We start from the raw sequence: 61,218 nt of genomic DNA, 5'->3' as shown, positions 1-61,218 counted from the left end.
CCACAGCCGCTGCCGCCTCGGCCGCCCCCGCCGCCATGCTGCCGCCGCCAGACAGGAGCAATCGAGCGCGGGAGGCCGGAGGGGGCGGGGCCTCCGGGAGGCTGCGCGCGGAAGCCCCGCCCCGGGCCCCACCCCGGGCCTGCGCCCGGCCGAGAGCGCGGGATCGGGGTGGGGCTTCCGGGGGAGGGCCGGCGGAAGCCCCGCCCCGGGCCCCACCCCGGGCCTGCGCCCGGCCGAGAGCGCGGGATCGGGGTGGGGCTTCCGGGGGAGGGCCGGCGCGCTGGGCTCGCTTGCTCCTGGCTGCCGCCCTGGGCTCCGCACCTTCCCGGGGCTCTGCACCCTCTCCGCAGCTCCTACAGCCACTGAGAGAAGGGTGTACGCCCGTGGGACTGAGTGTAGGTGAAGTCACGAGGTCTGGACGTTCAACAAGATGACATTTTAACCTAAAATGAAATTCAGTAAACGGCGGGATGTTACTGAAAATGGGAAGTCATTATTTAAAATGCAGTACGAGCCACGAGGAACTGTTGTGTATCCTAACCGTGGTGGTACATATGCAAACCTAAATATAAAATTGCACTGAACAAAATACACACACACACAGAATGAATTAAAGTAACACTGGGGAATCCGAAGAAGACGGGCGGAGGGCGTGAATGTAGACATCCTGGTTTTGGTTTTGTACTCGGGCTTTGCGAGATGTCATCTTTGGGGAAGAACGCACGCAGGATCTCTCTGTATTATTCCTTACAACTGCACGTGGCACGAAATTATTTTAAAATGTAAAAAAAAAAGTTGTGTTTTTTTCAATAAATAAAACCTAGAGATTTATATGCAAAAATCCAATAGAAGGTGGGGGGAACCGCACGTCGCATAACGGGATGTATATACTCCGATGGCCATTTTAAACGGAATTATAGGTAAATAAAATAGCGTAACTATACATAGCTGAACATAACATAGAAATAAAGTCTTCAGAAGTACATGCCCCATTGTTAGGAGAGCTTGCCTCCAGAAAAGAGGGGAGTCAAAGGGAGGACCTTCCCTTTTTACGTCATGTACTTCTTAGTATCATTTGCATTTTTCCAAAGAACATGGACTGGCTTTGTAATTTAAAAAATAATGAAATTGTAATGCACTAGGGAAATGTGCTATAGCGATTCTTTTTCAAAAAGCAGCAGTAATGAGTCCCTCTAATGTGGCTGTTTTAAAAATCCTGATTTTTCCTTTAAATGAAATTTGCTGAGAGCAGACACACCAGCTACAGGGCACCTCTCTACTTTCAAAAAAGAATGTTAGGGAAACTAACAGATTACATTTCCACTTCTGCCTCCTGCTGTCTCTGCAGCTCTCATTATTGACATCGACAGACCTAATGGTTAGAAGCTGAACTCTGAGCTTTAAAATGCTCTGACTTTGGCAACAAGGACTACTCCACTGGGCCCTGCGCCCAAGCAGTATTTGGCTATTGCATCTGAGTTACAGGTCTGTACACATATATGTGTGCACGCGGTGTTTTCAGCCTTCCAAAGCCTTCAACACATGTCTGTATTTATCACTCAACGCTTCGTCCAGCTGCTGATGTAAAAACACCACTTCCTACCTACACATAATAGCTAAGGAAACTCCCAGGCCCACGGCAGGAAAGGGGCAACATCAAGACTCGCCCTAGGCTTTCTGCTACCGCCTCAAGCCCATCTGGTGCCCCGCCACTGCACCCCATCCCAACCAGGTGCTGTTAATAACCTGTCCTCTCTCTAAGCATGTTATGCCCAAAGGGATAAAAACTCCTCATTATCGGGCACGTATTGCATGGTGCACTGGGTGTTATAGGCAACTAATGAATCATCGAACTTTACATCGGAAACCGGGGATGTACTGTACGGTGGCTAACATAATATAATAAAAAATCATTAAAAAAAACCCTCCTCATTATCATATTAAACTGGTTTGGCCTGTTACAGAGTACTCTGGACTTGGCTTTCCCATAGGCCCCCCGTTAGTGCTGAAAAGCTCAAAGACACGGGAAAGCAAGCTTTGGGGGCTGATTTTGGCCAATGTCCCCAGTGTGTGTTCATCCCGGGCACTGACCTTCTGCTGACCCCATATGTAAGCATTATGTAGCCATGTCCTATTCCCTCGGGGCATCCCCTTTGGGAACCCAGTGACATTTTATTTTATTTTTTTAAAGATTTTATTTATTTGACAGAGGGAGAGAGACAGCGGGACAGGGAACACAAGCAGGGGGAGTGGGAGAAGGTGAAGCAGGATTCCTGCTGAGCAAGGAGCCCGATGTGGGGCTCGATCCCAGGATTCCAGGATCATGACCTGAGCCAAAGGCAGGCGCTTCACGGACTGAGCCACCCAGGCGCCCCACCCAGTGACATTGTACCTGAAGTGTCCCCTGGGCAGGGACCTCTCCTGGGCTTCCAGACCCTGCTCAGTCAGGAACCAGGAACAGCTCTCCCAGAACAGCAGGACAGCCCTGAAACGGACGTTAGGTTTCCCCAAGGGTTCTTGTGTGACACCTCAGGGACCCGAAACATGGGGACCGGGAAGCTTGGGTTCTGGGCGGTGAAGACTGAAATCCTGGCCTGGGAGAGACAAAGCTCCCGACAGAGCTGCAGGGGGCCCTGCTCAAAGCAGCTCCACCGATGTCAGTGAATTGACCCCATTTTAAAGAAGGGTGTGTGAGAGAAAGAGATGGAGGTGTAATTGTTTTTCCAGGTAATCACAGCTAACATTTACTGCTCCTAAATGGGCAAAGAAATATTTTAGCCATGCATGTTTAATGACGCATCATTCCTTCCGAGGGCCGAGTGTCACTCCCTGGCAGGGCACAGGGCTGAGAGCTAAGCAGACACCAATGAGCCACGAAGGACAAGAGTACCTGGATACTACAGAGGAGGAGAGGAAATGAAACCCCCACCTGGTGGGGGGTTTGTAAACCTCACCCCAAGGAGCTGAGAGACACAAGAGTACTGAGAGGTAGAGAACGAACCGGCGTTTTTAATGGGCAAAGCACGGCAAATTGTTGTTATTCAAGTAAAATGACCAATGTTTCCTTTCTTTTAAGAGAGACTCTTAAATTCCAATTACTCCGCCCCCGAAGACCAGTTGAGAATAACCCCAACTGGAGGGAATTAATTTCCTTAGGAATTTCCCTGTTAGAAGATTAATGGAGCCCCCCTGCAGAGAAACAGTAAAACTGTAAGTACAGTAGATTTGCACCTGAAGGATACATATTTTAATTTCTGTTCTCAAGCTGGGATAACATCTTCTCCAGCTACTATAAAAAGCATAAATGAGCACCCGCACGTCTGCTGAGAACCTGCGAACATGGAGCTCCCCAGGAGGAGTCTGCACCTGGCTGAGGACACCCCGGAGCCCCACCCCCCCACTTTGCAGGCTCATGTTCTGTCCACACGCAGTGGTGGCCGGGGCACAGTGACCACCGCTGGGTGCAGGGCTGGGAAGGGCCCGGACAGCACACCTTTCGGAGGACCCTGACAGGTAGTGGGACTGGAGGTGACCAAAATCCAGACCAGAATCCCCGGGCCAGATTCTGTGAAATCCACCCTAATCCCCATGCCCCCACCCTGCCACTCACCCTAGCATCGCCCTCTCGAGCTCCCTATTCTGGATGCAGAACAGGAAGAACCAAAATGGGGAGGGTCTGCGTCTTGCCCTGCAGAGTCCTCTGAGGAACTTCTCACCCCATGTCCATCGCTTTGGTGGCCCCTTCAAGAATGGGCCTTGGGAACCTTGCCTCACAAGCCATGTTGAAATATGCTGCAGTTGGGATGCCCCAACAGTCAGGGACTGTCCCAGCGGAGAAGTGGGAACAGGCTGTGAGGGTCTGTCTGTCAACCCTTAGGAGCCCAGCCTTGGATCTCAGCACCAGTCGGCCAATTTTCTGTGTTCCTCTCCTTACCAGAAACTGCTTTTATTGGAAGAACTCTATGTATATGCTGGCTATAAAGGTTGTTTATGCTGTCATAGCTAGATTTTTATTGGTTGTATTTTTGCTGCACTTGCTTGAAAAATAATTATTTTCAAAGAAAAGAAGAATTATATATCCAGTAAACTAAATAAGACTCATGTTTATTAGGGACCTCTGACAGCTCCTCAAACGTGAAAAAAGATTTCGAAGCAGTGAATGGACAATTTATGTGCAAGTTTATTTGTAAAACAGATTTCAAGACATACTTCATCTTGGCTGTGCCAATAAAAATACATTCCATTTCTTTTCAGAAGTGTGTGTTATCTGATGGTTCCACAGCAATCTGGTTTCTCCTAAGATACAACTATGTGGATAAGCATGTACCCACTAACCTAATCTAGAGTTGGGGTGAATGTCTTGGGCTTGCTACACACGAAAAAAAAAAGTGGGCATATCTCATAAGGTGCTCTCTAGAAGGAATATATTGCTAAGAAATGCAATTCACATATCTTAATCAAATTACTGCGATCTCCAAAAACACTTTAGTCGGATAATTTTTTAACTCATGTTTAATTATTTACAGTCAGGAAAAAAATTCATCCTGAGAGTGGACTGCCCATTTTCCATCCCCAGCATAAATTTTGATCTCTCTTCCGTGGAGGACCAGACAGGGTGGCGGGATCAGCTGCAGAGCCAGTCTGCAGGCTGTAGGTGGCAACAGCTGCTTCCTCAGGCTGGGCAAGGAGCGTCCTTTGTTGAGTGGTTTCTTTAAACAGCCTAGAGACGCCACAATTCAGAATTTACACAAACTGATTCTGTGTCTGTAGACACTCGGCTGACCAGCCAAACATGGCTTTTCCCTGACCTGCCAACTTTGAGCACCTCCCCCATCCCTTCCTCAATTCCAACGGTTCTGTACTTGACATTCTGTAACAGTTACTAAGTCTGTATTGTACCGGGAAGGCATGCCAGTAGAGAGCTGGGGGGAGAGGGTGGGTGGTGGTGGGGATGCCGTTGTCACCTGCACACGCACCTGCGTGTTTGTTTGCAGGTGTGATGACCGCAGGTGCAGGGTCCAGGACACTGTTGCTCGTGAGTGTTCCTGATTACTGTGTATGTCTACATGCAGCTGCCTATTCGACATGGAAATAGTATTGTGTGTGTGCCCATGTGTGTCTGTGTATGTATTCTCTCCGTCCATTTGGTGTTAATTCTCTGATCCTAGTTATAATTCTTGCTTCAATTTTGAGAAACTAAAGACACAGATGAACTTGATTTGGTGTCACAAACGAGATCGCTTGTCAATCAGAAGTCATTCTTAAGAGAGCCAAGAAGTTTGAGCCAGGCAAGCTCCTTCGGTCTCTGTGGCTCCAACAGCTGACATCTCAAAAGGTACCCTTCCGGACACCGGCTCCCCACCTGCATGATCTCCTGTGAACACACGGGCCTCTGTCCTACCGACCTTGGCATTCTCTCACAGTCTGCTCTGGCACAGAGATGTCAGCCCACGGAGGGACCGTCTGGAGTGTCCAACAAGCACTGTGAGTGGAGCTGGCCCTTTCTACCTGTGGAAGGAATTCAGGGTATAGAGGTCTGGGAAACACAGGGAACACACACACACGTTCCTTAAAGACACAGCTCTGTGACACACACCTCACAGTCAATCATTGGTTCTCAACAGCAGATGCCATCCCAACCCGGGAAGCTGACAGTTTGACTTTAGTTAAATCAACGACCACAATAGTCTTGCCCTTGCCTAAATTCCTCGAAAGTTGGCCACACACGCTTCCTGAACTTTCTATTCTGTGAAAGAGGACAATGACATTTTCTCCCAGGTGCAGGACAAAGGGACACCAGGATTCTGTTTTTAGTCATCCAAATGTGTATTCCTGGACCTTTCCCAGAGTTGCGGTGTGAATGTTGGCCCGGCACAATGGCCCCCTGCTGGAGTCCAGGGGGCCGGTGGGGGCAAAAATGTATGACGTTGAAGGCACCTGTATCAGCTGACCCGACGCTTCTGCACCTGCTGTCAGCAGCTGCTGTCAGGAAGTTCGGGGGTGGCTGCAGGGGGCGGCAAAAGAATGATGTAACTCTGGGTGCTGGGAACAAATCTGGATTTGCTTCAAATCCAGAAAGGATTCCCGGCTTGGATGGTCTCCAAACTGGCTTGCCCATGTCAGATTTCGATGGCTGGGACGGTTTTCCTGTGAAATCACTGCTGACTTTAAATTCCTTCCTCCAGAAGCAAACAAGCAAAAAAGAAGGAAAAAAGCAAACCACTGCTATTTACACGATGCATGGGCCCTGTTGCCCTGTAGTATGTACATCACATAAATGGGTCAGTATTTCATGTCTCGTGACGAGGTAGCTAAGTTTACCTCCGTGGAAGTCTCCTTCCATCAGAGGAAAGCAAAACTTGGTGGTAACTCCATCATTAGCCTACCTTACGTTACTATCTATTACTCATTCATTCACATGGACTACACTTTATTTAATATTTATTTAATTTGTAATTTATTACTTATTTAATATTTAATTATTTAATCAGAAGAAATCTCTCACTTAAAAGTTTCAATGCCAACACCCCCTGTAGACTTTCCAACCAAGACATACATTCTTTTCTCAGTTCAATTGTATCGAACTACAAAATGAATAACAGGAGATAGAGGGGAAAGTCTCCTCCTGTGATAAGAGGAAGAGGTGTGGGACCCCGGAAAGAGTAGCCCTTGATACCCCAGGTCTGAGTGAGACGGTGGTGCTAAGTAAACCACACCTGGCCGGTTCTGCAAACCCTAAGGACAGCACTGCCAGGTACCGAGCCTGGCAGACGTCCAGCCGCAGCCGCCCTAGGGGCTGAGATGGAAGAGGACAGAGCTATATGGCATCCTTGGCCCCTCCATGAGGGGAGACCTGCCAACCCCACCTTCTCTCCTGCTCTGTTTTATTCCTATTGTCCCTGACTCTCCGGCCTTCTCTCGGGACTGGTGCAGACCAGGAAGGATGCTTTCTGCCATTTAGATGAAATCCCAATTTTCTAGTTTTCCATGCATTTTTTTGTCCCTGAATCACAATGAGCAGTGACTGGACCCCTTTTCAGGATGCACAGTGGGGTTTCTCTCCACCCAGTTTTCTCTCCCCTTGAATGATCATTCCTACACAGGACCGAGTTATTATGGGCCATAACTGTATTTACCCTACAGAAATATGTCCTTTTATGATGGGGTATAAATATGAAATGACAGTGTTCTAGACTACCTGGTCACTAACACAGCAGGATGAAGCCGAATTCCAAAAGAATCCCAAGGCCTAATCATGTCCTTAAAGAGAATGTTCTAAGGGATGGCTGTACAAACCTTTAACACTATTTAGCAATCTCTTCGGAGGGGGTCTGTCTTTTATTTACCGAAAGATGTAGCATAGGAGCTTCCATGCCTTTGCTTTTGTGTTGTAATTTCAAGTTGTATATAGTCAGGAAATATTGCATTGGCTGGCAATCAATTTATTTTGATTGATAAAAAGGGGTTAATAAAAACCCCCTTAGAAATAACAAGAAGGGGACAGTAATCCATCTCTCGTGGTGGCTTCTTTCGTGGCGCATAAAGAGAGCAAGCTTCTGTACTTCTCCCCGATAAGTCTTCTCCTTTATTTTCTATACCTAGTGAGTCATTTATAACCCTTATTACTTCCAACCCACACACAGTCATATTTCCACATGCAGGGGTTCTTCCCACTATGTCGTGAGAGCTGAGAGGCCAAAACACCCTATAATTTATATGAAAATACATGCCAAAAATGGATTATCAAACATAACCGATGTGACTTCATACACTTGCAAATAAAAGAAATTTAGGATGAAATATAAAACATCATGCTCAAATTTCAATCTATTGTTGAGGCAAAGCGTGGGCGCGGAAAGTATGCCAGTGTCTGGCACTTGACAAACATTAGCAAGTGATTAGGAGCAGAGATAAATTAAGATGGGATACAATTAATATTTCCATTCAAACAGAAAGCTATTATTGATTTTAGAAGGTACAGTTGTGGGTTATTAATATTTTTATTTATTTACAGCACCTGTGAAGAAAATGCAAAACGACAGACCATGAAATGCTTGCCTTCTAAACGTAGCAAGTGTTTACACTTCCATTATGGGATGGATGGGGGCACATACATTATATAGCATCATACACGTCTCTAATTTGCACTGGTCATAAAGTCTTTCAATATTAAATAATTACCTATTGTTGCTCATCCCTGAACAGCACATTTACAACGCCAGGAAATAATTTAGGGAACTGGCTTAGATCACAAAGGTCTCCACGTAGAGATATTACTTTAAAAGTTGAAATATGGCGGGTTATTTATTTATTTTTTGCCTCAGTAAAGTATTCCTGGATCATTTTAAAGGCTGCATTTAGAGAAATCTCACACCAAGTCTTGCCATAAAAGAAAACAGAGCCCGAGCTAAAATGGCGTGACCCCAGGAAAACAAACACCTGCTGATCTGGAGAGAGGTGCGTCGCTCAGATCTGAATCCCCTAGGAATAAAACAGCCTGTCCACAGTGAGAGGTCCTCAGACGTTGCCTGTTCACTGTAGAGCTGAAGACCAAGGCTAACAACGGGGCCAAGAGATAAGAAAGCTTGTCATTCCACTTAACATCCCAGCAACAATCAATGTCGTTAGCTGATAGCAGCCCCGAAGAGGCAAGAGGCCAGGGCACCTCTCTCGAAGGCCTCTCTGGCCACGGCTGGAGCAGAGCACACAGTCCCCTCGGCTGCACTCCCTCATTCACTGGCTCTGCTCTGCAGCCCTACCCCGGGCCCTGCCTGTGCTGGGTGCTGGGGACACAGAGATAAACACCCTTCTCAAGCTTCCAGCGGATGGAGGCTCAGCCACTGAGTTCTCGGACGGCAGACCTACACCTACTCAGAGAACCTTCCACTTTGTAGACAATGGAATGTTTCTGGATGAGTGAACAGGTGCGCGAGCGAGCGAGCCTCAGTCCCCCTCAGTCCTGAGCTGTTGCCCTTCTAGTTCCAACTTCGCAATGTGTCCGAAGATGGTCTCACTTGTAGGATGGCTTCTTGTCATGGACTGAGAGGAAAGCATCACCAAGTCTTCCGTATGAAGCACATTTTCCACGTTAACTCACCAAGAAAGAACAATTGTCCTATGCCAGCTCTATGCAGAAAACATCCAAGACCAGACGGTTGCAGATGGGAAGATATGGACAGCACGAGAGAAAGAGGGTGGCCAGTCCCCACAGTGGGGTGGAGGGCCCACGGGACAGACGGACAGCAGCTGTACCTCCAACAAAGAGAAAGAGAAAGGTGGAAAGAGAGAGGGCAGACATGCACAGGGCCCTGGTCAGTGAAGGGACCGGGCAGACGCAGGCTGCTTGGCGGGGGGGGGGGGCACACAGGGGGGCAGAGACCTGCCAGGTTCTCAGGTTCTCAGGGAGGAGAAGGCCCCTGACCACTTATGGCTCTGAGGTGGGAGTACAGATAAAGATGTACAATAGAGCTGCCCCTTGCGAAGGCCGCCTCCGGGGGCCTGCCCTTTACAGCAGGGGGCCTGGAAGCTGGGCTGTGAAACCAAAGCCACTGGGGCAAATGGCAGACAAGAGCCCATGGGTGTTTGTTTCTTTGATCCAGCTCACCTGGTTTTCGGGAAGACCTGCACCCCAACAAAGAGGCTTTCTACGAGAAGGAAAGGCTACAGGGCACCAAAAGGATGCGATGCAGACGGAGCCATGTCAGAATTCAGGGCTGCCACCCGGTCCTCCTGCGCCCTGGGCACCGCGAGCGACGCGTCTGAGCCTGGTTCGTTATCTGAGCACAAAGACGGCTCTGCAGCGTTGCTGTGGGGATTCACTGACATCAAGGTGCCAAACGGAGTGCTCTAGCCTCCAGTGCCTGTGCCCGGCTGCAGGCCTGTCCCTGGCCAGTGGAGAACAAGCACTCCGGGGTCGGGGGTACGGGACCCCAATCGTAAAAAAGAAAACTAACCCCTTGTGGCCCCTCTGAGGAAGGACAGTTCAGTTGACATCTGAACAACAAGAAACAAGCCGTTGAAGATTAGAGGGAAGTGTTTCCAGGCAGAGATGATGACCGTTATTGTTATAATAATATCTAAAAACTGAGGATTTCAAAGAAAAAATATTACCCAATACTAGTGCCCAAGAAAGTGCTGGGAATTTCTTTTAATAAAAGGGGAAGAAGAAAAAGAAGGGGTGTTTATTAAACCCCCACCATGTGCCAGTCTCTGTGCTAGAGGCTTAACGTGTATTGCTTCTTTACATCCCAGCAAGATAAACAGAGGTAGTAATTTTTAAAAGAGGTGTTTGGAGAGACCTTGAAAGGGGGGATGTTTAAGTCAATGGAAAAACAGGCATAGCCTGGCAACAGTCACTCAACCCCTTCCCTACGATACACACACAGATCTCCCTTGGCAAGGTTAAGCTGAGCATGTTTTTCTTTTCTTCTTTTTTTTTTTAATAAAGATTTTAGTTATTCACTTTTAGAGAAAGAGAGGGTGCGTGAGTGGGGGGAGGGGCAGAGAGGGAGGGAGAGAGAGAATCCCAAGCAGGCTCCATGTCCAGCTCAGAGCCCGATGCAGGGCTGGATCTCAGGACCCTGAGATGATGACCTGAGCTGAAATCCAGAGTCGGACATCTAACTGACTGAGCCACCCAGGTGCCCCCGAGCATGTTTTTCAAACAATCTGCAGCCACTCCTTGAAGCTCCCTCTTTCCTGGAAGGCAGGTGACAGGAGCGAGCTATTTTATCCCTACCGTACACACGGGGAAACTGAGGCTCAGAAATGAACAGTTGCCCCAGGGCACATCACCAGTTACATTCTGCAGCCATAAGCAAACCAAACTTGCAGAAACATTCAGTGCTCAGATGGGGACAGACCAGAGGTGGTCGGGCAGCTACGGCGAGCTGTGAGCTGGCCATATACTGCACATCCTGCATCGCGCTTGCTACTCTACGGACAGCATCTCACCGAAAACTCACAGCAGCCCACTGAGGCAGGCATCTCTCTTAGCATCCCAATTTTATACACTGAAAGGGATGGGGAATGTGAGGTTAAAGCAGGCTGCCTGGGAGGGGGAGATGAACAGGGTGGAACTGCAACTTAGGTCACTGTCCTCCTGAGAGCCATTTCCCTGGATGGCGGTGTGCAAGGGATGGTAAACGGTGCACAGAAAAACACTTTTATTATTTAATACATTTATTTTTTTATTGTGGTAAGATATACATAACATAAAATTCACCATTTTAAACATTTTTAAGTGTACAGTTCAGTGGCATTAAGCGACCATCACCGCCATCCATGTCTGGAACTCTCACATCTTCTTAAACTGAAAGTCTGCACCCATGAACCACTAACTCCCCAGTCCCCTCCCCCAGCCCCTGGAAACCACCCACCTGTCTGTCTCTACGAGTATGATTATTCCAGTACTTCATATAAGTAGCATTAGACCTTGGCTTTTGTGACTGGCTCATTTCATTGAGCATAATGCCCTCAAGATTCCACGTTGTAGCAGGTGTCAGAATGTCCTTCCTTAAAGCTAAATAATATTCCGTGGTATGGATGGACCTCATTTTATTTATCCATTCATCTGTCTATGGACACTTGGGTTCTTTCCACCTGTTGGCTACTGTGTCTAGTGCTGCTATGAACATGGGTGTTTGAGCCCGGGCTTTCAGTTCTTTGGTGTTATATACCCAGAAGTGGAATTGCAGGACCATAATTTTATTCTTAATTTTTTGAGGAAAGGACAGGTTTTTTTTTATGTTTTAAGTTTTTATTTAAATTCTAGTTAGTTAACATACAGTGCAATATTGGTTTCAAGAGTAGAATTCAGTGATTCATCATTTACATATAACACCAAGTCCTCATATAACAAGTGCCCTCCTTAATGCCCATCCCCTATCTAGCCCATCCCCCACTCACCTCCCACCATCAATCCTCAGTATGCTCTCTAGCGCTAAGAGTCTCTTATAGTTTGTTTCCCTGTTTTTTTCCCCCTTCCCCTGTGTTCATCTCTTTTGTTTCTCAAATTCCACATGAGAGTGAAATCATATGGAATTTGCCTTTCTCTGATGGACTTACTTCGCCAAACTGTCTTTAATAGTGCCGCACCATTTTACAGTCTCACTACCAACGCTCAAGGTTTCTAATTTCTCCACATTCTAGCCAACACTTGTGTTTTTATGAGAGCCCTCCTAAGGGGTGTGAGGTGGTATCACATTGTGGTTTTGATTTGCATTTCCTTGATGATTAGTTGATGTTGTACGTCCCTTCAAGTGGTTACTGGCCATTGTATATCATTTTTGGAGAGATATCTATGCAAGTCCTTTGTCCACTTTTTAATCAGGTTGTTTATTTCTCTGATGTCGAATTGTAGGTGTTCTTTATGTATTCTAGATATTAACTCCTTATCAGAGACATGATTTGCAAATATTTAATCCATTTTTGAGTTGCCTTATCACTGTTAATGGTGTCCTTTGATGCACAGAAGTGTTTAATTTTGATATAGTCCAAATTATCTATTTTTGTTGTTGTTGGCTCTGCTTTCTGAGTCATATGCAAGAATCCGATGTCATGAGGATTTTCCAGCTTTTTTCTTAATAGTTAATGGATTTGCTTTAATATATTAAAATAGTGACATTTAACAGATGTTTTATAGTATTTTTAGTTTAAAACATTTAGGATATTAATTTAAAAAAATATACTAAGGTATAGCAGAGTTTTGTATACATCTTGTAATTGGTACCCAAATGACTGGTGTTCGGTAAATAGTGTATTACACTAAATTGCAATCTATTAAATATACCTATTTATGTACACAGTGTTAAAGAAAAAAAATTATTCATGACACTTGACATGAAGGTAAGGCAGACTTTATTCAGGGGGACCATTGTGACAGTTTTTTTTTTCTAATAGTTAATGTATTGTGCCCGTAATAGGAACTACTATATTGGGGTTTTGCAGTAGGGGAGGAAGCATAGGATCAATTCCCAATACAAAGAAGCGTGGGAATTTATGGCCAAGGAGTGTGACAGGGGCAGGGGAAGGTCGGTGGGTGAAAAATTACTAGGAGGAAACATCTGGGGTGAGGGGCACTTCTTTCTAAATCAACCTAACGGGATTCTTGCTGAAGGCAGGCCAGGGTGATCACCTGGGGGAATGTGGGGAATAAGAAGCCCCATCGGATATTGAGGCTGAGCAGGTAACAAGGATGGGGGATTCTGGCAAACTGACCGAGCAGGATTCTTGCTTAAATTGGACAATGTAGAGACTAACATGGAAGCCCAAAAGTCAGGGACTACTTGAGAAGAGAGTTCAGGGGAGCCTGAACTCAGTTTGGTCAGGGAGAATATCTATCACTAGCTCATAGGCTAAGCTTTCCCTCATGACCCAACGTTTGACTCCAGCATCCGGAAGAGCAGCCCCAAGTACAAAGACCAGTGATACTGAAAACCTGACAACACAGCCCATCATTTAATCTACACTACAAGACAAAAAAAAAAAAAAAAAGTTTTTAAGATAGAGGAAGTCATACAGGCTCATGATAGCACCTTATTTTCAATCTGAAATGCAAACGGTTCTAATAATTAGTTCTTCCTAAGTTCTGAGCAAACTCACGTAAACTGATATGAGACTATTTAAAGCCATTATATATTGAACTTAGGGTGAATATTTGTGAACATTCACACATTTTGGTACAGAAATATTGTGTTTGATTATAGGTGTTATCCCAGGCCCTGCTGAAGGTATTTCACACGATATATATATACTGCCCTTCTAAATAAATAAATAAATAAATAAATAAAATAAATCCTGAGAGATTCTGAATTCCAAAACCACATCTGGCCCCCAGGTCTCCCTCCCACCAAGTTTATTGAGTTATAACTGGCATAGAACATTGTAGAACTGTAATGATTTGATATATATTTTTATTGCAAAATGATTACCATAATAGGGTCAGTTAACACATCTGTCACCTCACATAGTTAATTTTTTTTATGGTGAGAACTTTCAAAATCGACTCTCTTAGCAACTTTCAAACGCACAGTATGGTTAACTTTAGTCGCCATGCTGTACGCGACATCCCCAGGACTTCTTTCATAACGGGAGAGCCCCAGGGTTTTGATACCGGCCTCAGCTAGTAGCGGCAGTATTGCTGTAGGACCAGAAGTAGCGACACACCATTAACTGAGTATTTCGTTTGCGTCAGTCATTGTTCTAAGTTCTCTATGTGTATGCACCTCACCTCAGCCTCCCAACACCTGAGTCACCATCACCTTTCATAAGTGAGCAAGCGCACCTAGGTAGATCGGCTCCCTAACTCGCTGAAGATCACGCAGCAAGTAGCCCAGGGGAAGGGGGCTCACTCCTTCTACCAGGATGGTTCGGAACACGGCCGAGGAACAAAGGACGCCTTCCTGTGCAGCGGAATGGTACACTCGGTGACTCAAATAACAGAAACACAGCCGGAAGTCTGCAGACTGGTAGGCACTTAGTTGTGGGTTCGTTCAGAAGCTCGAAGTGTTCGGGCCTCGGTGCTTTCCTTCTGTCCAGCAAGTCTGCCACCAGCTGTCCTCATGGTGGGAGGAAGGCTGCAGCAGCTCCGGGAAGCTGACGCGTGGGCAGGGAAGAACGCAGCGCCCACGCACCCTGTCCCTGTCCACCACTCTGTCCTGGCGCCCTGCCCTCCGCAGGTCATCTTTACTCCCCGCTGGCCACGGCTCGGTGACCTGCCGCCGCTGCCCAGCCACTGCCAAAGGCTCGGCTCAGACGGGTGTTTATTAATAGGAGTTTCGCGTGGCCAGGTCTGGACAGGGACTGACTTCTCCGGGCCCGGCTCCCTGAGGACGCGAGCGCAGCGGAGCGGCAGGCGGCGAGGCCTCGGTCTTCCCTCTGCACGGCCCTCCAGCCTGTTGAGAAAGCCCCGCCCAAGGCAACACCCGGCGGGAGACCCCGGGGCCGCCCCAAGGCCGCTGCCGCCCGGAAGTGAGGCCGCCTCCGGGACTACAGTTCCCAGAGACCCGCTCCCCAACAGGCTCGCCCACGCGGATTGCCTAGCTGCGCCATCCATCAGCCACCCAGCCACAGGAAGACGGCTGCTGACGGCGCTCAACGGCCAATCACGAGAGCGAGGAGGCGGGAGCTCCCCCAGCCGATCCACCGCCGTAGGTGAGGCGTGGCGGGACGCTAAAGGAGTAGGGTCTTCGGAGAGGTCGGAGAGGTGGCAGGCCGGCCCTCCGCGAAATGATGACCTGGGACAGAGGCCCCGTTTTGCCCAGAAGGCTCTGGTCCCCGCCACGCCGGTTGCAGCCCCCACGAGGCCAGGCCCAGGCGGTCCTCGCCCCGCCCCCGTCTCTAATTGGCTCCCACGGGACACGTGGGGGAAGGAGGCGTGGACATAGTGGCTTGGGCCGGCGGCCGCCGTCTGGTGGGGATGAGAGGCCCGCGGACTCGGGCCTGGGGCCGTATGGACACGCTGCTGCCGGGCCGGTGGCGACGGCGGAAGGCGGAGGAGCTTCAGGTTCCGGGGGACGTGGTGAGCCCCCCGGGGCCTGGGCGTGTGGAATGGGATGGCGGAGTCCTCGGGGCATACCCCACTGGGCTTCGCGTCTCCCCGGGGGCCTCCCCAGGACGAGGCACGGCCGGGGTCGCGCCAGCGCCCTCCTGGCGGGGTGGGTGGGGCCAGGGGGCGGGGCCGCGACGCTGTCCCGCTCTGTCCCCCTCCGGCCGCGCCTGCGCGGAGACGCGGGAGCCGGGCGCTGCCTGTGCCGCACTGCCAGAAGGACCGGACCCTGTGTCCCTCGCAGTGTCCCTGACCCGTGCGCGGCCTCGGGATGTGCGCGCTGCTGCTCCCGAGTCACGCCCCCACGTGCTGGCTCCGGGCTGGGCGGGGTGGGGCTGCAGGGTTAGCAGACACGCCCGGGTGGAGTGCTTTGAGGGGAGAGATGAGGGTGAGGTGAGATAACTGGTGGTGGGGGCCCCGATCAAGGTCCGGCGGGAGCGTAATCAGGCCTGCGTGAGACTGGAAGGGAAGCAGGATGGGAGACAGGGAATTGCCTAGCCTTTTAGGGACCTGGAGGAAGTCCCGTCGGGTTGGAGCAGCGCTCTGTGACTTCCACCTCCGCTTGCGAATTGGCTGGTTCTCACCCCACCTCCTTTATTTCGTGGTTCCTTGTTAAGAGCACCAAGGAGCCGCCAACGTACCCAGCATCTGAATTCTGTTTCTTCTGCACCTACAGGCTTGATAAGCCCGGAATCTGTCCCCGCCCCCGAGTTAATGCAGGCACTGTTTTCTCAGATGTTTTTCACGACGTAACAAGAGTGGCTAGTCTCCTTCCCTGCATGAGCTTCCTCACCCCCACTGCCTAACCACGAAGCCAGTGTCGCTTGCGCCCTGTCACAGAAGCACCCCACTTCCAGGGGCCATGTTACCAGGGCACAGGTTAAGCTTCTGTAACGGAGGCTTCAGACCACATTGGCTCCAACAAGGTGGAAGCTTGATTCTGCTGCTCATAGTGTGCGGAGGGGAGCAATCCAGGGCAGTGGAATGGGGACCCTAAATACAGGCGTGGGGCCCGTGCTACCCAGATCAGAGACATCCAGGGACTCAGATTCCTCCTGGCTCCTGCACTCGCCAGTGCTGTCCTCTTACACGAGGTCAGCGCTAGGTCATCACTACATTGCTCACATTCCATACTCTGGGAAGTAAATAGTAAAGTGACATGATCATACTGACATTTTAAGAGCTTATTCTGGGAACTCTGGGGAGAATGAAGGGGAGGGCGGTCAGAGTGAAGGCAGGAAGGCAAGGAGTGTGTGGATTACAAGAGGTGACAGGCTTGGACAGAGAGGACAGCGAGACAGTGAATGTCAACAGAAGGCTCTATATATTTAAGGAACAATGCACAGGTTTTGCTGATGGAGTGGACATGGAAGGTCATGGAAGGGGAGGAATCTGGGCTGGCTCCCAGGGCTGTGACTGGAGTTACTGAGAGAAAATTGGTGTGGAACTGCAGGAGAAAAGGAGCTCCACTTGGGTCACACTGCATTTTCCATCTTGGGGACATTTAACAGAGGTTACAGATACTGCTAGTCACTGAGTGGTTACCAGGCAGATTATCTGAATTTCATGTTTCTGTTCCCAGACTACAAGCGAGGAAGCTGAGGTACAGAGAGGTTAATCAGCTGGCTTAAGGTTACACAGCTAGTAGGGAAATAATGCTTAGACCCCACTGTCTGCCTCCTGTCCTCTTAGCGAGGGGGCCCTGCAGCCTCCCGTCCTCTTAGCTATGGGGCCCTGTAGCCTCTCGTGTGGGGCTTCACAACAAAGTTGTAAATTGGCCATAAAATGTTGAAAAGTGTGATGCCACAGGGTATCAGGAACCATGCACCAGAGGTCATTTTTTTTTTTTTTAAGATTTTATTTATTTGACAGAGAGAGACACAGCAAGAGGGAACACAAGCAGGGGGAGTGAGAGAGGGAGAAGCAGGGAGCCAGCGCAGGGCTCAATCCCAAGACCCTGGGATCATGACCTGAGCCGAAGGTAGACGGTTAACGACTGAGCCACCCAGGCGCCCCACCAGAGGTCATTATTGATCGGAGAGGAAGAAAGGCTTAGAGGAGAAACCTTGGATGATCTTTCAGATTGCAGTGCTGAAACTGAGTGCCCAGCTTGGGGCTGCAGTACTTCCCGGCTGTTACCCAGTGAGTTCCGTGTCTAATTGCCTAGGTGTGTACGGCCTCTTAATCTGATAAAGTCCTTGTTATATTGTGTTGTGCCTTGGTCTTTGATCTGATAATCCAGATTGAGTTCAATGAAGTATCCAAGTCCTTGTCCCAAGTTTTCTGTTCTTTCTCCTCTCTCTCTCTCTGTCACACGCCCCCTTCTAGCATTTGGTTACGTGGAAAGTGCAACCCATTTCCTACCTCTGTTCACAGATCAGTGGCTCTACAGCCTGTGTGTTATAACCACCAGTGGAGTTTTGGAAACTGCAGCAGCCAGGACCCATCTCTGTAATAGCTTCACAAGTGATTCTCAGGCAGAGCCAGAGGCAGCCATCTGCTGTAATCCCCCGAGTGTCCTGACTGTGGGAAGGGTACCTCGTGTGGTGACACGTGGAGCAGTTACGTACCATTTAGGGTTTATCATTTCTGTTAGATAGACGTGTTTTGAGCACCTGTTGTATAGCAAGCAGTATTCTAGGCTCTGCAAAAAGAAAAGTGAAATCCTTGGTTGGATTGACCCTCAGACTTGGGGGCATCCAGTGCTTCGCTCTTTCAGGCCCCCTGCCCACGGCAGAGTCACCACACTACATGTTCCAGAAGGAAAGCGCATGCCCAGAACACCGAGAGTCATGCATAGTCAGCCTGTCCTGTCCGTGAAGACACTCCTTCCAGACGACCTCTGTAAAAAGCAAGTTCTTAATGTCTGGGCTCACAATCGAATTGGTATCTTTTCTGGTTTCCTCTGGATTGATCCAAGATCCCTTTTTCCAGCTTTTGATTCCTAGGGATAAGTGGCCATTTCCTCTATTGTAATTTCCTTTGATTCTTAGTCGGTATCTTGTAGAAGTAACGTATCAGGATGCTTTAATTAATTGGCTATTGACTTTTTTTTTATTGTTTATCGCTTGTTTTTTTAAAAACATTTTTACCTTAGTATTTCTTTTTTGGTAGGTACTTTTTTAAGTTGAAGTATAATGTACATACAGTATTACATTACTTTCAGATGTACAATGTAATTATTCAACAATTCCATACATTACTCCGTGTTCGTCACCGTAAGTGTACTCTGAATCCCCTTTATGTCACCCGTCCTCCCACCCATCTCCCCTGTGGCAACCACCAGTCTGTTCTCTTTATTTAAGAGGGTATTTTGGTCTCCTTTTGTTTGTTCCTTTGTTCTGTTTCTTAAATTCTGTATATGCAAAACCATATGGTGTTTGTCTTTTTCTGACTGATTTATTTCACTTAGCATTATATCTTCTAGGTCAGTCCCTGTTGCAAATGGCAAGACATCAGTCCTTGTGGCTAGGTAATACTCCGTTGTGTGTATATACGGCATCTTCTTTATCCATTTATCTGTGGATGCACACTTGGGCTGCTTTCACGTCTTGGCTTTTGTAGGTGATGCTGCTCTAAACATAGGGGTGCATGTATCTTTTTGCATTAGTGTTTTCATTTTCTTTGGGTAAATACCCAGTCCTGGTATTACTGGATCATATACTAATTCTATTTTTAATTTTTTGAGAACCTCCATACTGTTTTCTACAGTGGTTGCACAGTTTGCATTCCCACCAGTGGTGCACGAGGGTTCCTTTTCCTCCATATCCTCACCAACACTTGTTATTTCTTATATTTTTGATTTTAACCGTTCTGACAGGTGTAAGGTGATAGCTCATTGTTTTGCATTTCTGTGGTGATTGATGTTGAGCATGTTTTCATGTGTCTGTTGGCCATTTGTGTGTCTTCTTTAGAAGAATGTCTATTCATGTCATGCCCTTTTATTGGATTGAGTTTTTTGGTGTTGAGCTGTAGGAGTTCTTCATATATTTTGGATTTTAACCCTTTATTGTATATATCATTTGCAAATATCTTCTCCCATTCAGTAGGTTGCCTTTTTGTTTTATTGGTTGTTTCCTTTGCTGTGCAAAAGCTTTTTATTTTGAAGTAGACCCGACAGGTTATTTTTGCTTTTGTGTCCCTTGCCTCAGGAGACATCTCTAGAAAGAAGTTGCTGTGGCCAATGTCAAAGAGGTTGCTGCCTGTGTTTTCTTCTAGGATTTTTATGGTTTCAGGTCTCACATTTAGGTCTTTTTTTTTTTTAAGATTTTATTTATTTATTTGACAGAGAGAGACAGCCAGTGAGAGAGGGAACACAAGCAGGGGGAGTGGGAGAGGAAGAAGCAGGCTCCTAGCAGAGAAGCCTGATGTGGGGCTCGATCCCACAATGCCGGGATCACGCCCTGAACCGAAGGCAGATGCTTAACGACTGTGCCACCCAGGTGCCCCTCACATTTAGGTCTTTAATCCATTTTGAATTTATTTTTGTGTACGATGCTAGAAAGTAGTCCAGTTTCATTGTTTTGCATGTAGCTGTCCAGTTTTCCTAACACCATTTGTCAAAGAGGCTGTCTTTTCCCCATTGCATATTCTTGCCTCCTTTTTCATAGATTAATTGACCAAATAATTGTGGTTTTATTTTTGGGTTCTCTAGTCTGTTCCATTGATCTCTGTGTCTGTTTTTGTCCCAGTACCGTGCTGTTTTGATTACTGCAGCTTTGTAGAATATCTTGAAATCTGGGGTTGTGATAGCTCCAGCTTTGTTCTTCTTTCTTAAGATTGTTTTGGCTATTCGGGTTTTTTCTGGTTTCCTACAAATTTTAATATTATTTGTTTTAGTTCTGTAAAGAATGTTCTTAGTATTTGGTAAGGATTGCTTTAAATTTTAGATTGCTTTGGGTAGTGTGGACATTTTAACATTATTGGTTCTTCCAGTTCATGAGCATGGGATATCTTTCTATTTGTGTGTCTTTAATTTCTTTCATCAGTTTTATAGTCTTCAGAGTACAGGTCTTTCATCTCTTTGGTTCAGTTTATTCCTGGGTATTTTATTATTTTGGGTGCAATTATAAATGGGATTGTTTTCTTACTTTCTCTTTCTGCTACTTCATGATTAGTGTATAGAAGTGCAACGGATTTCTGTGTATTAATCTTGTATCCTGAGACTACTGAACGCTTTTGATGCAACTGTGGAAATTTTGAGGTGAATAAATTAAAAAGTTCCAATCTACCATTTTCACCAATTCTTGGTATTATGAATAGTTGCCTCTAAAATCAAGGGGTGAGGATATCTTATATCCACTTTGCTCTGTTTATAACTTTTAGACCTGCCTTTGCTAGTACTTGAAAAATTATCCAGTAAATTAAGCTAGTAGTCCTTGTNTTTTTTTTTTTTATTTTTTATTTATTTATTTATTTATTTTTTATTTTTTTTTAAAGATTTATTTATTTATGTGAGAGATAGCCAGCGAGAGAGGGAACACAGCAGGGGAATGGGAGAGGAAGAAACAGGCTCCCAGCGGAGGAGCCCGATGTGGGACTCGATCCCGGAACNCCATTTTCACCAATTCTTGGTATTATGAATAGTTGCCTCTAAAATCAAGGGGTGAGGATATCTTATATCCACTTTGCTCTGTTTATAACTTTTAGACCTGCCTTTGCTAGTACTTGAAAAATTATCCAGTAAATTAAGCTAGTAGTCCTTGTCAGCAAAACCACTTAGACATGTTGATGGCTTTAACTCTATTCAAGTAGCCCTACCGGGTCTAACTTGTAAAGAGAGAAAATGTGGAGTTAAATTTGCTAGTTTCACCCTGTAGGATGTAGATTTCATAGCTCATCTGCTAAGCAAGATCCCAACTGTGAGAACCTAATGCGTATCGGCAGTGGTCCCGACCCCAGCAAAACCCGTCACTCTGCCTTTCTGTGGTCACTCCTTTCATTCAAGATAATTGCAACCCATGCCTCAAGAAACAAGCTATTTAATTCTCTCACTCATTCGTAGTTTTAAGGTTAATCTGTCGAACTGCTTTTACTGTCTGTTCTACTCAGTTTAATTGTATTCAGCCTTCTTCCTATCTAAATGAAGAGAAGTTTACCAATAACTCATCTTTGCTTATATCTCTGATACACATGTTCACACTGCCACCTGCACAGAGCCTGGATCATTTCTAGCTTTTGGCAGATTTCCTTATGTATGATGCAGAAAAGTCAAAATGAGGTAATGGTCAGTTGGGGGTACTTGACCATGCTCTGGGGGGGCTCTTTCAGGTGTCTGTCAGGCTCAGCAGCCACGGCTGGACTATGATGTATGTGCCTTCTGCTTCTCCAATTATCAGATGCCCAGAGTCAAGCAAGGCATGTAGTAGGTGTTCAGCAAATACTTTTTAGCTGATTAGCATGTCGAGGGTGTGTGTGTCTCTAACTGGAAAGAAACGAAGGGAGGATCACATTAATGCATAAAATCATTGGTACTTTCAGAGTATCATTTATTTAGGGAAAATTATAATTTGGCTGGTAAAGCCCCAGCAGTGTGCCCCATCCTCACCCTCATGGTCATGACTGCAGCTCGTGTCTTTTCAATTTCTCTCTTGTGTTTATTATCAAACAACGTTGTTTAGCTGCTTTTTTCTTTCAAGTGTACGAGGAGGTGATTTTTTGGGTGAACTTGCAGGTGTGCAGCCATCACCCCCAGTTTTAGAGCACTTCCGTTGCCTTGTTTGTGCCCAGTTTGCAGTAACCCCATCCCTCCCCCAGCTCCCGGCAACTGCTAATCTTTTTATTTTTCTAGATTTGCCTTTTCTGGACTTTTCATGTGCTTTTTCTTGCAGCTGGCTTCTTTCCCTTAGCGTGGTGTTTTTCTGGTTCCTCCACAGTGAAGCATGTATCTGTAGTTTGTTCCTTTTTATTGCTAAATAATACTCCATTGTACCAATATACCACATTTTGTTTATCCATTTTTCATTTGATAGACATTGTGTTGTTTATCCTTCTTGGCTATTATGAATAATGCTGAAAATTCGGAAAAGTCACGTGCAGATGTTGGTTTCCCTCTCTTAGATAGACATGGAGGGCTGGAATTGCTGGTGCGTGTTGCTCGAGGAGCTGCCATGCTGTTTTCCATAGTGGCACATTCTGCATCCCCACTGGCAGCCTCTAGAGGGCTCCAGTGAGTCCGCAGTCTCTGGTGTCTGATTACAGTCCTTCTAGTAGGTACGCAGTTAGGGGTCTCGCTGTGATTCTAATCTGCACTTCCGTAGGGACTTGCTGTTGGACATCTTTTCATGGGCTTTTTTATCAGTCATAACTTTTTTGGTGAATTATTCAAAACTTTTGGTCATATTTTAAAACAGCTTTGTTTATAATTTACATACGATAAAGTTCACTCTTTTAAAGTACACAGGTCAGTGGCTTTAACATATTTACAGAGCTATGTAAATATCTCCATAATCTAAATAAAGAACGTTTTCATGACCAGAAAGAAACCTGGTTCCCTTGGGCAGTCACTCTCTTTCACCCTCCCCTAGCCCTTAGCAGCTACCGGTTGACCTTCTATCTCTTATCAGTTTGTCTGTTCTAGACAATTCATGTACACAGAATCACAGTATTTGGTCTTTTGTGACTGGCTTCTTTCACTTGGCCTAATAATGTTTCTGAGGTTCACCCACGTTGAAACGTGTATCAGTATCTTACTCCTTTCTGTTGGTAAATAGTATTACATTGCGTGTCTATACCACATTTTGTTTATCTGTTATTCAGTTGATGGACATTTGGGTTGTTTGTACTTCTGAGATTTTATAAGTAATGCTGCTGTGAGCATTCACATCCAAGTGTTTGCATGGGCGTATGTTTTCATATCTCTTGGGTAGTTATTCATTTGTGGAATTGCTGGGTCATACAATAACCAGATGCTTAACATTTTGAGGAATGGTCAGAATGTTTTCCAAAGCAGCTGCACCATTTATGTTCTCACCAACATGGATTGAGGGTTTTAGTTTCTCCACACCTTTGCCAACACTTGTTATTGTCTCTTTCTGTTTATAGCCATTCTAGTGGTTGGGAACTGGTATCCCGTTGTGTTTTTGATTTGCATTTTTCTAATGACAAATGATGTTAAATGTCTTTTCATGTATTTACTGGCCTTTTGTATATCTTTGTTGGGGAAGTCACTATTCAAATCCTTTGCCCACTTAAAAAAAACTGTGTCATCTTCTTGAATTGAAAGACTTCTTTATGTATTCTGGATACATGTCTTTTAACATATAGATGATGTGTAAACGTTTTCTCCAAGAATGTGGCTTGTCTTTTTACTCTCTTAATGGTGCCTTTCAGTGCCCCAAAGTTTTGGATATTGATGAAGTCCAGTTTATCAGTTTGTTTCTTTATAGATCATGCTTTTGCCTAAGATTAGAATTCTTTGCCTAAGATTACAGAGGTCTTGTCCAATGTTCCCCTCTAAAAATTTTTTGTGCTTTCAGCACTTAACATTTAGCTCTCTGATCCCTTTCGTGTTAATGTTTGTGTATGGTGTGTAGGCAGGGCCCTGAGTTCCTCCTTTTGCGCATGAACCTTGAATCATGCCTGTACCATTTCTGATGAACACTGTGCTTGCTCCGTTGAGTTGTCTTGGCACCTTTGTCAAAAGTCAGTTCACCGTAAATGTACAGGTTTATTCCTGGATTCTCAGTGCTATTCCATTGATCTGTATGTTTATCCCTATGCCAGTAACACACCGTCTTGATATTTGCAGATTTTTTTAGTTTACAGTAAGTTTTGAAATCTTTTTCATACACTGTTTGGTTTTTAGTGCTTCTCTGGTTGTAGTTTTCAGTCTTGTCTCCCCAGTTACTGAAAGCCCACTAAAGACCCCGCACTTTCATTTCAGATCACCAGACTCCACCCAAGTTAGTTTGGGTTTTTGGATTTCATTTTTCTCATCTACAAAATAGAAATAAAATTTCTTACCCTTCCTATGTCATGAGGTTGTTAAAAGGATCAAATGAAGTAACAAATGTGGAAACATTCCTAAACTGTCGTTTTTATAATTGTGAACGAACTTTATTAGCCCCACCTGTGGTGAGTAAATTTGTATACCTGCTTTCCTAGATCCTTCATTTAATTAGGAGTGCAACTTCGGTTTGTAGGGGACTTCCTAAATCTCACAAGCCTGTAGTTGATAGTAAGTCTAGTGTGTTCATTCCTGTTTTTACTTTAATTCCAAGTATGACTGTGGCTTTTTTTTGTTGTTTTGTTTTGTTTTTGTTTTATTTTCCTCTGTTGTCTTCCTCTAGGTCACTAGCCCAACGGGAATTAAGTTGTCACTCTTGCTTTTGACTACGGTCTCAGACTGGTCCTCTTCCCTAAACCTCCCTGTGTTCCAGCCAGACGGGCTGGGGGGTGTGGGCTGGGAAGCCCATGTACGGTAGGATGACACGTCTTCCAAAAAGTGGTCCCAGCTGAGTAAAGCACAACATCAAGATGTCAGATCCATGTGACTAAAGGTTTAGTGTGCCCTGAGAGCGTGGAGTGGAGAGGAGGGATCCTAACTTCTGGTCCCTGTGCTGGACACTGTGTCAGGTTTTGCTGTCCTGAGTCTTCCAAGAAGGTGAACCTCCCAGAGGGCAAGGTCGTTTTCCAGATGACAGTGTTATTGAACAAGAATCTGTGCTTGATGGAAAACTGTGTTTTCTCTCCACATGATGGTCCGTAGGGCCTTATTCGTCTTGCTGTTCCAGCATTAATGGTTCTGTATTCTGGGCTGGTGGACATCTGTATCCGCGCCTCCAGCAAAAGTAAACTGTCTTTACTAAACTATACAGCCTCACTCAGCAAACTGTTTCTGGTAACTAGGACTCAACTAACCAGCATTACACATTGCTAATACAGATGATCTTTAGACAAAAGGCCATTAGTCAATAAAAATCCCCACAATACCTTCAGAATGAAAGATTGGGTTAGTGTGTGTGTGTGTGTGTGTGTGTGTGTGTGGAGAGAGACTCACCATTAACTGCATTCTGAATTCTAGTGATTTACATCAGTATTCTGTCCAGAGTATGTATGCTTAACTCATGTACTAGTGATGTATTAAAGATGCTTGTAATTCAAGGTGTTTAATTTTTTAGGAATTAAGCCATTTTTTTGCTGTGCAGATTGGAGAGAATATAGGGTGCTTTTCTGTTGAAGTATTCAGGAAGTTGGCATCTTTTTCTTCTCCACACTCCTCTGGGGTGTAGAGCGGGGGAACAGGTTTCCAGAGGTGGCCCAGGCCTGTGCTCTGTGGGTTTGTGCCTCCTTTTCTGGCTCACCAGTGTGTTCCAGGTGCATCGTGAAGACGGGCACAGTCTGCTTTCTGTGATTCTGCCGAATCGTGAAGCCTGTGACACTCCTCCCTCCCCTGTGCCCCACTCATCCCACTGGGCCCCATCGCTTCTAATAAAGGAGAAAGCCCACGGCAACAAAGGGGGGTTCGCGCCTCCTCACCTCACCTTCGCTGAGACCTGCCGGGGGTTTTCATTCTGGCATTGAGGCGACACAATACATAGTTTATATTTTAATTAATGCATCTTATCAGGTGTCTTCTCTTAGCCGACCGTGTTTCTGTTTCAGCTGTCCTCTGGTGAGGTTGCTATTCGATTGATATTCAATTATTGTTAAGTAATGGGGTCTTTGTGTATACTTGGGGTTTTAATTGTGTTTTGTTTATACAGTGCAAGTGTCGTCTTAGTTGGGTGGTAAATCTTCATCTGCCTTTATGAAGGCTGACATATCCTCTCCAGGAGGGAGTAAGAGTGAACCATGTAACACAATCCTAGAGTTAAATGCCTCTGCAGCCTTCATTTTCCTTTGGTCCAGGCCAATCCATAATAACTGGACAATTTGCCAAGTAAGTGTGCAGGTCAATAGCATATGCAGTCAGCTCTCAGTAATCCACCGTAAATAGCAGAAGACATGAATAATTTAATGCACTCAGCTGGTCGGGAGCCCCAAGCAGGTAACCCCCATGTCCCCCAGAGGAGCCCAGCTCTTACCGCCCACCTGGGTACCAGCATGACTCCCCCTTCAGCCTGCCAGCGGGTGTGGGGATCCAATTCCCCAACCGCCTGAGCCACTTAAAGAATGTTGGCTCGCCTCCATGGATGATCACAAGTCTGCTGACCTTGATGTGCCGAATGTTATTTGACCCCACACAGAAATGCTTTAGAATGCTCTTACAGTGTTTTAGGGTTCATCCAGAAAGTAGGGGTTCTAGCTCAGAGTCACCCGTCCGCGCCCCTTTGCTTTCTTTTCTGGCAAGTCTGATGTTGTTCAGAAGGGAGCAGGGAAGGAATATTTCTGTCAGCCCTGTGGTGTTACTGATGGGGGAGCTTGAAGCCTGTGTATAAAATGATGTGGGTCGTAGTTAATGTGTCCACTTTTCCCTTTAGCCCAGATTGTGGGAAGTTGGCAATAAACCAGTTTTACACATTGTGTTTGTGTTGACAGCATAAAGATTGAGTACATCCTGAGTAACCGGAGATCTAGGTCCTTGGTCTTCCTGGGTATTTTCATCTGACTTGGGCAAAGGCACAGAAGGCCGCGTTCTTTGCAAATGTCTTGAAGATGATTAGTGGGATTACTGTAGTATTCTGGAGAAGAAGGATTGGATGTACTCCCATAGACCAGAAAACCACACAGGTGTCAAATTAAGGCTAACGAGGGTGCCGAGGAGAGCCCTTCCATGTAAAGAAGGACACTCAGAAAGCACCAGGGCTGGGGCAGCTGCTTCACGCGGAGACTCTGGGGCAGTGGAGGATGCCCGCTTCTCTTGGACCTGCCACGCTGTGTGGCCACTGCACCCGTTCCACTAGCGTGGGTGTCTTCTGTGCAGACATACTGGCTGAGCTACAAAAGGTGGTCATTCTGCTCTCCACTGTGGGGGCCACATGGCTTTGCAAGTATTTTTTATGGTTTATTTTAAGAGAGCTGTTGACAGTTTTTAGAAACTCTGGAACAGGGTGTCTAGGGTAGGAAGAGTCTGGAAAACATCTCAGGTGTGGGAGAGTGAAAGGCAGTAGGAATGGTTGGTTGGAGAGAGGAAACCACACAGGTACCTGAGCTCGATATGCAGACATCTGGAAGGATGTTTATCTCCTGCTTGAGGGACTATTTATTTTATGTTGCTCAGGAGGGAAAAATTAGAATCAGTGGGTTGAGATTATGGGAAAGCAATTTGGCTTAAATCAGTATTTCTAGAAGTGTGGTATACATACTACTGGGGGTATGAGATATTTTTTTTCCTTCATTTTTAAAAACTTTATTTCAGAATAGTTATAGATTTACAGAGAGTTTCCCCCAAGAAAATAATATAGAGAATTCAGGTATACCTTCAGCTAGACAACTTACGTAGCGATAGTACAGTGAGTGCGCCGTGAAATTAGTCCTGGTGAAGTGCTCTTAACTACACTAGACCTCCTCCCGTCTCACCTGTTTTCCCACTAACAGACTTTCTCTGACCCAGATGGAAACCAGGGTCCACCCTGCACAAAGTTCTTGTGCTTCTAGGTCTCTTCCAATCTGACACCAACCAGTGCTCATGACCTTGACACTTTTAATGAATCTTGGTCAGTTATTTTGTAGAGTGTCACTCATTCTGGGTTGTGTCATGTTTTCTATGATTAGATGAAGGCCATGCGTTTGGCACAAAGACCACAGAGGTGAGGTTACACCTTCTCAGTGCATCAGATCAGGGCTTCACGAGCCAGTCATTACTGCTAGTGTTGACCTTGTCCCTCCTTGAAGGTGATTTCATCTACTGTAAAGCCACTATCTTTCTCCTTATAATTAATAAAAACCTTGGAGAAGATGCTTTGAGGCTGTGCCAATATCCTGTTTCTCCTTAAACTTTTGCCCAGTTGTTTTAGCATCTACTGGTAAATCTTGTTTGAAATTACTTTCACTGCGGCCTTTATTTAATGGTGGTTTTATATTTTCCCCATTCCTTTTACATGTTTTAATTAGAATTCGACTGAAAAGGAGAACACGATCTCTTCTCCCCCAGTGATGTGCTCATTGTTGATGTCATGGTGAGACTCACGGGTATTTACTTTATTCTTGGATTACAGTCCAGTGCTGTTGTTCCTTATTTTATTGCCCAAGTTGTTCCTCGGCTGTGGCCATTGGGAACTCCTTCAGGATCCTGTACCTTTGTCTTTTTGACGTGTCCTCATACTTTTAAAAAAACTTACTTTGGGTGACGCAGAATGTCTCAGTCTCATCTTATGCTTTCCCTATTCCATGCCTGAACCGACCCCTCCCCATGGCATAGCCTAGATTCCTTCAACAGGAGAGCACGGTGGTTAGAAACAGTATCTACGTGCTAGGTTTAGTCTTGCTACCACTAGGGTGTTGCTGTCTCAGCAGACACAGCTAGGAAATGTACATATTGGTGTATGGATACATACTAGTATGTAAGTATTTGTATTTATGCTTCAGATTATGTGCCCATCCACCCAGCTGTATATGTTTCTCTGCTGCTGCTGGATACGTTTTGAAAACTGCATTCATGCTAATACTTCCAGTCCTGATCCAACACCCCTGGGTTTTTGTTTGTTTGTTTGTTTGTTTGTTTATTTATTTATTTGAGGTGGGGAGGAGGAGAGGCAGAGAGAGAATCTCAAGCCATCTCCACACCCAGCATGGAGTCCGATGTGGGGCTCGATCTCATGACCCTGAGATCACGACCTGAGCCAAAATCAGGAGTCGGATGCTCAGCCCACTGAGCCAGCCAGGCCCGCCCCCTCACACTGGGTTCTTTAGTAGCCTTCTCCCTTCCCTTATTTGTACCTTATCTCTTCAATAGAGAGAAACCTGGCTTTCATTATTTATAGTATGTTTACTTACTTATTCAGTCCCAGTGTACCAATAAAATAGTTTCAAATTTGCTAATCTGTGAGAAACAGATTTGCTAACTAGAGTCAGTATTTGCATACAGCTCTCTTTGGTCCTTAGACTTAACAGTTTCTAATGAAAATAGTATTTTCCAGAATTACTGAGGATAGGTCTGTGTTTCAGTGTGGCTATGTTATTTGTAAAACAGTTTCATTTGTTATTATTTGTGTTCCCTTTGGGTCTTCTCTCTGACATCCTGGTTGATTTAAACTTAGTACTTATTTTTGGGTATGTGACGTGTTACTGCAGTTCTAAGACTAGAGCTTCTGAAAAATTTGTGCCAAGTGTCTCCTCGCACTTGTACCTGTCATCGCCATTCCTTCGTACCTTTTCCCACCCACTCTCCGTAGGAAACCAGTGTTTTTAGCTCCTGGTGTCTCCTCCTTGTATTTCCTGGGTATGGATGAGCAGGCAGGTGCAGGTGTGTTCATACCCCTTCTTGCATTGCACTTCGTCTTTTGCACTTTGTCTCTTCACGGTATGTCCTGGGAATGGCTGCGAGCCCGTCCACGCAGGTCTTCCCCTAGTTTTTACCGCTGCCTGGAGCCGCGTTGCTGAGATGCACCACGCTTCTCCGGCTGCTGTCCTGCCTGTGCCCGTTTAGGTGGTTTCCAGGATCTTCCAGCTTAACCAGGGCTACAGTGAGTGACCACGTGCAGCCTTTTTTCCCACATTGTTGTAGGTATGCCTGTCGGGTAGGTTCCTACAGGTGTCATTTCTGGGTTAAAAAGTCTGTGTTTGTAGTTTTTGTTAGGTATCACCAAGTTGCCTGCAGAATTTGCAGCCCAGGCGATGCCTGTTTCCCTATAGCCTCACCATCAGAGTCCGAGTCACACCTCAGCATTTGCCAGTCTGACAGATGAGAAGTGACAAGTAGGGTCTTCTCGTTTGCTCTTCTCTAAGTGTGAGTGAGCTTGAACTTGTAAACTTTTTTGTTAATTGTCTGTTCATGGCTTTTTCCCATTTTTCTTTTGTGTGTTTCATCCTTTGTCCCTCATTTTCTAGGAGAGTTTCATATATTAAGGGTAGTGGCCCTTTTCCTGGGGATAGGCTGCAGATATTTTCCTCCAGTTTGTCAGTTATCTTCTGTTTTGTCTAGGGCACCGTTTGTGTTTTTCATTTTGTCCTGCAGACGTTTTATTTTTATGTAGTCAAATCCATCAATTTCTGTTTCATTGCTTCTGGATGTGGAGTCATAGTGAGAAAGTCTCCCTGTACCAAAGACTCACTCATGTTTTCTTCTAGGAATTCTATAGTTTAATTTTCTTACATTTTTAGATCCTTAATCCATTTGAGGTTTATTCTTATATATGATACAAAATACACATCTGAATTTCATCTTTTTCCAAGTGGCTACCCAGTTGTCCCAGCACCATGTATTGAAAGGTCCATCTTCATCCTGGCAACTCCTGATGGCAAATTTCCATATACGTTCAGGTTTATTTCTGGACTTTTTATTCAGTCCCATTTGTCTATTTGTCTGTCCCCAGCACCACCCTTTTTAAATATAGAGTCTTTATAGTATGGTTTTATGTCCAGTAGTTTTAATTTTATTTTTTCATTTTTGCTGATAAAAATATTAGTCTATGAGTTTTTCTCTGATTACTGCTTTAAAGGCGTCTCATAGATTCCGATTTTTCCCCAGGGTTTTCTTGGCTATTCTTGCATGTTTGTTTTTCCATGAGACCTTTAGTATCAACTTGTGTAAGTCTGCGCTGTAGTCCATTGGTATTTTTATTGGCATTACATTGACTTTATAAACTAAGGGGCAACTGTCATCTTTCTAATGTTAAGTCATCCTAACTAACAATAGGAGATACTTTTTCATTTGTTCATTCCTGCTTTCGTGTCTTGCAAGAACGTTTTACGTTCTCCTTGTATAGGTTGAATGCAATTCCTATTAAACTTATTCCTAAACATTTAATCTTCCTTGTTGCAATGATCTAAAATGGGGTTTTGTCTAACACCTTATTATTTTATATTTCAAGGCAATTTTTGTATTTTAACTTTGTGTTCTACTATTCAATTGATTCTTTCATTGTTTGGGTTAGTTTTATCATTGATTCTCTGGGGGTTTCCAGATATATATCATGATATCTGCAAATAGTGATAGTTTTACTTCCTTATCCATTCTTATGCCTCTGTTTGATTTATCTTTTGTAATTATATAGGGTAATGTAATAGCTCCAGAGTAAGGCAGTGGTAAGCAGAAATGGAGCCTTTTCCTCGATTTTAGTGGAAATGCCAGTAGTCTTTTCCCATTAAATAAGATACTCGCATTAGGAATAAAGCATGTAGATTTTTATCATGTTAAGAATATAACTCTCAGTTTGTGTTTTCTGTAGTTTTTATAAATGGGTTTTAAATTTTGTCAAAGGGTTTTTCAATATCTGGGTAGATAATCGTACATCTTTTCCTTAGGTTGATTAATATGAGGATGATACTGAATTTCCTAATATTGAACCCAACTTTCATTTTTGGAAAAAATCGTACTTGGTCATGGTATGTGGCTTCTTCCTGTGGTGTTAGATTCTGTTTGTTAATGTTTTATTTAATATGGGTGCATTGATATTCGTGAGGGATACTGGTCCGTGGTTTTCTTTCTTTCATCTTTATTTGGTGTATCAGTATTACACTTGCTTCATGAAAGGACTTGGGGACTTTTCCATCCTCGTCAGTGTTCTGGAGCAGTTTATGTAGAGCATTGGAACTCTCTGGTCTTGAGTGTTTGGTAGAGCGCCCTGTGAAGCTGTCTGTCTTTCTTGGGGAGGTGCCTGCTTAGGAATCTTTGTCTTCTCTGGCTGTCATCTAGTTCAGCTCTCTAACTGCAGTGGAGTCATTCTTGGTCATGGCCGTCTGAGCTTCCTCTGGGAGTTCTCCATGCCAGCAACATGTTCAAGTCTGTTTGCATGGAGGTCTAGAGAAGAGTCTCTTAGGATTTTTTAAATTTCTTGTTTCACTGGTCACTTCCCCTGTGTCATTTCTTATTTTCTGTGCTTGTGCTTTCTCCCCTTTTTTCTTGATCAAGTAGCTGGTAGATTGTCTACTTTGTTAATTTCCACCCCCACCCCCACAAAAACCCACAAGACTTAGAATTATTAGTTAGGTCTGCTGTTTTTAGTTAGCTTTTCCCTCCATTGTTTCTTCCTTGAATTTTCTTTTGGGTTACTAACAAGCTAAGGCTTGTTAATTGATTAATTTTATTTTTTTTTCATTTTTATTGATAAAAATGTTAGTATAATGAATTTTTCTCTGATTACTGCTTTAAATGGATTCCATAGATTCTAATATATAGTGCTTTCTTTGTAATTATTTTTTAAAAATTCTATACTTCTAGTTTGTATTTACTCTTTCACTACAAGTCAATAGTAGGTTTTTAAAAATATCCAAGTGGAAATGACTTTGTTTTTTGTTGTTGTTAATAATGTATACTTTTATTGCATTGTGATTGGAAAGTATAGTTTGCAGTGTTTCTGTGTTATGAAAATGGTTGATGTTTTCTTTGTGACCTAATATATGACCATTTGTAGGGAATGTGCTATAGATTCTTGAGAGTAATGTGTATTCTCTGCTATCAGGGTATGGACTTCATCGTATATCTGTAAGCTCTACCGTGGTTGATGGTGTCTCCGCACTTACTTCTTGTGCACTTGCTCTGCCTTGTATGGAGATGGTGTATTAAATCTCCCATTTTTAGTACATGCCTATGTGCATCTCCTTGCATATCCTGTCACCCTTGCCTCTAAAGGTGGTGGGTTTTTGTTTTTGTTTTAAGATTTTATTTATTTGGGGGAGAGAGAGAGGGAAAGCACAGAGGGAGAGTGAGAGGGAGAAGCAGACTTCCCGTTGAGCAGAGAGCCTGTTGCAGCACTCTGTCCCAGGATCCTGAGATCACGACCTGAGCCAGAGGCAGACGCTTCACCGACTGAGTCCCCCAGGCGCCCCAAGGTGGTGGTTGTGTTACTTGGTGCATAGATGTTCATGAGCATTATGTCTTCGTTGAGGACTGTGGCTTTTAACATTAAACATATCCTCTTGTGTTTAACCCTTTGGGACTTGAATTCTACTTGGTCTGCTGCTCTCTTTTTGTTTCATTTACCTTTGTCCAGCCTTTTTGTTTTTGGCCTTTCTGAATGACTTTATTTTAGGTGTGTCTCTTGTATACGGGATACAGTTGGGTCTTGTTCTGTGAGCCCAATTAAAAACCTTTTTCTTTAAATAGGTAAATTAAGTCCATTGGTGTTTATTGACATGACTGATTTATTTGCTTGCAACTCTATCATAATATTTTATAATACGCATATTTTGTTGTATTTGCAATTCCTTTATGAGATCTGTATTCTTTGCTTTTATATTTTTGATTTTGGATTTAGATAGATTTGTATTTTCTAGTCATTAGCTTTGTATTTAAACCTATTTTTATGTCCTTAGTAACCTGTTTTGTTAAACTCTTTATTGTCTGTTTTGTTTTTTTCTCGTATATTTTAATGCATACCTGTTGCTCACATAGTAATGACCTTTACATTAATCAGAGTTTTTGCTCTTCTTCCTTCATCTCACATTTTTTAGTTGAATTATTTCAGTTTTGTCACTGTAGTAATATTTGCACATCAGTCTTCAGCTTAATTGCACCTTTATTTTGGTCCAAGATGTACATCTAAATATTTTTAAATGTGTCTCATAAATCCTTTTGCTGGAATTCTCCCGGTCATGACTAGGCAGGTAAAGCTTAACCTCACACAGAATCCTCAAAAAGGGCTGACTAGGTGTAGTATTCTCCAAATTCATAGAGGTTAAAAGTGCTTTTCTGTAGTCTTGGTAATTTAAAATTGGATTTAAAATTCTTGGTTCATACTTTGAATTAAAAAAAAAAATGTTGCTCCATTGTTGCCTTGCTTGTGTGTTGGTTTTGAAAAGTCTGTTGCTAGTCTGCTTCCTTTGCATATTCATTGATAGGTGCCCAAGGCCTTGAGGACTTTGTCCTTGCCTTTGAAATCTCAGTTTCATTAGGATGTGTCTCAGAGTTGACTCTTCTGGTTTATTTTTCCCAGGTACTCTGTGAGCCCGTTCCTTTGAAGATTTGGGCCTTTTTCTGTTCTGGAAATTTCCTTACAGTGTTAGATGTTAGCTTTGCTGTATTGTTTTGCTTTCCTCCCCTTTTCCCATCTGTCTCACTGTCGCCGTCCTCCTCTTGGTTTGGTCCTGCCTTTCCTCAGTGCCCTTTGTTAGTTTTCCTTTGAATTGATTCTCCTTGGGTGTTCTGTAATTGATTCCTCATTTCTGAGGCAAGTTTGTTTTCCTTCCATTACTTTTCCTGAGTCTGCTCACCTCTCCCTTGGTTTCTCCGTTTTTGTCCTTTTCTGTTTTTAATTCTACATTTCTAATTCAGGGTTTTTTTTGTATCCTTAAATGTTTGAATATGTTTAATTATGTTTTGGGAGGGTACATGCCAATTTTCTTTTGATTTGTGGTTTCAGGAGGACATTTTTATGGTGTTGAGTGTTTAGAAGATTGCGAGTCTCGCGGCAGCCTCTTCAGTTGGTTTGGCCAAGTGCAGGTGCTGTGGCAGCTCTTGGCTGGCTGCTCGGCTTTGGTGAGGATGGGCCGGGGTGAAGCTCATGATGTTTCCTCTTTATTCCTAGGACCCCACACTTCTCTTTCTCTTTTAGCTTCACCACTCAGTTGTCGAAGGGTGCTTCTCCCTTCCCCTTTTGCCTGTTTTCTTCCCTGGAATGCCTCTGTAAGTGGTGTCTGTCCCCTTATGCTGCATGTGTGGGCCCTGAAGTCCCTTCCCTGATGCAGGCGTTTAGGCACATCATAGCTTCTTCATGTTCGTATGGACTTCCTCACCCTTCTGCTGTGCTTCTCTCTGTCCTGCGGTCTTTCCTTCTGTCCTGGCTCACTGGAGTTCATGACAGCAGGTGTTAGCTGGGGCCGTGAGGGGCCCACGCCAGGACCTGGTGGCTTTTCTCTTAATACCCTTTTCTCCGTATTTCACATTCTCTGGCTTCATGTGATGCCCGGGGCGTGGTTTGATGTAGAATTTGTAGTTTCGTTTGGGGACCATAAGGAAGTCAGTGACTGCGTAGCCAGCCTTGTCTTCAGCCATCCAGAGGTCAAGCACTCACCCAAGAAATTCTTCTCAGTGGGCTGAGGGCTCGGAGTTCAGGATTTTCCAGTTTAATCTCAAAATTTCCATGTAATCTTTAAGGCATGTTAGAGAACAGTAAAACTAGCACTCTAAACCCATGATATAAGGCTTCTATATTGAATAAACCCATTAAGTAGAAAAAAAAATCAATTTAGAAAATACAAATAAGTAACAGGACAGATAAGAAACAAATTTGGGGGGCGCCTGGGTAGCGCAGTCGTTAAGCGTCTGCCTTCGGCTCAGGGCGTGATTCCGGCGTTCTGGGATCGAGCCCCACATTGGGCTCCTCCGCTGGGAGCTGGCTTCTTCCTCTCCCACTCCCCTGCTGTGTTCCCTCTCTCACTGGCTGTCTCTCTGTCACATAAATAAATGAAAAAATCTTTAAAAGAAAAAAAAAAGAAACAAATTTGGTAGAAACCGTGATGATCATTTGCAAGAGACCAGAGAAGTGGAGGGAACAGCGGTGGAGGGGCTGTGTTTTCTGACCTGGTGGGAGCTGTCCAGCAGCAGGGCCTGCAGGCTGGCCCAGGGGGCCAGGGATGAATTTCACCATCCGTTGCAAAGGTCTTCCTGCTTCTCAACTTGTGTCACTGAAGACATTGTTACCCTTCAAACTGCATAAAGTCTTAGGATTTTGAGAGTGAATAATTTTTTTTTCCTTTAGCGTTAGAGGATTGCTTTTGTAATTTATCTTCTTTTTTTTTTTTTTAAGATTTTTATTTTTATTTATTCGACAGAGAGAGAGACAGCCAGCGAGAGAGGGAACACAAGCAGGGGGAGGGGGAGAGGAAGAAGCAGGCTCATAGCAGAGGAGCCTGATGTGGGGCTCGATCCCATAATGCCGGGATCACGCCCTGAGCCGAAGGCAGACGCTTAACCGCTGTGCCACCCAGGCGCCCCTGTAATTTATCTTCTTTAGTTCATGGAGAAGCAAAAACCAAATGTTAATTCCCAAAGTTTATCAGTTATGAAGCATGTGTGCAACCTGAAAATAAGTAAAATTAATTTGCTCTTCAGTGTCAGTAAAACAAAGAGTTATCCACATGTGAATTACTCATATTGTATTAAGAAAGTACGGAACTTGAAACTAGGCAAAATGTGTTCAAGCATGTAACTAGTGTCCTCAAGAAAATTGATAGATTTTGTATATTTTCAATATCAGTAAACCAGTCACAATAGTTTATTATAAGAGTTTTGACCAAAATTGTTTCAAATGCCTGTTTTAAATCTGTGAAGCCAAATAAACACCAAACAGTGCTGGAAATAATGAGGTTAAATGTAACTGATGGACCGTGTTCCTGAAAGGCGATGTCTAAAGTCACCCTCAGATGTCCTATAAACTCGTGCAGCTCTACAGGGCCAGTGTTTGCAGCTGAAGTTCGCAGAAAGCAGATCCAGTTAGTGTCGTGTGCTCCAGAGCCATCTCAAGTGACGTTTCGTGTCTTTCAGAAACGGGCATGCAAGAGAGTAGAAGCCGCCGGCGCAGAGTGGGGCTGCGCCCCCGCAAAGCTCAGCACCCTGGTGTCCTGGACCAGCGAGGGGCTGCCACATGTGGGGGTAGGTTCCCGTTCCCACAAAACCAGCTGTGGCCCATTAAAGTATTTTAATAAAAAGTGTAAATAATCACTGTTCTGATGCATGTGTGGCTGTGATTTGTTAAATAGATCCCTCAGAACGGTGGAAGGAGCTCAGCCCAGCCTTGCCCGAGATGTATTGCGGGGGAGTCTGTAAGTGCATTACCCTTCTTGCTGTGACATAAAAGACAGACTTGTTCTTAAATATTAGATCCATAAAACAAAGTTAATAAAAACGGCAATTACATTTCTAAGGAATGAGGGATGTAAATAAAAAGGTGCAGATTGATTGAAGCTTTTCTTGGCATTCTGCTGGGGTGCAAACTGATTTGTTTCCAGCTTCAGATTGGAAATAGAAATGAAAATACACTTAAAATTTTTTCTTAATACAATGTGCAGGGAAGGGAACAGGCCACCGGATATGGTTAATAGAGATCATTTGAGGACATTTTGGAGAGAAGCCCTGACCTCAGTTAATTATCCAAATGGGAATGGACATTGTTTTCTCCTTTCCCCGGTTAAGCTTTCTTTGGTGTTCCCATAAACTTCACAGAAACCACAGATTTCAGAAGGAGAAATGCAGTGTTCACACCATTAATTCAAAGTAAAGGAGGTCTAAGATGGCCAGTGTCAGAGTCTTAGTTTCCTGTATTGGGCAGAATATCATCAAGTGTACACCGCCGTAATGATACCTTTGTTATTAGTTTTGTACTTATTCTAAGAAGAGGTTAATGTCTTTGATAACCTCTGTAATTCTTTTTTTTTTATTTTAAATTTAGAATCTTAATATTGCAATTAAATAGAATTAACGTTTAATTGCTGCATAGAAATCAGTAGAGTGAGTGAGTGTGTGTGCGTGTGTATCTGTCTCTGTACACGTATTTCTTAGATTGCCCTCTGAAGAGTTTAGAGAAACGTATTGCACTGCTTCTGATAAACAAAAGATTGAGTTGATCCATTGTAAGATTTTGAATGGGCATATCGCAGGCTACTATGTTTTACAATGAGAGTCAATGATTTTGTTTTAATGAAGACCTAACGCTCTGTCAGTTACTGTCCACGTGAACCTCTGATCATCTGAAGCACTGGAGAAATACGAAAGCAAAGCTTAGTGTCTGACTTGTTCCACGAAGGCGTGCTTTTCGTACTCTTCAGGAGAATTTCTGAGTGTTATGCTGCATTCTCTGGTGTAATCCTGAACAAGGGTGAAGTCAAAGATCTAGCAATTGGAACTTCCTATATTTTAGGTTAATTCTGGTAACAGCCACACATGCCCAGGAATATAAATACATAATGTTTACCTTGAGAAATATGGCCCCATTATGAGTAAATTGTGTTAATGCTAGTGACTAACTGGTAACCTTCTTTGTTCTCATTCCATTTCCATGGAATGTTTTTTTCAAATCCCCCCATCTATTGGGCAAACACTTGGAACGTAATATGGATTCTTAATGCTCTGAGACGTTGTGTTCTGGCATGAATGGCTTAAAGAAAAAAAATTTGGCTCAAGCAACTGATTGGATCATTTTAGCTAATATTCTGTTTGAACAACAGTTTCTATTTGATTAGGATTTTTCCTTCCTTTGTAACTCCCCAAGCTTGCCTCTGTTCTGTTTCATAGGAAATGAATCTGTGAGCGGAGAACCTATATTGATATGTAAATACATCATTTTTTTCCTTAGTGCTCGATATTCTTTTCATCTAAATTTCAGAAACTGACTTTAAAAAATCAGTTTCCCTTTATCTGTGGTTATTCTCAATAAAATTTCACCCCGGCTTGGGTGATTTAATATTTACACCCACTGTTTCTAAAAGTCTTAGGTAAATAAAGATTGAAATGTGAATTTGAAAAGTCACACCTCTTGATATTTGAACAGACTATAGCTGCGTATATCTTCTTTTTCTAATAATACGGCTAGTTTCTCTCCTAAGCTCTTAAAATCATAAGACACTATTTTTATATTCTGGAACATCAGAAGGTTCAGTGTTAAATAAAAAGCAAATAGTATTTTTAGAAATGCAAGATCCCAGGGAGAAGTGCTTAACAGTAAATCACCGACGGGCAGCAATTCCAAATTTCAGAAGACTTTATTAGACACACAGCTCCATTCACAAATGTGTACCCATGTGCATGAGTGTGCCCCGTCCTGTACCATTGTTCCTAGAGTGGACCCAGGGTGGTGATCTGGGGTCAAAGAGAAGCAAAGGTTGCATCAAGGGGTCTGTGGAGCCCTAAGGGGACACTTGCCTGTGAGTCTGTTTTATTTGGTACTTTCCCCCATAACTTCCCTTGGTGTCCCCCCCATAACCTCCTTTGGTGCTCCCCCATCACCTCCCTTGGTGCTTCCCCCCATCACCTCCCTTGGTGCTCCCCCCATCACCTCCCTTGGTGCTTTCCCCCCATCACCTCCCTTGATGCTCCCCCCGTCACCTCCCGTGGTGCTGCCCCCCGTCACCTCCCGTGGTGGTCCCCCTGTCATCTCCCTTGGTGCTTTCCCCCCATCACCTCCCTTACACCTAGTTTTCTGTGTGCTTCTAACTCAGTAGGACCTCAGCAGACTGGCGGGTCCTGCTCTGAATCCTCACGCGGTTGTCAGCTCAGTGCCTGAGCGCCTGCTGTCTTACTCCTTCTGAGCTTTTCCTCCTATTTAACATGAATCATTTCTCATGAATGCCAGGTCCTGGCTTCTCAAGTACGCAGGGACTTTTTCAGTTGACCTTCGCCTCGTTTTCCAGGTTGGCGTGTGGTCCCTTCCCCGTGTGGTCTGTGCTGGCGGCCTTTGCAGTGACGACTGCTTCGGCCTGCCATGAGGTCCCTGCCGTGGCGTGTGCTGCTCCATAGAGGTACTGACAACTGCAGGGAGACCGTCTTTGTAGTGGGACATGGTGCTCTGTCCTCCAGGGTGTCCGCCCTGCCCCTCCTGCTGCCCTGTCTGGGACTACAAGTCCAGAAGCAGCGCTGATGGCCGACGGTCGCCGTCCAGGGACCCCCTTTCCCTCACAGAAGGTTGCTCAGCTGGGCCCGGCCTCGCCAGCACGCTTCCTTCCTCGGGTCATCTCAGCCTGCCTGGCCCGGAGTCCATGGCAGCCGAGGGGCAGGTGGAGACCACGCCGTCCTTCGCAGATTCTAACCCATTAAATGAAGCCTGATGGCTTAGCAAGCTGTCCAAGCAGTTGAATGAAGCCCCGTGGTTGGAGGGGTTGCCGTATGAGGCAAAAAACTCTAGGAAGAACAGATTTCCCTTGTTTGCTGAGGCAGAGATGCTGGGTTCCCGCCACCATGCTTTCTGAGTGGTGTCTGGCCTCTGACACCACAGCTCCCCAGTGCAGGGGCCCTTCAGGGGCATCCTCAGAGTTTATTGGGTCGGCATAATGGCCCACTGCCTGTTCTTCTTCAGCTCTGTTACCCACCTGTGCTCTGCTCTGCTCTGCTCTGTATTGTGGACACTTCTTGGCTTCTGGTTTCTGACCCTGGACGTTGGAGTGTGGGGGAGGGTGGGTTGGGAGCCAGAGCATCTCTCCCTCTGTCCCCTCCCTCCATGATGCCAGCTCTGGCAGGGTTGTCCCCCATGGTCCCAGCTCCTGCAAGGTTGTCCCCCTGTGGTCCCAGCTCCTGCAGGGACAGACTCCTGGGCTCTGGGCCATGCGGCTGCCTCCCTTGGTCCTCCCCACCCGGGGGAGTTTGCGGCTGTCTGGGGGGGGATATCTGGTTGCCTTGCCCTCCCCCACGTGGCTTTTCTATTCTTCTATCATTTGTTGCTTGAAGCCACCTTAAATTCCCTGTGTGAGGTACCTGGATTCCTCTCTGACTAGACCCTTTCGGGGTTAATTACCTAATGAGTGGACAAGTCCTCCTGGGGGAAAAAAGAAAAAGATTGCTGTTTTAAACATGGGCCTCTGGGGGTCTTTGTTGCCCACCCTCAGGTCTCCGGGTCTTGTCCAGCAAGCTCAGCGTTCGGGAGTGCGGGCAGAGCCTGCCCCAGCTCGGAGTCGCCTGGGCGGTCTGGTGAGCCTGGGCACTAGACTGAAGGAGTCAGGCCCTTTCGTATTGCTCGCCCCCCGGTGTGTGTGTTCTGTTGCCCAGACTGATAGTGAATTGCCATATAAAGGCCAATGTGCACAGCATGATGTGTTGGTTTTATGCTCCCTGCCCCACCACAACACACACCAACAAGTTGATTTTGGATAGTGGACCGTCCATTAGTGTTGAGGCTGATACTCAGGGAGTAGTCTCAGGAAGCCTCTGTGCTCTTCACTTTTTGTTGAAACACACTGCCTGACCGTGGTGAGGAGGGCTGGGCGCAGAGATCGAGGGCGGGGCATCCGGGGCTTGGTCCATGCCTGCTGACTGGTGTCCCCATGCTGGCTGGCGTCCCTGTAGGGACAGCGGGGGCAGCCCAAGTGTGCTTATTCTGATTCTAAACAGATACATTGTTTTCCTCGCACTTTTTGTCTCCAAATGGGCGACCTTTAAAATATTTGTTGTATTTTGTATACCTGTCTGTCTTATTGGTGATTGCTTCCTGCCTCTGTGGCATCTGTAAACAAAGCCCTGAAGTAGGAACGGCCCTGAAGCTAGTGTGCAGGAGTCTGCCGTTGCCGGAGCCCGCGTCAAGGCAGGGGGGTGGCTGCACCGCTCAAGCTTAGTGGCCCAGGTGTTAAGCCGCGGACGAGGCGGAGATGAAAATGTAACGTTCTGACACAGATGAAGGAAGATCGATGTGCAGGGGTCTGCTCTTTGTGTCCTGTTTCAGCAATCGCTAGTTCTTGTCAGTCCTCTGTTTTTACGTCCTGAGAGGAGAAAACGCAATCAGGTGGGATCAAGGGAAATTTCATTGATTCTTCTGTGAGAATCAAATTATGCTTGTCCATTTTCCCCAGGTTTGTCAAGGATCCTAGAATTCATTGAACCCCATCCATTTACAGATAAGGAGCATTGGGTCCACTGTGGTTGGTGGGCGGGCTCCCGGCCCTCTCTGCTCCTCTTGGCCGGTCCGTGTGCTCGGCGTCAGACCGCCAGCCTCCCACTGGGGGCTGCCCCACACTGGGCCTGGCGAGCAGCTCACCCCCCGCGAGGCGCTGCATTGAGGCTGTGGGTCTTCGCGGACGTCCCACCTGGACCCAAGCGGAGCTCCCAGGAGAAGGCGCAGGCCGAGTTACTCGGACTGGAAGACCACTGGCCAAGAGAGGAGTTGGCTGTGTCAGTACAGCCGAGTGTGAATCCCAAAATAGAGGCGTTTGAATAGACTTGCTTACAAAATCTTCAGATTTAGCTTCTGGCGATAAATGCTTTCTCTAGAGTATGGGAATCAGGAAAATAGTTTTGTTTTTTCTTTTTTTTTTTAAACTATGCTATTGAGATAATTTCCAGGCTCTGAAGGAACACAGATGACTAGAAAAACGAAACGAATGCTTCGTTCTCTATAAATAGAGTGAGTGAAACTCTGAGGAGATGGTGACGTGGATTAAAAGCACTTTAAGGAGGGGCACCTGGGTGGCACAGTGGTTAAGCGTCTGCCTTCGGCTCAGGGTGTGATCCCGGTGTTATGGGATCGAGCCCCACATCAGGGTCCTCCACTATGAGCCTGCTTCTTCCTCTCCCACTCCCCCTGCTTGTGTTCCCTCTCTCGCTGGCTGTCTCTATCTCTGTCGAATAAATAAATAAAATCTTAAAAAAAAAAAAAGCACTTTAAGGAGAACATCATTTAGCCTTGCTCGGAGCCTGCTCGGCCATGTCACCCTTTGCTGTGGGTGGACGTGTCAGATACGTGGTCAGTCTGTCTTGAGTGCAGACAGGACATGGAGCGTGATGGCCGTGACGAGGTCCTCTGTTGGGTTTGGTCCTGGAATGGGCCAGGGAGCTAGGGGGCTGGAATTCTAATGCCAGAAGCAGATGTGACTTTGAGCGGTGGAGGCGTGGCGGCCAGAATCTGGACCCTTGCAGAAAGTTCTGAGCTGGGGAGACCTGGCTATACCTTAAGGGGATTAGAAATTAAAATACCAGGCCATACACAGGTATGGGCTCCAAGTTTCTTCTGTCCCAGCGGTACAAGAACCAAAAGGAAAGCATGAACATAAAAATAGATACAGACTCTTGAAGTCCTTTAAGGCCTTGGACGGTGGCAAATGCAGAGTCATCCTATGGGCACACCTGCACCGTCCACGGCACACAGGATTCAGAGCTGAGACTGCACGGAGGATGTCACGTCAGAACAATATAACCGACGTAAACAGATCTGCCTCTGCGAGGCTGCAGGTACGTCAGGAATTATGACAAACAGGACAATGCAAGCCTCCAGGTTCTGAACTGCATCCCCTGTATGAAGTACACTGTAAAGATAATTTTTTTTTAAATTTCAAAAGCAAACGATTAAGAAGAAATAGAGCCAGGGGCACCTGGGTGGTGCAGTGGGTTAAGCGACTGACTCTCGGTTTCGGCTCCAGTCATGATCTCAGGGTCGTGAGATCGAGCCCCGTGTTGGGCTCTGCACTCAACGGGGAGTCGGCTTGAGATCATCTCTCTCTCCCTCTCCCTCTGCCCTTCCCCTGCTCATGGACTCTCTCTCTTTCTCTCCTAAAAAAAAAGTAATAAGATTTAAGATAGAAGAAATAGAGCCATAATTAAGTGTGAAAAAAGAATTGGAAGGTCAAAAAAAAAAAAAACCCAAAAGATAAAACCCTTCTAAAAGTAAATGATACAATCACTGAAGTGAGACATAGTTAAAGACAGAATTAGTGAACTAGATTTATCTGGGGAAGTCATCCAAAACAGCGCAAGATGGAAAGTATGAAAGTGTGATTGGGAATCAGAGGAAAGAGTGGAAGGTCTATCAGGAAATCCAGAAGGAGCAAATTTAGAGAACAGGAGAGGAAAGGATAATGAAAAGACCTGACTTGAAAAGACGTATGGCCTTTGAAAAGATAGTGGCTAAGAATTTCCCAGAATTGAAGAAAGACACATGTAGCCAGACAATTTTGAAGGAGAAGAAAAAGGTGACAGAGATCACCTGTCAGATGTCAAGATACATTACAGAGTTGTAAGAATTCCGACAATGTGCTGTTGGCCCAGGGACAGGGAAGTCGACCAAGGCAATAAATTTGAGGGCTTTAAACTTGGGTATATGGCAGCTCAATGCATTGCAGAGATGGTATAGCAAGTCGTTTGGGAATGACAGGGTCCTCTAACTGGGCTAAGATGTGCGGCCATCTATAGGAGGAAAAATAAGATTCGATCTCTACCTCACACAAATCAATCCTGGGAGGTGCGGAGAAGGTTAAAGACCCTAAATGTGCAAAGTAAATAAATAGAGAATTACAAAAGCTAATAAAGCCACAAGGAAAAGATTGATCTATTTGATCATGTACATAAGACACATTGCATACCAAAATTCCTCATCACTGTTTAGGAAGATCCCATAATGCAGGGAAGACATTTGTGACATACCAAATGGAGTGTAGCAGATATGTGGACAAAGTCTATGAATTGGCAATTTAGAGAAGAGGAAACCAAATTAGTCAGTAAACGTAAATGGACGTTAAGCCTTGCTACTAATTAAGGGTGTCAACTTAAAGCATCAAATTAGCAGAAAAAAAAAAAGTAACAAAGCTCCGAAGTGTGGAGAAGGATATGGGACATCCTCTATCCTCTGGCCCCAGTTTGCCTCCCCCCACTTCAGTCCTACCCACATATCCCTTCCCCTGATCTAAAAGGAATTGTTTGCCAAACCCGAGCCCTTTAAAGTAAGAGACTGAGTATGAACACTGTGCCGACTCGCTCATTAGAAGCTGATGATGGAAGTGTGGGCAAGAATGTGGAGTGAAAGGATCTGCCCGCCTCGTTGGAGGCCATGCACCGTGGCTCGGTGACGCACAGAGCGATACCTGCTAAGGGTGGTGGTGGGCCGTTCCCTGTGACCCAGAGAGTCACTCCTGGGAAGGCACCCTAACAGATGCCCAAAGAAGTGTGTGCAAAATAGTGACAGTGTTGCTTGCTTAGCAAAAAGCCAGAAACAACCCACCTGTCCACTAGGACAATTGATAAGTCAGTTTGGGTGTATTAATTCAATGAAATATACACAGTAAAAATGGATGAATTAAGGAAATTACAGAAGACCATGTACAGAATGATGCCATTTAGATACAATTTTAAACGTGTAGAACATTGATATTGACTAAAAGAGTAAGAGATGTTCCTGAGAATGAGACACCTCAAGTTAGGACGATGAGTTTATTTCTCCTTAGGGCATGAGGGCTCAGGATAGGTGCGGTGTTTCGGTCCTATCTCGTATGGGCTCTCTCCCAAGCTATGCGGTGCTTCACGAGGGTGCGTTATGTTTTGTCTGTAGCTCTTTTTACTCCTGACATCATGGCGGGTGGGTCTTGGGCACGAGGTCTCTGCACATCCGTCATGGTAAAGCGGAGGGACAGTAAAGGGGAGGTTCTGTGGAGCTGCTGCGGAAATGTGACAGATTACCCAGCGTGGGGTGATGCTTTGACCACAGATCTCTTGTTGCTGAAAACAGACCCCGGAAGACCTTGGCATGACATCTCTGACACGGTCAGGGGACAGTGCCTGTGTGAACATGGGGGCCGGCCGTGCTAGGCAGCCAGATGTAAGTGGACCCGTGCAGTGGGAGCCCTCCTGCCCCGCACACAGGAAGTGCGGCCACCAAAATTGACTCCAGAAGAAAACGTAAACAGACCAGTAGTAGTGTGATGAGTTGGGAAAGTTTTCCAGAAGCTACCATCACAGATGGCTTTATAGGTTAAAAAAATCCTACATGAAGGAACACACGGATGAGTTAACATTAGAAAAACTACTGCATTGATCAAAGGAGAAAGAAAACAAACGATCACCTAAATCGATGCAGAAACAGCATCCAGTTATTCCACATCCCACTCATGATGAAAATTCAGCAAACCAGAAATAGACGTGCTTATCCTGGGGAGGTTTGGGGTTTGTCCTACTTCGTGGAAGCATTTCCGTCGATGAAGAGGGAGGCACAAGTTCGCTTGCTGTCTCCTCTTCTGTTTAGCGCACTGAGTGTGCTCGTGGGCTGGGGTGCCTGACCTTCCAGGGAGGGATAATGCTTTGACCTTTGGTGCGTTAAGACAAGAAAAAGGAAGCAATGGTGTAAGAATTGGAAAGAAAAAAATAAACTGTTACTTCCAGATGATACAATTATCTACGCAGAATATCCAAGAAAAGCTACAGATAAAGTGCTAGAACTAATATTCATCATGCTTGTAGGCTATAAGATGAACATTCCACATAGGATGGATGAGTGGGTAAAGAAACTGGGTATGTATACACAGTGGAATGTTATTCAGCCATAAAAAAAGAATGAAATCCTGCCATTTGCAACAACACGGATGACCCTCCCCGGCATTCTGCTGAGTGAGATAAGTCAGAAAAAGGCTCATACCCTGTGATCCCACTTACATTTGGGATCTTTTATTTAGAAAAAGAAGAAGCTCAGATACTGAGAGCAGATTGGTGGATGCCTAAGGTAGGAAATAGGGGTTTGGAGAAATGGGTGAAAGGGGTCAAAGGTGTAAAATGAAAAAATTAAAGCAAAAATTTAAAAAGGCAGTAGCAGCCCCGGGTAAGTGGGTTCTTTAAAGCCCTCAGGCTCCTCACAGGAGAGCCCGCTTGAGACATGAGCATCCCCTCCGAGTGCCAGATGCCCCTCCGCTAGGGCCCGGATCCAGGAGTTCGAGCTCAGTTTTATGTAAAAACAACCTGGTAACTGGATTTTGGAGAGTCTGCCCTTAGTGCCTGCTTCTGAAGTCCACGAAAGCTGTGCATGCAGTTTGGTTTTGGGTTTTTAACTCAGGGCTTTTCCTAGAATGCACAGTTCTCCATATTCCCTATTTTTAAAACGACCTGTTTGTCTCCAGCTCAACAGTATTCCTGTGTGAGACTCCAATCCTCACGCATCTGGGATGTGAGTGTTGTGAGTCGTCCCGCTCGAGACTCGGATCCCTCGTGCATCTGGGATGTGAGTGTTGTTAAGACATCCCGCTCGAGACTCGGATCCTCGTGCATCTGGGATGTGAGTGTTTTGAGTCGTCCCGCTCGAGACTCGGATCCTCGTGCATCTGGGATGTGAGTGTTGTTAAGACATCCCGCTCGAGACTCGGATCCTCGTGCATCTGGGATGTGAGTGTTTTGAGTCGTCCCGCTCGAGACTCGGATCCTCGTGCATCTGGGATGTGAGTGTTGTTAAGACATCCCGCTCGAGACTCGGATCCTCGTGCATCTGGGATGTGAGTGTTTTGAGTCGTCCCGCTCGAGACTCGGATCCTCGTGCATCTGGGATGTGAGTGTTGTGAGTCGTCCTGCTCTAGACTCGGATCCTCGTGCATCTGGGATGTGAGTGTTGTGAGTCGTCCCATTCGGGCAGGTGGAGCTATGCTCCACACGAACCTTAGCCTGGATTCAGCCCTAGGTCTTCGTCCCCAGCGCAAGCACCCGACTTGGCCTCAGCAGCCTCGTGAGGCTAGGTTACGGGATGCCACCTGGCCGGCTCCACCCCCGTGACGTCCTACCTGCTTATCCTTCCCCCCTGCCCTAAATGGAGTGTTTCTCCAACTTGGTCCCTTCGAAGATAGTGGGAAACAGATTATAACGTTTGCTCGTTGTTCTGAGTTGCTTTCTAGAAACTGTTACTGAGTACTGCTAAGTATTGAGCTTTGTTCCTCGTGTCCACTCCCACCCCCTAGACGGGTCCTACATGGATGAGGCTAGGGCAAGTTCCGGGGCCCTCACGCTATGGGAGAATCTGGAAGGGAGGCAAAATCAGGTTTCTTTGACTTGATGTGGTCTGTGCTCTCCTCAACTACTACAGAGGCTTGCTCACATAACAAGGTGGAAGGCCAGGTTCAAATATAGAATTCCTGAATTTCTCAGAGTTGCATGCTGGGTCCTGGTGGGATGAGGGAAAGCTGGCTCCTGGGCACACCCCTCCTTGCTTCTGAGCCCAGGCTCTGTCCTACATGACATGGGTCCTTGAGCACGCTCCGAGGACATGTCCAGGCTCTTCCTCATCCCCACTCCCACCTCACATAGCCCTCTCCAACAAACAGCGACCCCCTGGAGTAGGGCAGTAGTGGAGAATGTACCTGGAGAAAAGGCTGGCCCCAGGAACTAGGCTCTGGAAGGGGAACAGGGCTTTTGGGTGGGAACATCCCATTGGCCCTGCGGATTCTATACCCCATGGAGAGGTACAGCTGAAATGGGCCAGAGGGGGACCCTCTGCAGCATGAGGCCCAAGGTGCACTGGTAGGGTAGCTCGGACGGAGGGAGAGACAGATGAACTCTTCCTCAGTGTTGATAATTAGGAAACAAGTCGCAGTCACGTTATTCTGGACGTGAGGAGCAGGAGTTTTCGGATGACTAGAAAAACAGGACAAAAGCTTCTCAAAGAGTAAAATCTGTTCCACCCCCAGGAGAGGGTGAACTTCATTAAAAGGCAAGTTAGCACTTGCAGAAAAATGTGAAGGTATGGCTTTGAGTTCCTAACCAGTGTCCTTTCAGTTCCGCCTGCAGGATTCCCATCGGTATTTGTCACAGGCTAGGTCCGCTAGCCACAGCCTGGCCTGTGTATTTGGGGCTGTTTCCGGAGCACCTTGTTTCTGGGGGCTAGTTTGGTTGGATCTAGAACTTTCCATGGACCGTCGTTCAGCACTTTGCATGCATCCTCTCACTGCCTCCTGATTCTGATGGGAAGTCTGCTGTTAATCTTCGGAGGATCCTTGTATGTGACATGACGCTTCTCTCTCTCTGCCTCTGAGAGGATTTGTGCTTTCACACTTACTCTGCTGTGTCCAGGTGTGGACACCTTTGGGCCTGAGGCCCTTTTGATCCCAATATTAGAGATGAATTAAAGCTGTTTTCAAACACGTCTTTCTTTGGTGGAAAACTGTTGGAAGTGTCTTTTATCAAAAGTGATGTGTTCTCACTGTTCCTTACAAGATGACTTTTCAAGCCTGACCAGGCAACAGGGCCTTGTCAGTGAGCATGAGCCTGTGGGCATAACTAATCTCTTGGCTGCTGTCGAGTTGGAGACGTGGTCAGTGCCCAGACCGCACCGTCACACGTGCCTCTGGGGGCTGGCGTGCACCACAGGGCACTGCAGGGCCCAAGGACTGCACACCCCACCTCTCGGTCGGGGGTAGACAGGCTCCTCTGGGTGTCACTGTGGCTCTGCGCTGTGAGAGGGACATTGACAAAATGGAAGGTGTCGAGAGGAGTTAATAGGACAGTGTGGGAACCTGACAGAACACTGGGTGACAGGCTTTAAGGAGCACTTTCTGCAGGTTCTTTTGTGCTTAAGATCCTGGATCTTGGTTTTCATATTGACATGGCTCTGTCTGTGTCATTGTTTCAAGTCTGGCCATTCTGCCTCCACATGTCTTCACATAACCCCATTGCACGGGGAGGCGGGGGGTGGGGGCTAGATGGAGACCTCTCAGTGAACACCTTCTTAAAAAGAAAACTTGGTTTTTGAGCCACATGCTGGTGGTGCTGTTAGAAACAGTGATGATGATTATGATAAAGTTAATTAAAGAGCATTGCCCAATCTCCTCCCCACCAGCCAGTCTCACTGTCCCTCCTCTGAGCGAGGTCTCGTCCTGTCTGTAGTCTGGCTTCCTGAGCCTGTCCACTGCATTCCCTCTCCCCCAGCACCTCAGAGGGAGCTTCCCAAGCTGTCTGACCTCATCTCTGCAACTTCCCGTGCCTGGAGCAGTGCTCCCTCACCCAGGCTCCTGCTGCCGAGGGTCTCACGACAAAGACATTTGGGAAGTGCTATATCCTTTCCCCACCTTTTGGAAATTTGATGCATAGTAGTTGATTAAAGAACTCAAGAATCGCAGTAAAGACACTCGTTTAATTTTGTTCAATCCATTGTTTGCAAAATGTCCTTTTGTAAAGGGATGCCTGTTACACATGCATTTCTGAGACTGTTTTGGGAAACACAGGCCTGTTGAATAAATTCGGCACCTGTATTTACAATCTGGGCGCAGCCTGACCGTCCAAATAGATCTCCTGTCCCTGCCCGTGTGTGCCGTGGACCCTGGCTTCCGTCATCACAGATGGCTTCTCTGGTTCCGGAACATTCTGACCGGCTGTTCTCATTGCCTGGGAGGCTCTCTCCTACCTTGTAAGATTCTGTTATGTCTTGGTCCACTCAGGATACCTCTTCAATGTGAAGCCTTCCAGACCGTCCTCAGGTAGAATCAGCGCCCTCCAGAGCATCCCATTCCAATCCACCTGAATGATCCGTCTCTGTGACACAGGTGCTCACAGGCCTGGGTGCCACCTCCCTGACTGCCCGTCTCAGGTCTCTCAAGCTGGGTCCCCATGGCTCTGGACAGCACCGCCTTCTAGGAAATGGACACCATCATGGACCAGACCACTTTGTCCCTTCTGCAGCCTGGCCTGACCCACGCTTCCTGGCCTGTGCTAGCCCAGGGAGCCAGCTGGCCTCATGATGTGGTCTTGGAGAGCAGGGCTCCCCTGCTGGCTCCTGCCATTGGGCCACGGATCCACACTGCTCTCTGCTGGGATCGTGGCCAAGTGGGACAAAGGTTCCTAGATGCTGGACAAGACCTCTCATTTCACAGTGGCTCAGCGTCTGGCCACCTGTCTGCCCCTAGCCACCTGGTCCTCCCAGTTCCTTCTGCGGGTGAAGGTGGGGAGGCGTGAGGTGAGGTGGACAGAGGCCCTGGACTGTTATGAAGCCGCGTCACTTCCAGAGCCTGGTCCCCTGAGAGGAGCTGCTATAGCGCCTTTGTGCTGGATCCCTCGTCAATATTTAGACAGCATCATTTTAAAAAATTCTGTTTTATGAATATATAAATTATATTTTCACTCTTGTTTTTCCCTCATAGCACTGTAGGGGAGAAGAAAAATAATGTTTATTGAGAACATTCTATGTAACAGGCACTGTAGGAAGTGCTTTAAGTATCTTTTTTATTATATGTTATGTATAGTCTGTAAATGTGTATTTACCTCAGAAATAAAACATTCTTTACAAGTGGTGGCCCTGTCATTTTAAATGCGGTGCTGCGTGTGGGTGAAGGACAGCCGCGGTAAATCCATTCCCACGATGTATTTTTGTATCATTGTAGGGGCATCTTAATCACACTGAGAGCCAGTAAGAGGTGCCAGCTGGAAGGTTCCGTCCATGTGCCAACGAGTGTCGCCCTCAGGATGGACCTGGGCGCCCACCTGTTCAAATCACAGCCATGTCCCCTGGTTCAGGAGATCCCACCGCCTGCCACGTGAGAGCCAGGAGGACCCTATCACCTCAGAGGAGCCTTCAAACCGTTGTCCCCTGCACACCTTTCAGATGTATCTTTCTTGACAAGGAAATCATTTGAATCATTTAAAAGTTTAAAAAAAAGTCCATATCAGATTTCCTGTGAGGTTTGAGAACGTGCGTCTTCTGGAACCGTATCCGGATGTAGCCCTGCTTTCCTAATTTCCAGGTGTTTTGTGGACTGATCAGAGCTGCTTATGTATTCTTTTTTAATTAAAAGACTTATTTTTATATTTAAGATGCTCTATTATCTTAAACTGAGTTTTACTAAATGCTGGTATCCAATCTGTTCTGTGTAATTCCCTAAATGAAGTTATCAGGCACAGGGCCTCTTTTATATTAAAATGGAAATGTCTCATTTCTCTTGGGTTTTCTGTGCATCGTCTGACTGTGGAGACTGGCGTCGTTTTCCCTGGGTCTGAGGGCTTCCTGAGATGTCCTAGTACTTGACAGACAAGGTCCTCACGAAGCCTCTGGGTTATAGGACTGCTCCCAGGTTCTGAGTTATAGGACAGAGCCCCCGCGCTCCCTGTGTTGTCCTTGTGTCATCCCAAGGGCCGTGTTCTCTGCCAGTGGCTGCCCCTCAGCACCAACAGTCTGAAGAGCCAGTCCAGCCACGGCCACAGTGTGTGGTCGTGGAGGGATTTCATGTGGCACAGAAGGGCAGAAGAAGCAGCCCGCACAATACCAGCTGGGGTGGGGATTACCCAGAATCGCAGGGCACACGGCTGTGCTGCAGGAGACAGGAGACTTTTCTGCCCCCGGCATCGTGGGAGGTCACCAGGCATCCAGCCCCGCGTCAGGTCACGGACTGCCTGAGACGAGACGGCAGTCGTCCTGGAATAGCCAAGGCCCAGAGCGGCAAGGCTGAGATTCGTGACCTTGAATATGTGCTGTTAAAGAGCTTTCATGGGCTCCTGTCTTCAAAAGGAGACACGTCTTCGTTCTTAGAGAAACAGTGGGCATTCGGGAGTTCTTAAGTTCACAATATTTCTTTCTGGGTGTGAGCTCGTCCCTTTCCCTAGACTCACGGGGAGAGGAGGTGGCCACACACGGACTGGGTTATCGTGGTGAGGGAAGTAACACACTTTGCCCCGGCTACTTAGTGAATCGAAAGATTGTTCTGCAGAGAATAAGCCCCATGCATCTTCCTGCCTGCTGGAAAGCACCCCGTGTAGAGCCGGGCAGACGGGGTGTGGGCTCACGTCCCCCACGGCATCTGCTGCATCAGCCAGTCATGAGCATTTTGGAGCCTTGCCCCCCCGCCCCCTCTGAAAGGGGGTGACGGCCCACAGAGCTTGCAGGGAGCGTGAGACAGACGTGCACCGATGGCCTTGGTGACCGCTTGGGGGCCGCCCCTGAGCCCCATTGTGAAGCCCCTCAAACCCCAAAGCAGGCACTCCTCCGGAAAGCAAAAGAACACGAAAGGTTAGAGCAGCAGTGACAATGACAAAGGTGGGGGTGACACAGAACCTGGCAGTTTTATCATGAATTCCTCCGGTTCTCAGATGGGGAGGGAACGCTCACCGTGAAGGAGCGTGTCGGCGGGGTGCTTGCAAGAGTGGCCTCCATGTCGCCTCAGCCTCTGGTCCGCCCAGGCCGGGTCGCAGGCTAGACCGCCGTGGGGCCCCCCCGTCCGGGGCCCATCCCAGCCCGGCCACCCCTGCCCGGCCACCGCAGACACCTGGCCTTCGGCCTGCCCTCGACTCTACCCCCAGTCCGCCTCCTTCAGGCCCTGCACTTGGAGCCTGTGAGGGACAGCAACGTGCAGGTGAGACTTTTTGTTGGATTGGCTGTGTTATGATTGTTACAAGTGACGCTTGTCCGTTGAAGAACGTGGGATGCGGAGCCGGGGACGCAGACGCCACGGGCGCGGATGGCAGCTCTGGGCCCGCGTGGACGCCATGGTGTGGCAGTGCTCGCTGCAGGGAAATGTCGCCTGGAGAGGTAGTGGGGACTCCATCCTGGAGCGCCGCCCATCGTTTTCACGGCTCTGACACCAGGTCTGCCCGTTTTGCCAGAAAAAGTTGTTTATAAAGTCTGTAGGTAAGTGTGGGGATGTCTTTTCCATCTTTGGAAGTGAAGGCCAGGCCAGGAGGCCCAGCGCGGCAGGCTCGAGGCCCGCATGTCGTGTGGGGAGTCCCTGGAGGACTGTCCCTGCCAGCCACACGCCTCCCAACGCTCCCGGCCACGTGAGTCTGTCGGCAGCACGGGAACCAGAGCACATGGGCTAACAGGCAAAGCCTGCACACACTCCACCCGTGAGGCCCACGGAATGCTCTCATCCCTTTAAAGAGCTTCACCTGTGTTTTCCTTTTTTTTTTTAAGATTTTATTTATTTGAGAGAGAGAGAGAAAACGCGCGCACACTAGTGGGGGAGGGGCCGAGGGAGAGGGAGAAGCAGGTTCCCCGCTGAGCAGGGAGCCAGAAGTGGGGCTCGATCCCAGGACCCTGGGACCATGACCTGAGCCAAAGGCAGATGCTTAACTGACTGAGCCCCCCAGGTGCCCACATCTGTGTTTTCTTGTCAAAAGAGGAGGCAGAGACCTGCCCTTGCCCCCTGAGGAAGCCAGCTACCATTTGTGTCTGTGTAGTGCCATTAGATAAATTTTCAGTTTGTCCTTTAACCCACAATCCGCCATTGTTTGTATGGTGCAGGGACAAAAACATCAGGACGTCCCTCTTATCATTTCACAAAATAAGTTTATGGTGGCTTCGAAACCAACAAATTCTAAAACTCATTTCAGAAAACCCAAAAGCATGGTGAGTGGTTAAGGAAGAGATATTAACATCATTCAAAATGTTTTGCCTCCTTTTAAAATACAGTTTATTTACAGATTTCTTTCTGAAACATTTGAAATTATGCCTCAAATCCATACTTAGTACAGAAAAAAATTTAAAACTATATCTCAATGAAAATGAAATACACATATGAAGGTCCCCAGAACCCCGTCTTCCCAGTCCCGCCACTGATGGTAGCATGTGTGTCCCTGTAAATCTTTCTCCATAAACATACACGCCCACAGGTGTGTACTTCTGCTGTTCGCACCATGCACGTGTTTTCGTGTCCATGAATGTGGACGGAGTCCTCTCCTTAAATGGCTGCACATCATCCCCTTGAACAGAGGTGCCCCAGTGCCTTTGTACAGACCCTCTGGGACATATGTGTGGGTTCTTCTCATTCCTTCATGCGTTTACTGTTCATTTATCTACTTGTTATTACAAAAATTGCTGGACCATTCTTACACATTTTTATGAAGTTTCCCAATTATTTTCATAAGAGAACCTTCTATAAGTTGGATTGGTGGGACAGGGTACATCCTGGTTTTCTGCCCTCTGGAAAGTTGGTCCCAAGAGCCCACATCCCCTCTCTTTCACCAACACTAGGTAGAGCCTAGTCTGTTCTTTCTTTAAACTTGGAACATTATGAATACGCTCAAAAGTTGGCAGAAGAAACAGTACAAGGGACTCCTTCAACCGTCATTCATCTCCAGCAGTACCGAGCCCATGGCCAGCTCTGGCCGCCCACCCGTCAGAGCACTAGAAGCAGGTCCCATGCATAATGTCTGTTCACCCGTAATTATTTCCGTGCAGCCCTCCTAGAGACATTTAAAAAGCCATAACCATGATATGATTGTTACTCCTCAAACAACATTTACAGCAATTCCTTCTATGATGAAATCTTTAGTCTCCGGTTAAATTTCTGCAATGATTGTTTTGTTTTTGTTTTTTATGACTTGTCTGAATTGGGATCAATATAAGGTCTATATACCTGACTGGTGGATGAGTTCTGTCCTTTCTGATCGAGGGTCTGCCTTTTTTCCCGCTTCGACTGTATTTTCAAGAAGCTGGTTTGTTTGTAGAGTTTGTGTCAAGATTTTGCTAATTACGTCTCTCTTGCGTTCTACCTACTCCTCTGACCTCTGTATTTCCTGTAAATTGGTAGTTGATTAGAAAGCTTGATCAGATTCAATTTTGATTTTTTGGCAAAAGTTCTTTTTTGATCCTTGCCTTTCTGATCTTTGCTGCTGACTTCATTCTTCTCATCTGGTGTCCTGTATTGCATTCCTGATACGTTTATTGGTTGTGTGCATATCTTCTTTTATCAACTTCCTGTCTTTGCCCATTTTTCTCTTGGGACTTGTATCTTTTTGTTATTTATTTTTAAGACTTCTTTATATATTAAGGCTAATGAGTCTGTTTTTCTCTCATATGTTACAAATATTTTTCCCACTTTATAATTTTTCACTTTCTTTTCAGTGATTCCTTAGCTGCACGGAGGAATTGCCTGTCCTGTCAACCTCTTTTTTCTCTGGTTTCTTGCTTGAGAATCACTCAAGAAAGGCCTTCCTTGCCCCCAAATTCTGTACAGCATTTGAATTGATATGTAATTATGCATCTACAACTTTGCATGATTCTTATTTCATTCATAAAAATTTGGGGGGCGAAGGGTGATATATCTAGCTCGATTTCTTCTGCAGATATTAACCAGTAATTCTAAACACATTTTTCTCCACTGATTGGAAATTCCATTTCTACCATATATGGGATTGCTTCTGTGCTTTCTCTTCTGTTCTTTGATCTTTCTCCTCTGGTGGCTGTTGCACTGTGTGTGTGTATGCATGTGTGTGTGGGGGGGGGCACATGCGTGTATGTGGCTTTTTTGTTAAAACATAACACATGCAGGAAAGTGAAAAGTCAGGGTCTAGGCCCAGTGCACGTCCTCGTGTGGACGGCCTACTTCTCCCATCGTCCCCTGTTATTTGTCAGAATGCTCCTGGCTTTCCTCTCATGTATTCGTCCAAATCAACCTCAGAATCATTTTATCAGATTTCAAAATAAAAGCCACGTAAGACATCAATTGGGTTTCTGCTGAATTTACTAATTGCAGAAAAAGGAATAGCTTTACCAGTCTTGAGACTTGCCGCACAGAGACTTGAGGTATTTTACCATGATAAACACTTTTTCTGTATCTAAGGGCTTCCTTTCTGTGTTTGGTTTTTGTTTTGTTAGTACAGGTCTTGCATTTGAAGCTCAACCCTAGGTATATTTTTTCCATTACATTTTCTGATTATAACTGTTTTACCAGATCATTTCCTGGAATATTGCTGTTTAAAACTCAATAGTGCATTTTTCCCCCAAATGCAATGGGAAGGAAACTACTCTATACTTAGTGACATTATATGTCAGTGTACTGAATGATCATTTTTAACAATCTAAAAACCCTTTGAGGGAATAATTATCCTCACTGTGCTAATAAGGACAGAGGCTTGTCCAAACCAGGCTTGGACCCCAGCACCTGCCCCTCCAGACCCACTCTTCACACTGCACGTGGGTCCCAGGGGTGGGAGGGTCTTGTTAACGTGCAGACACTGGGTGTGGGAGGGTCCCTGAATTCTGCCTTTCGATAAGCTCCTGGGGGATGCCGCCAACCACGTTCTGAGAATCTGGGCATCCCTAAGTCATTGAGGTTGTGAGAAAATGGGACCTTTGTGGAGGGGCAGACAGCTCCCTGATTGTATGTGGAAAGTATTTCCAACTTTCTGGAGGAATTTGAATAGTATGCATTGCCAGACGAGGCAGCCCTCAAACCCACTACCTGTAGTGGTGTCTGGTGGATCACAGGGCTGGGGTAGGTGCCTGCCTGCGACTCCTGTGCTTCTCCCATCACTGACCTTGTGCCTCAGTTTCCTTTTCTGGAAAACGCCTCAGAACCCGCTATGAGCAGTGAGTGGTGGGAGCATTTGAGGTGCTTTGAACAGGGCCTGGCAGTAGTGACTGTGACTGCATATCCGTGCACGGGGTCTTGGAGCTCAGCGCCCTGAGTCCCAGGATGTCAGTGACAGGGCTTAAAGCGGGGTCCTCTCTGCCTCCGACGTTGACCTTGACCCTGTTGTGAAGCCCCCTCCCCTGCAGGGGCAGGCCGCGTGGAGACACCATTCCAGACATCGTCCCAGGGCTGCTGGCCTCCGCTCATGTCTAGTACTCGTGATTTCTGTGTGCATTTTAAAGCACCTTTAGAAACTTCTGGCCCAACAATTCCTTACAAGTCTGTATGCATATTTGGTGAGGATTTCCGGCCAGCCATTAACCATGATCTTGTACTTCTGCCGCCTGGCGGGGTGGCAGGTCTGCCTGGTGCAAACTTAGCAGGGCTCCGCCCGTCGGGCGCTGAGTTGCTCCGCGGGGACAGGCTTTCAGTTGGAGAAGATATAACAGCTCTGGGGACGGGTGGAGTTATGGTTGCACAACAGTGTGGACATGCTTCATGCCAGGACCGGGAGGCTTAAAAACAGCACAATTTAGGTCATGTGTATTTTATCACACAAAAGAAAACCAAATCCAATCAAGGCTTACAACTACTCAGTCTTTTCCTTCACCGTGAGAAATGGAGGCATTTCTTCCCCTCGTCTCCCGTGATCATGGGCTGTGGGTGGTCCAGACACTAATCTCTCATTCTCCACTTCTCCTCCTTCCTCTGGCCACTGGAAACCCCAGGATAATCTGGGGACCCAAACAAGCACATCCACCCTAAGTTCAATGGGCAGATGGTCACAGAGAGTTGGGGATGAGTCTTCGATCCCCATGTGTGGGGGCACACAGCCTGAGAGGCATCTGGACAGGCTCCACTCCTCCTGGCCATACTGAGCCGTCCTGCAGGGGTGGGTGGCGCTCCTGGGCCTCCCGCTGGAGTTACAGGTGGGGGTGGGGGGGACAGCTGGATGGCAGAGCTCTGGGCAGTGACCCAGTGACGACCGGGGTAACTGCATTTCATTAATCATGTTGCAGGGGAAGTCACAGGCAGCAGCAGTGTGCATGGGTCTGTTGGCCTTTATGTCCATCACATGCAGGACGGCCCAGCTGACAAAATGGGGGAAGACAAAGAAGGGTCCAGTCAGGAGCTCAGAGCCTCATGGTACATTTCTACTAGGAGTCTTCCTCAGACACCTGATGTCATTTCCTCTTAGATCCCCCCTGGACCCTACAGTTTATGTCGAATAGAAGTGACTGTCTGTCTCAAGACCTCAGTGGTAATGCCCTCTTGCTGAGCACTGGGACGGGGCTGGTGAGCATCTGTTCCAAAACCAAGTCCCTCCGTTTCCAGAGCCGCCTCCCCTCCCCCCGCCCCCGGGAACAAACAGCTTGATGTCAAGTCGAGCCAGGAAGGCAGGTAGGTTGGACTTACTGAGCTGTTTCTGAGCAGCCTGGGTGGCTCGGGTGGTGGCCGTGTGCGTGTCCCCTAACTGCAGGTGGCAGGTGACTGAGTCCCTCGACCGATGGGGGTGGAGTGCAGTGCGTTTGTGCTTCCCACCTCCCCTGGAGTCAGCGGAGGCTTCTGTCTGACCATCCTCTTCCTCCACTGTAGTTTGGGCCTAGCATCTCTTTTATTTTATTTTTTTTTTAAGATCTTATTTATTTGTCAGAGAGAGCGAGAGAGAGCACAGCAGAGAGAGCGGCAGGCAGAGGGACAGGGCTCGATCCCAAGACCCCGGGATCATGACCTGAGTCGGAGGCAGACGCTTCACCACCTGAGCCACCAGGGGCTACCATCTCCTTACAGAGGCATGGTCACAGCTGCGAGCCAGCTCACGTGGAACACCTGTGGGAAATGCTCCCTGCGGGGTAACTGCCGCTTTCGAACCATGCACGCGTGGCTCCCCGGGTGCCCTCCCTGTCCTACTGGTGACAGTGCTCCCACTTTAGCCTCCCGGTGGAGCTGAGAGTCTGGGAGCTTTGGAGGCATGGGGAACGGCACTCCGAATGCCTTGCTCGGGTCAGTAGGGGTTAACTGTGCATTTACAAATGTACAGTGACTTTTTAGCTGAAATTCAGGATAGATAAGATTTGGCTGGTGATGTCTAAATTCACTTATGTGAAAATAATGACACAAATACAAAGTTAAATCACATTTAGTTATGACCTTTATTAAAAAAAAAGTAAAAGTACAAGAAAAGACGGCACCATCAACCACCAATAGTGCATATCAACTAAAGTGATCTCGGTCATTCTTCCGGTGAGACCCACTTACTCACGTTTCAGGAAAGCCAGCTAAGTGATGATCTAAATCTCTTAATTTTTAAAAACATTCTTGACAAGCCTCTTAATAATTAATTTGAATTAGCAAAAGAAATCTCGCCTCAGGGCTCATAAATGCCTTTTCCAGTCTCTGAAAGTTGTCGATCATGAAAAACAACCCGTGGCCATCTGCGTCTGCTTTGGAGACGTGTCTGTTAAGTCCTTCGCCCATTTGCAAATTGACTTATTAGCTTTGTGCTGTTGAGTGAGGTACGGGACTTCCTTATTTATCTTTGAAATTAGCCTCTCATCAGAGAGGCGGTGTGTGCGTCTCTCCTTCTGTCCTGCAGGATGCCTCTCCGCTTTGCTGGGGGGCTTCATTGCTGGGTCGCAGCTTGCTCCTGCTGCCTCTGTGCTCGGCGTCCTGCCCACGCTACGTGATGTCATCGCCAGTGTCCGTGTCACTGTGCTTTCCCTGTATCCTCCTCTGGAAGTTGGAGTTTCANCGCCAGTGTCCGTGTCACTGTGCTTTCCCTGTATTCTCCTCTGGAAGTTGGAGTTTCAGGCCTTAGCTTTGGGTTTCCAGTCCATGTGGAGTGGATCTTTGTGGGTGGTGTAAGATAGGGCTGCAGTTTCGTTCTTCTGACCGTGGTTTCCAGTTTCCCCAGCACTGTTTGTTGAAGAGACTTCCCCGTTGTGTGTTCTTGGCGCCCGCCCAGGTGAAGGCCTCTTGACTGTGTCTGTGCGTGTTTCTGGCTCTGTATTCTGCCCCATGGGTCTACGTGTCTGTCTGTACGCCGGGGCGTACTTTTTGGTGACTGTGGCTTTGTAATATATTTTGTAGTCGGGAAGTGAGACGCCTTCAGCGGGCACGTGAGAAGATGCCCCACATCACCCAACATCAGGGAAATGCAAACCCAGACCGCAATGAGTGCCACCTCACACCTGCTGGGACGGCCGTTCGTAAAATACCTAAAGACAGTGTTGGCGAGGCTGTGGAGCCATTGGAGCCCTCTTGTACGGCTGGGGGATGCGAACTGGTGCAGAGGTTTCTGAAAACGTTGAGAACAGAACTGCCCTCTGATCTGGCAGCTCTGCTTCTGGATGTACCCCAAAAGAGTTGAAATCGGGATCTCGAAGTGATACTCGCACTCCCACATTCGTAGCAGTATGACTCACAAGAGCTAAGACATGGGAACAGTCCTAATGTCTATCAGCAGAAACATGGGTAGAGAAAATGTGGTCCATACGCACAGTGGGATATTATTCAGCCTTAAAAAAGAAGGAAATCCTGCATTTCCGACCACATGGAAGAACCTGGAAGACGTTGTGCTGAGTGAAATGAGCCAGTCATCGAAGGACAAATGGCACATGATTCCGCTTAGGGGAGGCGTCAGCAATAGACTCCTGGAAGCAAACGATAAAGCGGGGGTTGGACGTGAGGAGTTGTTGCTTGGTGGGTACAGCTCCAGCTACGCAAGACGAATGCGCCGGGGAGCTCGGCTACAAATGTGATACCTATAGCTGACAGTACGTATTGCACACTTGGGCATCTGAGAGGCTAGAGCTCACGTTCACTATTCTTACCATAATAAAATTTTTTTTTTTAAGATTTTATCTACTCATTTGACAGAGACAGAGACAGCCAGCGAGAGAGGGAACACAAGCAGGGGGAGT

The 61,218-nt window shown here is 46.4% G+C and overlaps 1 protein-coding gene across 8 annotated transcripts; it reads left to right on the top strand.

The window, feature by feature from the left end:
* Positions 1-14,894: 14,894 nt before the first annotated feature.
* On the top strand, positions 14,895-51,885 carry C6H10orf143 (chromosome 6 C10orf143 homolog). Of its 8 annotated transcripts, XM_034663444.1 has the most exons (6): positions 15,160-15,520; positions 34,951-35,066; positions 37,074-37,181; positions 37,289-37,351; positions 39,935-40,042; positions 50,396-50,812. In XM_034663444.1, the coding sequence occupies exons 1-5, from the start codon at positions 15,229-15,231 to the stop codon at positions 40,007-40,009; spliced, it is 654 nt and encodes a 217-aa protein (XP_034519335.1). In that variant the 5' UTR covers positions 15,160-15,228; the 3' UTR covers positions 40,010-40,042; positions 50,396-50,812. The 8 variants fall into 8 exon arrangements, 7 of the variants coding, with proteins under 7 accessions (XP_034519335.1, XP_034519338.1, XP_034519337.1 ...); XM_034663447.1 differs by lacking the exon at positions 39,935-40,042; XM_034663446.1 differs by lacking the exons at positions 39,935-40,042; positions 50,396-50,812 and adding an exon at positions 47,099-50,388.
* Positions 51,886-61,218: the final 9,333 nt, after the last annotated feature.

Source organism: Ailuropoda melanoleuca, chromosome 6 (assembly GCF_002007445.2).
Source record: "Ailuropoda melanoleuca isolate Jingjing chromosome 6, ASM200744v2, whole genome shotgun sequence".
NCBI lineage: Eukaryota > Metazoa > Chordata > Mammalia > Carnivora > Ursidae > Ailuropoda > Ailuropoda melanoleuca.
Note: the sequence above shows the minus strand (reverse complement) of the source record. Positions and strands in the feature narration are given on the sequence as shown.

Bases quoted from the DNA above. Each gene is read 5' to 3' on its own strand.
- C6H10orf143 (XM_034663442.1), top strand. From the start codon at position 15,229: ATGATGACCTGGGACAGAGGCCCCGTTTTGCCCAGAAGGCTCTGGTCC. The intron at 15,521-37,073 runs GTGAGCCCCCCG...CGTGTCTTTCAG, and splicing joins TTCAGGTTCCGGGGGACGTG to AAACGGGCATGCAAGAGAGT. The intron at 37,352-47,098 runs GTAAGTGCATTA...GTTTGTCTCCAG, and splicing joins GATGTATTGCGGGGGAGTCT to CTCAACAGTATTCCTGTGTG.